At 38.3% G+C, this 72,089-nt stretch overlaps 2 protein-coding genes across 2 annotated transcripts; both read left to right on the top strand.

Annotated features, from left to right (window-relative positions):
- Nucleotides 1-4,136: 4,136 nt before the first annotated feature.
- LOC143433776 (uncharacterized) lies at nt 4,137-7,004 on the top strand. Its single transcript, XM_076706196.1, has 3 exons — nt 4,137-4,170; nt 4,376-4,436; nt 5,867-7,004. Exons 1-3 carry the CDS (start codon nt 4,137-4,139, stop codon nt 7,002-7,004), a joined length of 1,233 nt encoding a protein of 410 aa, XP_076562311.1.
- A 20,615-nt stretch (nt 7,005-27,619) lies between these two features.
- LOC143433985 (uncharacterized) lies at nt 27,620-57,481 on the top strand. Its single transcript, XM_076928145.1, has 6 exons — nt 27,620-27,841; nt 35,071-35,197; nt 35,398-35,458; nt 36,482-37,503; nt 56,733-57,104; nt 57,477-57,481. Exons 1-6 carry the CDS (start codon nt 27,620-27,622, stop codon nt 57,479-57,481), a joined length of 1,809 nt encoding a protein of 602 aa, XP_076784260.1.
- Nucleotides 57,482-72,089: the final 14,608 nt, after the last annotated feature.

Here is a 72,089-nt window from a genome sequence, read left to right as displayed (position 1 = left end):
TTTTGTGTGTGGTACTTTGTTATTCTCTCACTGAGAAAATGAGACAGACTCCACCCTAGTCTATTTAGTTACTAGCTTCACACCTTGGGTTAAATCCCTCTTAACAACAGGACCTAGACCCATTGACTAGTCCATGACAGAGAGCTCTTCAAGACAGCATCCAGGGCCAAATCAGGCTCTGCCTACTTTATTTTAAAGGGTAGAAAGACAAAGACCTCATTTTCCACCTCCTGAACTACCCTCTGCCCAGTTCATATGTGACTCTGTAGTTTTGAAGTTGTAGCTGTCATGAGATGGAAGGTCGTTTTTCATCGATTCTCACAAAGCTAGCATATCTTCCTTGGACCAGAGGTGTTGTCTTTGTTGGTGGCCATTTCCAGTTGTGTGGGTCAATCTGATTTTCTGTTCCCCTTCCAGCTGTTTTAGCCTCGTCTTCTGTAGCACTGGCCTGGGAAACTCAGGGTTAAAAAAACTCACCACAGGTCAGCACAGCCTCTGAGCTCCCTATTCCAGTGTATCCTTCCCTGCTCTGAGCCAGGTGCCCTCTCTATTTTGTCCTTACTCAGCCACAACTCCAACTCCTTCTTGTGGTGGCATGAGCTCCTGTAATTGATGTGGTTAAATCATTGATTTTGTGTTGTAACAACTTCCTCATTTATTATTGAGTCTGTGTCATTGTTGTTTTCAGTTCTCAGCATTTCAGAGCTACAGTCATCTGAAGGAACCTCAGTCAAGGATGTGCCCTCATCAGAATGGCTAGATGCTATGTCTGTGAGAGATAGTGTTGATGATTGATTAGGAAGGCTCTTCCACTGAGTATTGCAACATCCCTAAGCAAGTGGTCCTGGGCTGGATGAGAGAGCAGGCTGAGCATGAGACAGTGACCTAGCAAGAGAGCAAGCCAGGAGACAGTGTATGTCCATGAGTTTTGCCTTCATTTTCTAATCTAAGCTCTCAAAATGATGGACTGATCTGACAGAACCATGTACAACAAACACTTATTACCTGAGATGATTTTGCCCAGAGGATTCAATCACAGCAGCAGACAAGCAGGTTAGAACAACAACAACAACAATAACAACAACATGGTATCTAAGGGATATTTTGCTTCTGACAGAATCTATGTTGTAGATTGTATTCTTAGACAAGAAAAATTTTGGGTAGAAAGGTTTTTGGATTTGTTGGTGTCTTTAACTCTCTACTGAGAATCCTGCCTGATTGCAGATGTGGCCTCTTCAGCATCCATATCTAATTGCTATGCATCTCAGCTAAGATCGACCACATAGACTCCTAGTTGCCCTCCAATTCGTGATCCCTGGCATATTTTAAATGTAACCCCCTCCCCTGAGCCAGCTGCAGATTTTCATTCATTTCCCTCCTCTGGCCCTCTCTTGTCTCTCACCACACCTGTTCATTGTTCTCTTCGATTCCCCTTTCTTATCTGCTCTCCCATCCAGTTCTCTCTCTTCCATCTGCCTCCTATGATTGCTTTATTCCCTCTTCTGAGTGAGATTCAACCATGTTCATTCGGGCCTTCTTTCTTGTTTAGTTTCTTTGTGTCTATGGAGTGTAGTGTGGGTTTCCTGTATGATATGATTATTATTCACTTGTAAGTGAGCACATACATGCATGTGCTTTTAGATCTGGGTTACCTCAATCGAGATGATAGTTTCAAGCTGTATCCATTTGCCTGCAAAATTCATGATGTCCTTGTATTTAATACCTAAGTAGTTTTTCCTTTTGTAAATGAACCACATTTTCTGTATTCATATTTTGGTTGAGGGACATCTGGATTCTCTCCAGTTTCAAGTTGTTATAAATAAAATGGCTATGAACTTAGTGGAGTCTCTACTCTAGGTCACCTGCCTTCACAGAGTTCCTCCTGTATCTTCTGTTTGTCCTTTGAGAGGGTGTGGGCCCCTGGGTATCCATGATGGTGCATCAAGTCTCTATTGGGTTAGGTGCATCCTCTCCACTGAGGCCAGATGTGGCAGCCCAGTTAAAATAACAGATCCCAATGATAGACAGCAGCTTTAGGGACAGCTCCTGCTACAGTAGTTGTAAGACCATCATGAAGACTGAGCTGCACATCTGCTACTTATGGGCCAGGGTTCTTTGTCCAGACTGTGTATGTTATTGTTTGTGCCTCAGTTTCTGAATGTCCCCAAGGATCAAGGTTAGTTGAGTCTGTTGGTCTTCCTGTGGGGTTTCTATCCTCTTCAGGACCCTCAATCCTTTCCCCAACTCTTCCATCAGAGTTACCAAGGTCCATGCAATGTTTGACTGTGGATCTCTGCTTCTGCTTCAGTCAGCTGCTGGGTGGAGCCTCTCAATGGATAATTATGCAAGGCTCCTGTGTGGGAGCATAACAAAATATCCTTAATAACGTCATGGATTCAAGCTTGTCTATGTGTGTCTCCTACTGATTGAGTTTTCATTTGCCTTTCTTTCAGCCTCTGCTCCATCTTTACTTCTGCATTTTTTTATTTTTTGTTTTTGTTTGTTTGTTTGTTTGTTTTTTTGAGACAGAGATTCTCTGTGTAGCCCTGGCTTTCCTGGAACTCACTCTGTAGACCAGGCTGGCCTCGAACTCAGAAATCCGCCTGCCTCTGATTCCCAAGTGTTGGGATTAAAGGCGTGAGCCACCTCTGCCCAGCTTCATTTCTTTTAGACAGGACAAATTTTGTTCTGGGTGTCTCCAGTGTTGTGGTTGAATCTGATCCTTCAGCTTTCTTCTCATGCACCTATACACTCCCCATTTGGACTCTGTCCCTCAATCATATAAGATACTGTGCACACATTTTTTGTTCAATGCTATGCTATTTTGCAAACCTGGTGGTTTTATATTTTTAACTTTATTCTTTCAGTTTTTGGTTTTCTAGAACAAATTTTTTTTGTGAAGCCCTTCCTGTGCTGATAGTAGATAGAGAAATCACATAAGGCCCCTGACATGGTTTTGTTCAATAAGCACATGTTTCTGTGCTGCTCTTGATCCACATGTTTCATTATGAAATTCAGCCTAATATATAGATTATATTCTGTTTCTCTGGATGGCTTCTGCTCATGTCATCAATATTATCTGATGCTTCAGATTCATTGAATTGCAGGCATGTGATGTCCTGCCTAAGTGTTATGTTTGTTTTGAAATTTTTGAATAAATAAATGTATTATGGCTGGGTGTATGAATATGAATATCATGTGTGCCTCATCTTAACTGTTGTCAGAAGAACTCCTGATCTTGAGGAAATGGACAGGTGTTGGTCCACATGTGTATGCTAGAAATTGACCACCATTATGTGGAAGACCAGAAAGACCTTTCAACTCCTAAGCTATATCTCCTGAACTATGTTCCTTATTTCTGATCAACATATGCATTACTAAAATTTTCATCTGTCTACTTTTTAACTGCTTAAACATAAATTCCCTTCTACTAAAATTTAATTAATGTTGCTGTTTGAACTGGTTCACTGCATGTTTTTGCAAGATGAATACAGAACTACAGTGAATATAATTCTTTGTAGGAATTTTAGTAAAGAACTGTGAGTTCATTCTATCATTTTTTCCTGTTTTATTTTTGTAGCAGAGTGAGGTTCTTAACATGTAAGATTTGCTGTCCTGAAACTCATTTTGTATTCTGTGCTGGCATCAGCTCAATGACATAACACCTGCCTGTACCTCTATGATTAAAGACATGAGCAAATATATGCACCTTTGCCCATCACTTTTTTTAGTTAGTAATTGTTCATACAGATTTTCAGATGTGTGCTCAGTACAGTTGATCTGTTTCCCCTGCATATCCCTCTCAATTGCCATTTGTGTCCCAAGGCTATATCCTATTCAAAGGGTTCAGGAGTAACACAGATGAACCTTATATTTCAAGTTTCTTCTAAACTGACATGGTGATTAAATGATAATTTGTGTGTCAGCAAATAAGTGGAAGAATCACCTAAATTATATGATTATATTTTCTAGGAAGCATACATTTACTTTGTATTGATGTCAGTATCAGGCTTTGTGTTGTTTACATGTATGGTATACTTTAGGAAGCAGTGAGTTTTGACGATGTACACGTAAACTTCACTGCAGAAGAGTGGAATTTGCTGGATACTTCCCAGAAGAATCTCTACAAAGATGTGATGCTTGAGACCTACTGGAACCTTACTACTATAGGCAAGTCTGTGACTCTTTTTTTATTTTTGCATTTCAATATAAAAGAAAAATGTTCCTGGGTTACTGATGATCATCTCTCATTTCAATGGAGAAAAAGTAACACTGAGTTGAATAAATCAGGTTAATTGCTGTGAAAATTCAGAGTAATTTGAATTTTGCCTAATTCCAACACCATATCATTCATTTTCTGGTACTTTGGTTTCAGGCTATAATTTGGAAGACCATCATACTGAAGAACAACACCAAACTTCTAGAAGTCATAAAAGGTAATTTTAATGTTTAAGCTGATACAAATATGCCTGTGAGGAAATTTTAATATGATCTGGAAGCTCTAAAGGAAAGCAAGTTTGTAAAATATCAGTTCTTTTATTGTAGCTATGGTTATAATATTCTCCCAAAACTGTGTACCTCAATGTCAGTTATCTGATTGGTGTTTGCAAGGCATTTCTGTAAGAAAGAAGAGAAGGAAACAATGCCTTAAGAGATTCCTTTATTTGATTTGTAACTCCATTAGAGCTATGTTGTGCAACTATTTAGTATTGTCTAGTCTTTTTTTTGTATAGTCTCATAATATTTAGATTTTGCACATTGAACAGTGATAAACATGTACCCATAAGCTTCTAATAAGCAAATACTCCATGATAAAGTTGGTGATGCTCATATTCTTGTAGTGAAATTTTTAAGTTTATGGCAAGGTCAGTTTATGAGAGTCAAGAATGTTGTTGAGGAGAAACATTAATCATGTCTGCAATGAAAAAAAGTCAATGTGTGTTAATTCAATGTGGAAACCTTTCATTTGTTCTTCTTTTTTAATGGGTGTATCAATTGTCAGAATTGATGAAACCATCTGAGCATAGATATACTAAAAGGAACAATGTACCTCTATCTACTTCAGAACAATGAGAAGATATGTAGTTTTCTGCCTTTGGTAGACTTTCTGAATATGATAGATATTTGTAATTAATTAGTTTTCTAACTTTACTTGGAACATCTACAGAAAATCTCTATGTGTTATAGAAGTTTGGAAATTCTTCTGTTCATACTGGTTCACAGTACTGCTGTGCTGTGATGCACACTACAGGAAAAACTAAGAATGCAATCAGAGTTTTAATGCTCTGAGTTGTCCCATATTTCTTATGACATGTTAAAAACATCATATAGAAATCTCATATAGGCTGAGCAGTGGTGGCACATGCCTTTAATCCCAGCACTTGGCATGCAGAGGCAGGCAGATTTCTGAGTCCAAGGCCAGCTGGGACTACAGAGTGAGTTCAAGGATAGCCATGGCTACACAGAGAAACCCTGTCTCAAAAATAAACAAAACCAAAGAAACAAAAAGAAACAAACAAAAAAGAAATCTCAAATAGAAAAATGAGGCTATAAATGTAATAGATGATTTTACAATCACAGGTATTTTCAAAGAGGTAAAGCAACCCAAAGTGAGCAAGTACAACCGTGGACATCAAAGTAATAAAACCTTTTTTTTTTTTTGTTTTTCGAGACACAGTTTCTCTGTGTAGCCCTGGCTGTCCTGGAACTCACTCTGTGGACCAGATGTGCACCACCAACACCTGGCATGATAAAAGGTTAAGATCTGAGTGTGCTTTATTATTACTATAAAGTTTATTTATGTTGGTAAAATGATCAGGCTAATGAATGTGGTAAATTCATTCACATGTATCCATTATTGTTACAGGTATGAAAGAAGTCATATTGTAGAGAAGCCTTATGAATGTAACCAATGTGGTAAGGCCTTTGCAAGACACGGTTATCTCCAATATCATAAAAGAACACACACTGGAGAGAAACCTTATGAATGTAATCAATGTGGTAAAGCCTTTTCACGTCACGGTCATCTCCAAACACATAAAAGAACACATACTGGAGAGAAACCTTATGAATGTAATCAATGTGGTAAAGCCTTTTCACAACAAAGTCATCTCCAAATCCATGAAAGAACACATACTGGAGAGAAACCTTATGAATGTAATCAATGTGGTAAAGCCTTTTCATGTCACAGTAGTCTCCGATCTCATAAAAGAACACATACTGGAGAGAAGCCTTATGAATGTAATCAATGTGGTAAAGCCTTTTCTTGTAATGGTAGTCTCCAATGTCATAAGTTAACACATACTGGAGAGAAACCCTATGAATGTAATCAATGTGGCAAAGCCTTTTCATGTCACAGTAGTCTCCGGTCTCATCAAAGAATACATACTGGAGAGAAACCTTATGAATGTAATCAATGTGGTAAAGCCTTTTCACGTCACAGTCATCTCCAAAGACATAAAAGAACACATACTGGAGAGAAACCTTATGAATGTAATCAATGTGGTAAAGCCTTTTCATGTCACAGTAGTCTCCAAATTCATAAAAGAACACATACTGGAGAGAAGCCTCATGAATGTAATCAATGTGGTAAAGCCTTTTCAGGTCACAGTGGTCTCCAATATCATAAAAGAACACATACTGGAGAGAAGCCTTATGAATGTAATCAATGTGGTAAAGCCTTTTCTTGTAATGGTAAACTCCAATGTCATAAGTTAACACATACTGGAGAGAAACCCTATGAATGTAATCAATGTGGCAAAGCCTTTTCATGTCACAGTAGTCTCCGGTATCATAAAAGAACACACACTGGAGAGAAACCTTATGAATGTAATCAATGTGGTAAAGCATTTTCATGTTACAGTAATCTCCAAAGACATAAAAGAACACATACTGGAGAGAAACCTTATGAATGTAATCAATGTGGTAAAGCCTTTTCAGATCACAGTAGGCTCCAATATCATAAAATATCCCGTACTGGAGAGAAAGCCTATGAATGTAATTAATGTGGTAAAGCCTTTTCATGTCACAGTAGTCTCCAAACCCATAAAAGAACACATACTGGAGAGAAACTTTATCAATGTAATCAATGTGGTAAAGGCTTTATACAGCAAGGTCATCTTCAATATCATAAAAGAACCCATACCAGAGAAACCTTAGTTATGTAATCAATGTGGACAAAGCCATTTATAAGTGAAAAGGTTCCAAAGACATAAATGATCACATACTGGAGAGAAGCTTTATTAATGTAATTAATATAGTTAAAGCCTTTTCACAAAGTTTTTGTCTCCAAAACCATAAAAGAAACCAAATTGGAAAGAAACCTGTGAATGTAATCATTGTGGTAAAAGCCTTTTCATAAGGATTTTCCCCCAAAACATGAAAGAACCCATGTTGGACAAAACTATGAATGTAATCATTGTGCAAAAGCCTTTTCATGTCCCACTCGTTTCAAAAATATATAAGATTCTTTCTTGGAAGAAACCTCATGAATGTGATCAACATGGTAAACACTTTTCACAACTTTAACATCTTTATTATTATAAAAGAACAGGAATAGGAGAGAAACCTCATGAGTGTAATCAGTGTTGTAATGCATTTGCAAGTCACAGTCATCTGCAATGACAGGAGAGATCACATACCAGAGAGAAACCTACTTGAATATTAACAATGTGGTAAAGCCTTTGCATGTCATAGATCTTTACACACACATAAAGAAATCACAGTGGAGAGAAGCCTCATTAATGTATTCACTGTGAAAAAAACTGACAATTCACTTTTTTCTGCGACTACATAGTAGAACACATTCAAGAGAGTGACTCAGTGTCATCAAGGTGCTAAGCCCTTGCATGTCACAGGCATCACCGAATACATAAAAGAACACATACTGTAGAGAAAATGCATGAATGCCATGAATGAGGTACAGTCTTTGCATGATAATGTGCTCTCCAAATTCTTCAAATAACACACTTTTTGGAGATACCTTACAAATGTAACAAACGTGGGGATGCCTGTGCCTATCACTATAGTCTCCAAAGACATAAAAGACCACAAATTGGACAGAAATCTTGTGAATGTACTCAAGTTGGAAAATTCTTTACATGCCACAGTATTCTCTGAATACAAAAATCAACACATACTAGAGAGAAACCTTCTGAAAGTAATCAATGTGGCAAAGCATCTGCATGTCCTAATCATATTTAAATGCATGACAGAATTCATAGTAGAAATAAACTGTGGTGATTTGAATATATTTGGCCCTAAGAAGTGATAATATTAGTATGTTTGGCCTAGGTAGATATTACTGTTTTGAAATAAGTGAATTCCTAGAGTCGGGGTCTTTGGAGCTCCAGTCAGTGCAAAATAGAGTCTCCTACTATTTTGGTGGATGACAGTCTCTTCCTGGATGCCTTTTCATGAAAATGCAGAACTCTCAGCTCCTTCTCCAGCATCTTGGCTGCCTGCATGCTGACATTCTTCCTGCTATGTTGGTCATGAAATAAACATTTGAAAATGTAAGACAGATTGAATTAACTATTTGCCTTTAAAATTGTTGCCTTGGTCACAGTGTGTCTTCTTAGCAATGGAAATTCTATCTGAGACAGAAGGTTCCCCAGGCTTAAGTATTTTTATTGGTAGGCCTGACCATGCTTTTGTTGGAAGCAATGTGGATTTCTAGGCTTTGGGTTTGTACATGCATTAAGTGGAAATTCATGGGCCATGCTAGTGGAACACATATGTGCTAAGGGTGGTTTGAATTCTGTATATAATTTCTATAATGTTTTTCTGAAGAATGTTGCTGCCTTTTGCTCTCATCTGAATGTCAAGAGGTTTATTTTGTTAATTGCATTGACAAACAAAGTCTCAGGAAAGCCAAGCATAGCCTTTGGCCAGTGTTTACTCTCATGGTGACTGTTTGATCATGCTTAGTAATCTTAGAAAAGAAAAAAAAATGAATTGTTAGCTTCAAAGAGAAAATCTCACCAGGAAGTTGAATGAAGCTATATCCTGTGATCAAAGATACACAATGGTATTAAAGAAATGGTGATATTATGGCAAGATACCATCCACCTAAACATATGGATGTGAAGTTGTATGAATGAGAACTGTATAAGGCATCATTATTAACTGGTTACTGTTTTTATGTGGACATGAAGACATACAAGTATGTGTCAAATTGACAATTGATGGATTGTGATTACTATACTGGGGTTTCAATTTAAAATCTAGAGGGATATAGGATATACTTAGGTCAGCCAGAACCTAGAGTGCTATAGATGGAAGAGTTGGTGAAGCGACCCAATCTCTTTTGAAGAGCACGGATGATCATGTGTGGATCCCAGATACTGGAACAAGAAGCTGTAATATTGAAGTTACCTTTGAAACCCTAATATTTTGAGACTCCAGAGCTGTGGGATACCTGCTCTGGAAAACTGTTGCAGGGAATAAAACCAGCCAAAGAGAAAGAATTGTGCTGCAGTGAGTGAAGCAGGAAGGAGTTGGAGATCTGAAGAACACTTTGACATCAGACATGGAGGTGCAGAGTTTGGAGATTGCCTTACAGGCTTTTGGTCTTCTTTTGGCCCAGTATTTCCTCACAATGGCATTTAAAATGGTGAAGTACGTTCTGCAAATTTGGATGGATATGATATTCTATTTGTTTTTAAAGATATAGGGGATTACATTACATGATTGTATAAAACTCAAAAGAGACTTTGAACTTGAGGAATTTGTTGTGTCTTTCTCCAATTCTTTTGATTAATTTTGTTAAATATCTGTTTTGCTACATTTTAAAATGACTACATCAGCTTGCTCCTTTGGTCCATTTGCTTGGAAAATCTTTTTACATTCCTTTACCTGGAATTACTGCCTATTCTCGATGTGGAGCTATATTTTTGTATGCAATTGAAGGATCAATTATATTAGCATCTATTCTGTTACCCTTTGTCTTTTTACTGGTGAACTGTGGTCATTGATACTGAGAGAGTCAATAAACTGTGATTGTTAACTCCTTGTATTTTGTTATTGCTGCTGCTGGTGGTGCTGCTGGTGCTGGTGTTGGGGTATTTGTGTGCTTTCCTTTATTTTGCAGATAATACAAGATTATTTACAACCTGAATTTTCATTTGTATTCGTAACTTCCTTGAAGGTAATCTGCAATTTTAAAAAATCTTCATTTATATGTTTATTGGCTTTTGATCTTTGTACCTTTTAGTATTCTTTCTTTGTACTGGATGTTTTGATTATTATACAGGAAAGAGACTTCATTCTAGGGTCCATTCTGTTAGGTGTTTTCATGATTCTTTTACTTTGATAGGCACCTCCATCCTTATTTTGGAAGTTTTTCTTCTAAGATTTTGTTATCAATATTTTAGGAGAATTTGATCTAATATTGTTTTTTCTCTAGTCCTGGTATCCTTACATTTTATTCTTTCACAGTGTCCTAGATTTTCTGGATATTTTATGTCAGGAAGATTTAGATTTAACATTTTCTTTGTGTGATATTTCCATCCCTTCCATTGTATCTTCAGTGCTTAAGATTTTTCATTCATCTCTGTATTCTGTTTGTGAATCTTGCCTCCATAATTCCTCTTTGCCGTCTTGAAGTTTTGTTTCCATTATTCCCTCAGTTTGTGATTTTGTTATTGTTTCTATTTTCCTTGTAATCTTCATTTGTTTTTCTTGGCTTTATTTTTTTAAACAGGGTTTCTCTGTGTAGCCCTGGCTGTCCTGGAACTCACTCTATAGACCCGGGTGGCCTAAAACTCAGAAATCCACTACCACTGCCTCCCAAGTGCTGGGATTAAAGGTGTGCACCACCACTGCCCAGCTCTTGGCTTTATTTATAAGATTTCTTGGTTTCCTCCATGTTTTTGTTTGTGTTTTCCTGGCCGTCTTTGAGGTGTTTATTGATTTCCTCCAATTGTTTGTGCTTTCCTCAATTTCTTTAAGAGATTTAGTCATTTTCACTTTAAGGACCTCTACTATCTTCATACAGTTGCTTTCAAAGCCTTTTTCTTGTTCTTCAGCTATGTTGGAATATTTAAGACCCTCTTTGGCAATATAAATGAGCTCACACTCATTAACCAGAGGGTGATAAATGTTCCTCCTTAGTACAGAATCAAGTACCAACATCATGGAATGGGATGTGGCTATAACTTCTGGAATTGAAAAAGTCTATTTTATGTCAATGTACTTGATATTCAATAGTTTCTGTCCACACAATGAAATGTATGGTGGGGCCCACCATAGGCTCTATGATAGATTCCGTGAAGTACTCAGCTTACATTTAACCCAAAGTTTGATTAACGCCATGTTTTTTTTCTCCTTAAATTGGACAGGGAGGCAACTGATGCACTTTTTAAATAAGTTACTTTGTTGAGATGATGGTTTTAATGACATCGCTTCCGATCACTAACCATCGCTGTGTCTCCAACACCGCCGCCGCTGCGGAGGGCCTCTGTGACTCACTTCCGCTTCTCGAGAGGGCGGGGCTTCTTCTCCAAAAAAGCAGCGAAGGCCTTTCCTCCCGCAGACACTGCGCCGCTTCCGGTTCCCGGGCGGTCGAGAGGGCACTTCCGGTCACGTTCACTTCTGACCCTGCGGGAGGAAGCAGACGCGGTTCAAACCGGAAGCGGTTCCCGGTGACCGGGGGCGTCGGCGACCCGCGGCCGTCACCCCGCGACCCCGGCGCTGGCGAGTGACGACACCGAGACCGCTCGGCGGCCGCACCGGGATCCCCGCGCCCGCCGCGGCTCCCGCCTACCCTGTCGCGCTGTCCGTGACGTCACAGCCAGCGACGGGGACCCGCGTAGGCGCACGGCGGCGTCTCCTGGGGTTTCTTCGGTGGCGGCGGGTATCGATCCCGTGATTCCCCGCTGCGGCCCCGAACCCGTCGATACTAATCGATACTAATCAATTATCAATAATTGAGCTAATCAGTAAATTGTGGCTCAGGCCTTTGTTCCCAGCACTCAGGAGTCAGCGGCAGGGGCATGATGGTGATGGGATGCTGATGACGATCAATACTCATGGTAACCGGTAATCAATGATAATCAATGACAAATAGTTGATGCTGGTCAGTAACTAAAAATGATCAATAACGATGATAATCAATGATTGATAATCAGCAGTTATTGCTGATCAGTAATCAATACCGATCAATAATCGACCATCAATAACCGATAATTACTCATCCATAATTGATGATAGCAGTCAGTGCAAAGTGCAAATCAATAATCATCTTGGGAGGATCCCAATAAATATAAATAAAAATACAAATATAAAATGTGCAACGAAATATGAAAATAAAATTCTAATGAAATAAAAGACAAAATATAAAACATAAAATAAAACGAATAAAAATTTAAAATAAAATGTAAAATATGAAAAAACCTAAATAAGGTAAAAATATAAAATATAATAAAATATAGTAAAGTAAATAATAGGATAAAATGAGGCACAAATATAAAATTAAGTAAATAAAAATAGAAAATGAGATATAAATGTAACATAAAATGAATAAAATAAAATATAAAAAGGAAATATAAAATATGAAAATATGAAACATGCTATAGACAAATCATTATTATTATAATATAAAATTAAGTAAATAAAAATATAAAATAATATAAAATAAAATCTAAATGTAAAATAAAATAAAATATAAAATATGAAACATGCTATAGACAAATCATGATTATTACTGTTTTCCATATTTCGGCATATGTTGAAGCACAATTGGTCAAACAGCGCCCGAGAGGAAGTGACACGTGCAGTGTGATATTTAACAATTTTATTTCCCTCACACAGCCAGGTGTAGAATTGAAAGTCCGAGCAGATTTTTATTTTAAAATCTTTAAAATTCATTTCTTAAACTATTTAAAAAAATTTTACGTATTTTTACTCATATTTACATCATGCTTTATATTTATAATTTATTTCAGTTTTTAATTCGTATTTGATTTCATATTTTACGTTATTTTACAATTTGATTTACTTATTTTTATGTTTTATAATTTATATTTAATGTGTTTTATGTTTTATTTTAATTTTATAACTCATTCACAGTATGCTTTATACTTATGTTTTATATTTTACATTTTATATTTTATCATATATTTTGAAGTTTAAATTTATTTCACTTTATTTTATATTTTATATTTTATTTTATATTTCTATTTTATGTTTTCATATTTTATATATACAATTTTTCATATTATATTTAATTTTATATTTTATTTTACTTTTATTTCTTTAATTTTATAATTTATATTTTATATTTGATGTATATTATTTGTTTTAGTTTATGTTTTATATGTATGTTTTATATTTTACATTTTATAGTTTATTGTATATTTTAAATTTTACTATATTTTATGTTTTATTTAATTTTATTATTTGTTCTTATTTTCATGTTATATCATATACATTATTATATATTGTTTTTAATATTTAATGTTATATTTATATTATTTTATATTTTACTTTACTGTTAGTTTTTTATTTTCTATTTTCTATTCTTTATGTTTTATATTTTATTTTATTTTTTATTTACGTTTACATATTTATATTTTATATTTTATTATATATTTAAATTTTATTTTATATTTTATATATTGTGTTTTATATTTTATTTTTATGTTAAATTTCATATTATATATTATTTTCTATTTTATTTTACTTTAGTTTTTAATTTTATATTTGATGTATTTTATATTTTATTTACTTTTTAATTTATTTTATTATGTTTATGTTATATTTTATATTTATGTTTTGTATATTACATTTTGGTTTTTTTTTTTTTTTATTTTTTTATTTTTTTATTTATTTATTTATTTTTTTGAGACCGGGTTTCTCTTTGTAGCCCTGGCTATCCCTAAACTCACTCTGTAGACCAGGCTGGTGTTAAACTCAGAAATCCGCCTGCCTCTGCCTCCCAAGTGCTGGGATTAAAGGCGTGCGCCACCACCGCCCGGCACATTTTGTATTTATTACATATTTTAATTTTAAATTTTATATTTTATATTCTTTATTTCATAGTAAAATATTTATTTCATATTGTACATTTTATTTTATATTATTTTCCATTTTAATTTTTAAAAACTTTATATTACCATATTTAATGTGTCATTTTGTTTTATTTTATATTTTATATTTACATTTATCTTATAATTTATATTGATGTTTTATATTTAATGTTTTTTCCATTTTAATTTAATTTTTAATTTTATATTTTAGAAGTTATATCCGATGTATTTTATATGTAATTTTTATATTTCATATTTCATATTTTATAGTTGATGCATCCGATTGATGAATTAGAAGATGCAGCTTCATCATCTCTATCGATTTTCCGATGATTTATTTCCCAGCCGACACAATGAGGAGACAAATCGACAAGGAATGAGGGTGAGGCCCTGAGGCCCCGGTGGACGCTGCCATCCGAGGCCATGTTAGTCCTTATTACAGAATCAAGTACCAACATCGTGGAATGGAATGTGGCTATAACTTCTGGAAGTAAAAAGGTCTATTTTATGTCAATGTACTTGATATACTATAATTTGTGTCCACATAATAATGAAATTCATGGTGGGACCGACCATAGGCTCCATGATAGATTCAGCTTAAAAAATTATTACCCTGTCACCATCAGGTCACGGTCTTTTTTTGAATGGTGACTCCAGGGTTAGTGATTGGAAGCAATGTTATTAGAAGGGGCCGTGTTCCAGCCTCAGCAGGCAGAGGAACTCAGCAGCTTTGTCCATGTGGCTCTGGGAGGAAAGAATAGAAAGGACGACTGAGACAATTGATGCTGGTTGGCTGTAGTTAAAAAATTAGTGGGGATGAAGTAGAAACCAGCACCACTGAGGTGACATATTCTCTGAAGTGTTGTTACACCGTCCATATGCTGGGTTCTTCCCCTGCGACTAGGATTAACTGTGTTTCTGTCATGCATTCCTTTCACCCTGTCATGCCTTAGCTGCTCTGCATGACAGGTTCATTTATGCCTTTGAAACCAATAACACCTGGGTGATTCTCACACATGATTGACTCCAGGTGCACAACAAGGAACAACCTTGGCAACTTCTGGAATACAACTTTGTGTATTTGCATTGCAGTAGGTTCTTGGTGGTCTCTGGGGTGCCAGTGACTTGGGAACAACATCTTGGTGCATGGACTGGAACCCCAAAACACTCAAAAATACCAGCTGAAGGATTGAAAGGCTGCCTGTTAAGATGTGTCATTGTTGCCGGGTGGTGGTGGTGCACACCTTTAATCCCAGCACTTGGGAGGCAGAGGCAGGTGCATTTCTGAGTTTGATACCAGCCTGGTCTACAGAGTGAGTTTTGGGATAGCCAGGGCTACAAAGAGAAACCCGGTCTCAAAAAGAAAAAAAACAAAAACAAAACAAAATAAGTAACAGATGTGTTATTGTTGTTCTTTGTGTCAGTTCCTTGTCTGTCAGATTTGTGTCTTTGTGCTTTGGTTTTTGGATTTTTTTTTGAGTATTTGCAGAGGGAGATGACTAAAGTGAATGTGGAAGCACATTATAGTGAATGCAATGGAGAGTTGAAGCCACAAAGGGCTTGGAACATGTTTCAGATCCTGGTGTAGGGGATGGTGTGTGTGCATGGTCTTAATTTCTGGGGATGTAAGAATCTTGCTACATGGCTGACAGCTCCCTTCCTATCTTTATTTTCTCCTCTGTACAAGGGTTGGCATATGCTGGGTACCCTTTACTGCCCCCTTGAGGCTATCCATTTTGTGTGTTGCAATTTGTTATTCTCTGAGGAAATGAGACAGATTTCATCCTAATCAATTTAGTTACTAGCCCCATACCTTGGGTTAAATCCTGTGGGGAAGAATCTCGCGGGTGGGGGGAGGGAGTCCGGCGGCGGGCTTCCCATCCTGCCCGGATTACACACAGAAACCCTGTCTCGAAAAACCAAAAAAAAAAAAAAAAAAAAAAAAAAACCCCAATAATTTTACTTCCTCCTTTCTAATCTGTATTACCTTTATCTTCTTCAGTTTTATTGCTCTTGCTAAACTTTTAGAGAGTATTTTAAATAGATATGGAGAGAATGGATCACCTCTTCTTGTTTGTGAATTAGTGGAATTAATATGCATGTCTCTCTATTTTAATTGTTGTCTCTCTATTTAATGTTGGCTATAGGTTTGCAGTAAAGTGACATTATGTTTAGGTGTGTCCCTTGTATCCTTAATCACTCCAAGACCTTCATCATAAAGTGGGATTAAATATTGTCAGAGAATTATTAATCATCCAATGAGATGACCACTTATTTTATTTTCTTACACATTAAGCACATTATATTAAAGCATTCCTGTATCTCTTTAATGGAGCCTGCCTCATTGATCATTGAGGATGATCTTTTAAAATGATTTCTATTTTATTTAATTCATTGTATTAAAGATTTTTGCATCTGTGATTTTAAGGGAAAACGGTTTGTAATTCTTTTTGTAGCTATGTCTTTATATTGATTGGATATTTGAGTAGCCATGGGCTCACAAAATAAAATCAGCTAAGGTTTCTTCTCTTTCTATATTGTTGAATACTTTGAGGACTATTGTCATGAACTCCTCTTTGGAGGTCTTGTAGGATTCTACCCTGAAACTCATGATCCTGGCCTCTATTTGTTGGCAGACTTGTAATGACTTCTCTTTTTCTAGGTGTTTAGGTGTGTTTAAGTTATTTCCCTTAGTTTGATTTAACTTTGGTCAGTGGAACAAATTGAGATTAGCCTTTTCTTTTAGAATTTCTAATTTGGTGTTGTAGAGGCATTTTAAAGCTATGTCTGTACCATTCTCTGGCTTTCTTCATTGTCTGTTATTTTGTCACCCTTTTTATTTTAGATTTCATTAATTTGGATATTCTCTATCTTTTAATAAGTGTTTCTATTTTGTCTAATAAAAGGTTCAAAGAACCAACCCCATGTTTCATTAATTCTTTGTATACTTCTCTTTCTATTTTATGGATTTTGATCCCAATTTGACAATATCTTGATGTCAACTTCTTTCCTTCATCGCTCACTCACTTCTTTCCATTCTAGATTTCAGAGAATGCTCTTAAATTGCCAGTGTGAGAGCTCTCCAATTTTTTCATGTAGGGATTTTGTGCTATGAACTTTCATCTTAGAGACAGTTTCATTTTATTTGTATTCCATAAGATTGTGCATTTTGCATATTCATTTGCATTGACTTCTATAAGGTCTCTAATTTCTTCCTTTATTTCTGTCTTAACCTAGTTTTCACTCAGTAGTGAGGTGTTCAGTTTCCATGAGTTTGTAAGCTTTGTGTTCTTTCTGGTTTTGTTGATATCCAGCTGTAATCCATGGTGGCCTGATAAGATACATGGTGGGTAGCTTGTCTTTCTTTATGTATTGAGACCTGCAATTTGTCTAAATATGTTTTCAGTTTAAAAGTGAGTTTCATGAAGTTCTAAGCAGGAAATATATTCTCTTTTATTTTGGTAGAATGTTCTCCAAATTTCAGCTGGATTCATGTTCATGCTATCAGTTAGATGGAGTATTTCTCTGTTTAATTTTGATCTGGGGAATTTATCCATTGGTGAGAATGGAGTATTGAAATTTGCCAGTATAATGTATGAAGGTTATCATGTGATTTTTACTTTAAAACTCTTTTTTTTACAAAGGTATATGACCATGTGTTTGAGGCATAGATGTTAAAAATTGAAATATCATTTATGGTAACTTTTTCTCTTTGATGAGTATGTTGTATCTTTCTCCAATTTTTTTGATGTTTTAAAAACTATTTTAAAATAGTTACATCAGCTTGCTTCTTTGGACCATTTGCTTGGAATATCTTTTTACAACCCTTTACACTAAAGTAATGCTTATCCTTGATGTTGAGCTATCTTTCTTTTTCTTTCTTTCTTTCCTTTTACAGTTATTATTGTTTTTAATGATATATTTATTTATTTTATGTATATGAGTACACCATTGCTCTCTTCAGACACACAAGAAGAGGGCATGAGACAGCATTACAGATGGTTGTGAACCACCATGTGGTTGCTGGGAATAGAACTCAAGACCTATGGAAGAGCAGTCAGTGCTCTTAACCACTGAGCCATCCTCTCCACCCCAAGCTGTATTTCTTATATGCAATAGAAGGATAAGTTTGTGTTAGCATCCATTCTGTTAGCCTGTGTCTTTTTATAGTCATCTGAGGTCATTGATATTGAAAAAGTCAATGAGTGGTGATTGTTATCTTCTGATATTTTGCTGTTCTTGTTGCTGTTATTGTTACAGCCGCAGCTGGTCGTGGTGGTGTTGTTGTGTGTGTGTGTGTGTGCTTTCCCTTCTTTTGCAGATAACAAGATTATTTACTACCTGTGTTTTCATGTCTATCATTAATCTCCTTGGATTGGATTCTTCCTTCTACACTTTGTGTAGGTTTGTTTATGTAGATAGATCAGGTTAAGGGTTAGGATTATGGTTAGGATTAGAAATCCCCAAATAATATTTACCACAACAAGATGGCTGTAATTATGATTTGTGTCCAATGATTGAAATGGAATAGAGAGTAAGATGATAGAGGATACTCAGTAGTCCTGGCTCAGGTTCTTTCTAGAAAAGGTCATACTGTGCTTTCAGACGCCTTTCCTTTAAGGAAGATGAAAGGGAAAGATTGTTCCAGTAACCAATTATTAGACATGGAAATTGAAAGGAAACATGCTGCTCCCTGTGGTGGTGCATGCCTTTAATCTCAGAACCCAACAGACAAGTCAGGAAGATCATAAGGCCAAGACCCATCTCATCTATATAATGAATTTGAGCCAAGCCTAAGTTAAATTAAATCCTGTCTTACTTCCTTCTCAAATATTTTCATTGAAACTGGTTAGAAAAGGTGTCATGTGTGTACAGACATCCGTACATATCCCTTTCTACTTAATGTTTTTAGATGTGAATAAATGCATTGGAAAACAAGAAGAGTTAATAATAAAATATTAAAATTAATTTCTGTGGGGAATTTAAATTTACTTTAGCTTTTCAGTTTTCTCTTTTGCATCTATATTTCATCATTTTCTGTATCAAAACTGGATTCCTTGTGCAGTTTAATCAAAAGCACAAGCTATGACAAACAGTCTACACAACAGGTGTGGTCTGTAATGTGTTATTTCATTCTAATTCCTAGGGATTTAAAAAATTATTAAATACACATTTGTAGCCCAGCTGCAGAGGTCACACATGGATCTGGAAAGTCTCTGGTAGAAGAAGGCCAAGAAAATCTCCAGTGCTAAAGAAAAATCACATAATTCCCAGGATGAGATTTTGTTTTCTTATTAAGCAGCACGAAAGCCTGCTTCTGAGCAAGACACTGACTTTGAGCCTTCACAAGACTGAGGGCCTCTACTCCTATTGATGCCCAACAGTCTATCTTCTGCTACATATACAGATAGAACCATGGTTCTCTCCATGTGTACAGTTCTGTTGGTGGTTTAGTCCCTGGGAGCCCTGGGGGGGTCTGGTTGGTTGATATTGTTGCTCTTCCTCTGGGGTTGCAAACCCCTTCAGCTCCTTCAGTCCTTTCTCTAACTCCTCCATTGGGGACCCCATGCTCAATTCAATGGTTGGCTGCAGGTATCTGCCTCTGTATTTGTCAGGCTCTGGCAGAGCCTCTCAGGAGACAGCTGTACCATGCTCCTGTCAGCATGCACTTCTTGGTATTCACAATATTGTCTGTGTTTGTTGACTGTATATAGGATAGATCCCCAGGTGCAGCAGTCTCTGGGTGGCCTTTCCTTCAGTCTCTGCTCCACACTTTGTCTTGGTATTTGCTCCCATGTTTATTTTGTTCCCTCTTCTAAGAAGAACCACTCAAACCACACTTTGGTCTTCCTTATTCTCTCTCTCTCTCTCTCTCTCTCTCTCTCTCTCTCTCTCTCTCTCTCTCTGTGTGTGTGTTTTTGCTTTTTTTGCTTTTTTGTTTTTTTTTAGACAGCCTTTCTCTGTGTAGCCCAGGCTGTTCTGGAACTCACTCTGTAGACCAGGCTAGTCTTGAACTCAGAAATCCTCCTGCCTTTGCCTCCCAAGTGTTGAGATTAAAGGCATGCACCACCACTGCTCCCTTTGTCTTTATTCTTGAGTTTCATGTTGTCTGTGAACTGTATCAGGTATTCTGAGCTTTTGGGCTAATATTGAACTCAGGACCTTTGGAAGAGAAGTCAGTGTTCTTAACCAATGAGCTATCTCTCCAGCCCCCTAAAATATAAATTTCAATAAAGGACTAGTTAATATTGAATAGAAAATTTCAATATAGGATTAATTCAAATTAAATTGGAAATTTCAATATATGACTAGTTAAAAATAATTGGAAATTTCAAGATAGGACTAGTTCAAATTTAATTGGAAATTTCAATATATGACTAGTTAAAAATAATTGGAAATTTCAATATAGGACTAGTTCAAATTTAATTGGAAATTTCAATATAGGACTAGTTAATGTTAATTAGAAATTTCCACATATGGCTATTTAAAAATACTTGGAACTTTCAGTATAGGCCTAGTTAATATTAAATTGTAAATTTCAATATAGGACTACTTAAAAATAATTAGAAATTTAAACATAGGATGAGTTACAAAAGAATTGGAGATTTTAGTGTAGGATTAGTTAACATTAAATTGTAAATTTAAATATAATCTTACCTAGTATTAAATTGTAAATTTCAATATAGAATCAGTTAATATTAAATTGGAAATATCAAAGCATATTATATTTCAATATAGTACTAGTTCACACTAAATTGGATATTTCAATATAGGACTAGAAAAGATTAAATTGGATATTTCAATGTAGGACTATTTAAAATTACATTGTAAATTTTATTATGGGACTAGTTAATATTAAGTTGGAATTTTCAGTATTGGACTGGTTAATATTCAATTACAAATTTCGATACAGGATTAGTTAACATAAAATTGGAAAATTCAATATAGGACTAGATAAAAATAATTGGAAATTTGGATATAGGACTACTTAATGTTAAATTGAATATTTTGATATAAGACTAGTTAACATTAAATTGAAATTTTCTTTTTTTTTCTTTTTTTTTTTTTTTTTTTTTTTTTTTTGGTTTTTCAAGACAGGGTTTCTCTGTATAGTCCTGGCTGTCCTGGAACTCACTTTGTAGACCAGGCTAGCCTCGAACTCAGAAATCCACCTGTCTCTGCCTCCCAAGTGCTGGGATTAAAGGTGTGCGCCACCACCGCCCGGCTAAATTGAAATTTTCAAAACAGGAGTAGTTCATATTAAAATGTAGATTTCAATATAGGACTACTTAATAATAAATGGAATTTTTAATATAGGACTAGTTCACATAAAATTGAAAATTGCAATCTAGGACTAGTTAACATGGAATTGTAAATTTCAATATGGCACTAATTATCATGGAATTGTAAATTTCAATCTAGGACTAGTTAACATTAAATTGTAAATTTCAATCTAGGACTAGTTAACATTAAATTAAAATTTTCATTATAGGACTAGTTAACATTAAATTGGTAAATAGCAATCTAAAACTAGCTAACATGGAATTGTAAATTTCAATATAAGACTAGTTAACATGGAATTGGAAATTGCAATCTAGGACTCATCAATATCGAGTCGTAAATTGCAGGATAGAATTAGTCAACTTGGAATTGTAAATTGCAATCTAGGACTAGTTAACATTACATTGAAAATTGCAATCTAGAACTAGTTAACAGGAAATTGTACATTTCAATATAGGAATATTTAACTTGGAATGGGAAATTGCAATCTAGGACTACTTAACATTAAGTTGTAAATTTCAATATAGGACTAGATATATAGAACCACTACAACAGTAGAGTCGTCCTCTCACATTGGATCATTTCTCTTGGGCAAAGGACAAAGCTTTCTTCTTCCTGGAATCGACAGGTATTCTGCTTATGATTTTGACTTTCATGCACATATTGCTTCTGCCAAATCCACGATCCATGGACATACTGAGTGCCTCATTCACCACAATCGCATTCCACACAGTATTGCTTCTGACCAAGGAACTCATTTCACAGCAGAGAAGTGAGACAGTGGGACAGTGATCATGGATTCTAATGGTATTAATTACCATTAATACCATAGTCCTTGTTACCCTGAAGGTGCTGAACTGATAGCAAAATAGAATGACCTTTAGAAGACACTTTTACACATCCAATTATGGGACAGCCACCTGGAGAGCTGGGCAGGGTCCTAGGCTGTATGTATTTTGAATCAGCTTCCAGTATTTGGTACAGTTTCTCTCACAGCCAAGATCCACGGTTTTAGGAATCAAGGTTTTGGAAACCTGTGTGAAAGTCGCATGCCACAAGTCTCAGTGGAACTCAGCTCAAAATGCAGGGCTCCCTTTATCAGAAGTTCTTCCATTTCTTTCTTTTATTTATCATTTATTTATTTATTTATTTATTTATTTATTTATTTATTTTAGGGATTCCATATCTCTGTCTCAAATTTTCTAGACCATATCCCTGAACACAGGTGGCTGTCCTTATCAAAAGATTGTCCCTGTGTGAGCTACTTAAATTCAAGCACACAAGGTCCATTCTGGCTTCCCTGCCCACATGATAATTATGTATACTATTATGACCAATAAATCCTTTCCACCTGTACCCATAAATGCCCTCATATACCTTATTTCTGGAACAATAAAGTAGAATTGACTCACTGTGCTGGTCTCCGGAGTTAATTTTATAATACAGCCATCTCAAGCCAGATTGTCATGGCTGTTCCCTTTGTCCTCACTGGTTGGTGGCTAACAACCACCCAAGAATAAAGAAGACCCACACCAAAGCTACCACCCTTACTGGTCCAGTAGGAAAAATGTCAATGTGTCTTACATTCCTGTGTTTAGCCTTTCCCATTCTTCAGGTTTCTCACAAATTCTCCTGTCTTTCCATGAAACCATCACTGGTGATGCTGTGACAAGATGAAGATGAGTGGGCTGGCACTGCAGTCACCTTTGAGAGGATATCTGTACTTTTTGGTGTTTGTACAATGGATCCTTCTACATTGTTAAACTGACCAAAGGGGTGATATAGAAAGAGCAGCAGTTATGGTGACTCAGAGAAGAGTCCTTCTAAGGAGACAAAATAAAACAAAAGAGGTGACAAGGATTCTCCAAATAAGACAGTCATGGAAGGCAGCACACATGGAAGGATTCTGTTAGGTGAGTCAGGTAACATCCACAATACACAAAAGCCAGACTGATAGGACCATCATAATTTCTATTCAGGATGTAGTTAAGAACATAATTAGGGCAGCATTAAGCTTATTATAGGAAGAAAATAGGCAAGAGTCCCAGCAAAAAAAAACAATGTCATGCTTTGTATTGGGTGTTAGAAGACTGATATTTTTGGCCTTCTTGTAAGGCTGTGCCCTTCTCCCAGCCCTGAGCAGGCCTGAGAGACCTTGTTTACCACAACAGACCAAATGATAGGATCTAGGTGGAGTTACCCACCTTAGCTTCACAGAACACAGAAGCAGAACTGCCCCTGGGCTTGCCTTGAGACATCTCTGGCCACGACCAAAAATGGATTATGGATTAACTCATTCATCTCCAGCTGAAACCAGGAGGGGTTTGGGGTTGGGCTTTCCCCCTTTAAATTGAGAGCTGAACATTAAAGCTTAGAGCCTTGATCAGAGAACTTTGTCTTGGCTTCATCTCTTCTCGCCCTCCGTCCCCTTTCATTCCCATCCCCACTTTCAGGTGAACCCAGTTGATTCATGGACACAGGCGGCTACATAAGGCCAGTAGTTTGGTGAAATAATATTGAGGAATTTTGGACAACCCATTACAAGTTTATATTCAACCACGGATTCTCTTCTATTACAATCTTGTGTAATATATGAAGAATTAAATTTTGAGGAAATACTCCTAGCATCATTTTTAACATGGGATATGTTTTATAAGTTGAAATGTGCATCTATTATGAGTTGGACAATATTCCATAGCCCTTCACAAAAGGATATTACTTGAGCCAGCTGTTTGCTTCATCAGAATCCTGCTTGAAGAGCATGTACCTGCTGCTCCTACATCACATTTAAATCAGGGAGCATGTATGGTTACTGTAGTGAAGGACACAGTCTATTAGTGAGAATTCCTCTTTGATAGTGAGATGCTGTTCTATAGTTAGTAAATATAGCTTTTAGGTTTGGCCTCAGTATTTAATGAGGCTGTTCAGTTTTCCTCAGCTGTATGCACACCATGTCATGCTGAAGAAAGCAAAGGGCTTTTCTTTCATCTGGGATTTTGTGATACATCTATATATAACAAAGAGAATCAAGAGTGGGAATTTATTTTCTAAATAACATTTCACAAGATCAAACATAATTTTTGAGGACTCTTGTCCCTTCACTTGCTAAAGAGACACACTGCATTCTGAAAGTGATCACACTTTACATATGCCTGCTTAAGATTACACATTTAGCAAAATCAACTTCTGTTGACCTTCTGTTAAGGTCCATTGAAATTTCTTGTCTAGGTTATAACTTGATCTTCTGATGAATCTCTGTATATTCAAGCTTTTCTTTGTACTATTTTTCCTCTTAGTGAATGTTACTTGATATCCTTGCTTGGACTGAGTGTGACTTCCCATAGAAGCTCTGAGGGAATCATCCCTGTATTTTGACTCTCCTCAATGTACACTGGGCACAGGATAGGATAAAACTTAGATTATAGCCAGTTTGTCATAAATGTTGATCTGAAGACAGATACTTTAATCCCATTAGGTATTTTCCAAAATTTTATGACCTAAGTGCCTTAAATACTTCATTTATTCCTTCAGAAATTCCAATGGCTTTGTATGCTTTCTTTTCTTCTCACTTGGGAAATTTCCATCATAATCTATATATAACTCCCTTATCAAAACCATTTACATCTTTAGATCATTCTAACATTTTATAAATGTTAATACCATAGCCCACAAGAGGCTTAACAAAAAATTCACAATCTATTGTGAGAATATATATTCAGGGGTGAGAAATAAGCAATTTATATTCCTTCTTTCTAAGTTCTCAGTGGCACCACATTTCAAAATTATCATAGTTCACTCTAGGATAACACTGAAATAATTCATTTTACATACAAAAAATGACAGTGTTTCTTCTGAGACTGTAGACATCCTGCAATCAGTCACATTAAAAATACTTTACGCAGTACATCTGGAGACAACTTTATATTACCTAAGTAGTTATTACCTTTCCAAGTTGTACAGATACTGGCCAGCCATGTCATTTTTCTTGATAGAGGTTTTTTGATAGAGGTTTGGTAACATTTAAAAAGCCCTGGTGTGATTATTTTAATTTAACAGAGCTAAAGATATGAAAATGGCTGTGGTTTAATTTAGAAGATAAGATAAGCCCTGTGCTGGATCTGCCTATCTTTGGATATTTATCTGTTTTTAAAGAAGATTTACTAGATATAAATATCTTTTAAGTTATTAACATGTTTATGCCTGCATAAAATTTAAAATATGTATATATCATAATTAAAGTCATAGATGTGTTAGTCTTGTATGAGTGAGGACAATGTCCAGTATTAAAAACATCTTCTGATCTAGGAGTAGTAAACTCTTTAAAACATGTTACCTATTCCAAGGAAAGATTCAGACCCATATTATCATTTTATATTTATTGTACCTGTGTGGATATATTGATTAAATATATTTTTGTCCTTTCATATCAATTGTTATTTTCATCAGGAACAAAATGAACTAGGGTCAAGTTAACAAGTTTAATTTACTTGCAATTCATTGGCTATTAAGTATATGATGTGAATAACAAACCATGTCTCATGTGTATATTCTATATATAATTAATAAAAAGTCAATTTTAATAAGCCATGAATTTGTGTCTATTGCTTCTCTGGGATTCCTGTTTCCAAATTTTCATTGTCAAGTGAAAACTTCACATAGAAATCTTTAGTAAGCACAGTTTTATGTTGGGCAGAAAGTAAACCAGTCTAGAGCAGAAGAATACTGAAGGGCATTTTATCTCAGAGGAAAATTAACTGCAGGAATAGCTGACAGTGAGACCCAGCATAGGGTAGCATAAATGTTCTCTGCTGGCAGCAGGCTGTGTGGCTCTTGGCAACTTATCTTTTGATTATCTGTGGGGTTCTGTGAATATCAAAGTCTTTGCTTCCTTTGCTAGTTTTGGAGGCAAATGGCTGGAAAAACTTTTAGAGTCTTTTGAGAAGTCTTTCTATGAATATGAGAGAAGCTATAAAAAATGAGAATAAAATAACTATTAAGATATAAAATGAATACTTTTTGGCCTGATATTTCTTCTTTGTGTAATAGGGATAATATTGACACAGTGGGACCATCAAAAATAATGGTGGCCACCTTAACCTTAACCCTGAGCCTAATCCTATTCTAACCCTCACCTCTTAATTTCCTAACCTCCTAAACCTAATTCTAAAAACACTTATCCTAATCCTAACAATGACTGTTTAATCCCCTAACCCTAACTCAAACCCTGCTTGCTGTGGGGCATATTACTTAATTACAACTTTTGAAGTAAGAAACCCTTTATTAATCTTGCTCTTTTGAGATGTGCACATCCACCTTTAATCTGAGTTATAGATTCTTTTGACAACCTACATATATAAAGGAGTTTGAACAGGGTGGTGTGTTTTTTTCTGAGATAGGGTCTCTCTGTATAGTCCTGGCTGTCTTGGAACTCACTCTGTAGACCAGGCTGGTCTTGAACTAAGAAAACCCCCTTCCTCTGCCTCCCAAGTGCTGGGATTAAAGGCGTGGGCCACCATTGTCTGGCTAGGGCAGTGTTTTGTTTTTTGTACTTGCCCTACTTTTTTTTTTTATAAAACAAAGGTGAATTGTTTGTTTCTTTGTGTTTTAAAACTGGTATTAGTAAGTACTTATTTCGGCCTGGCAGTGCCTTTAATCCCAGCACTTGGGAAGCAGAGGCAGGCGGATTTCTGAGTTCCAGGCCAGCCTGGTCTACAAAGTGAGCTCCAGGACAGCCAAGGCTATACAGAGAAACCCTGTCTCGAAAAACAAAAAAGCAAAACAACAACAACAAAAAACCCTGTCTCAAGAAACAAAAACAAAAACAAATTCCTTTTTGGGGCCATGTGTGGTGGTGCATGAATTCCAATGCTTGGGTGGAGAACACGGGAGAGCTCGAGGTCAGTGAGCTTGAGGTCAGCCTGGGCTCATAATTAGTTTTAGGGTAACCTACACTTCTTCAGTCAATGCTAACCAATAATCAATAATCAATTCTAATCAATAGCCAATAATGATTAATAATTGATGGCGCATGCCTTTAATGTCACTACTTGGGAGGCAGAGGCAGGCGGATTTCTGAGTTCAAGGCCTGCCTGATCTACACAATGTGTTCCAGGACAGCTAGGGCTACACAGAGATGGCTGCTGACCTGAGACTACATTTCCCATAAGAACTAGTGCCAAAATGGCTGTTGGAGAACTAACTGCATATGTGTAGCAAACTCAATCCAAGATGGCGGCCAGCCTTCAAACTACATATACCATAATGGCGCGAGGAAAAAGCAACATGGCGTCTGGCCAGAGACTACATTTCCCATGAAGGCTTGGGGCCGGCGCACTCACCACGTGTTTAGAGATCCCCTTGGAGCTGATTGTCTTCCACACCAGCCCGGAGACCTCCGCTGCCACTGCTGTGGTGATCCCGGAGGAGCACAGGGTCTCGGTGGCATCAGCAGGCTCCTTCTGACATCACAAACCGTGCGACGACGTGATCCAATCACCACTGTCAAAGAACAGGGAGATGACTGGAGCTTCCAGGTACAGTGTCAGGTGGGTGGAAGCAGAGGTTCCAGGCTACCAGTGAGCGTGTGGAGGCAACTGTGAATCTTAGGCAGGGGCATGACTGGAGCTGCCTCCAGTTACTGGCTGGCAGACCTATGGACACACCCCAGACTTGTATAAAGGAGAACTGTATCATGTTGGGCGTTATTATTGAAAGACCCCCAGAAGGGGAGACCCTCACTCTAGTCTTGGGAGATTGAGGCCAGCAAACAGAAAGAGGCTTTATTTCAGGAATCAGCCAGGCTGAGGTCAAGACTCATAATGAGGGGTGTTGATATGGAGGCCAGGGGGAGAAGGGAATTTAAATGAATAAAACACAAACCAGGGGTGTGAATGGGAAACCAAGGAAGAACATCATAAAAATAGTGAAAAGTCCCAACTCATTATTCAGTCAGTCATGTGGGAAACATCTTGTACATATTTTTCTCAAGAATGTAACCTTGCTCAACCATCTAATTTGTGGTCAGCCAGTTCCCAGAACAACCCAGCTGACCTGTATTTTTAGTTCTGCTTTCTTTGTGGTCAGCTGGTTCCTGGAACCTGGAGCTAGTGAACCGGCTGGCCTGCATTCTTGGCTCAGCTCTAGGGGTCATAAAAACTTCCCCTACCACTCATAAATTTTCATATCTTTCAATTTTCACCTGGTCATCGTTTTCATGCGGACACAAGGGTCACCAGTGTGTGTGAAACTGACCATCGATGGGCTGTGATTACTATTCTGGGCTTTCACTTTAAGATCTAAAATAAAACACTTAAGTACAGACACAGTGGTACCTTCCTTAAATCCCAGGAGATGAGCATCAAGCAGATCTCTGATTCAATCGTCCTGGTACAAAACAAGTTTTAGGTAAAGAAAAGCTTAGATACACTCAAAGTGTTACACATGTATTACCCAGCATTCATGAGACAGAGCCATGTAGATCTGAGTTCAAGGTTCATCTACAGAGCAAGTTCAAGCACAGCAATCTTAGGCAGTGAAGTTGTTGAAAAATTTAAGGTTGGCAATGATGTAATAGAAGGGGCCATGTTCCAGCCCCAGCAAGCAGAGGAACTCAGCAGCTTTGTCCATGTGGCTCTGCTGTTAGAGAAAAGAATAGAAGGGACGACTGAGACAATTGATGCTGGTTGGCTGTAGTTAAAAAATTAGTGGTGATGAAGAAGAAACCAGCATCACTGAGGTGAAATCTTCTGTGAGTGTTTTCTGAGAGGACAAAGAAGCTGTGTTCCAGAGATAGCCAAGGTTGTCCCTTGTTGTGCACCTGGAGTTGATCATGTGTGAGAATCACCCAGGTGGTATTGGTTTTAATTGCATAAATGAATCTGTCATGCAGAGCAGCTAAGGCTTGGCACAGTGAAGGGAATGTACAAGAGGAAAACAGTGAATCTCAGTTGCAGGGGAAGAACCCGGCATATTGAAGATGTCAGTCCCATGGGATGAGCAGAAAGAACAGCAGCAGCAGTAAAGTGGAGTCAAGCAAACCTAGAGTGCTACAGAGGGAAGAGCTGGTGAAGTGACCCAATCTCTTGTGTGGATCCCAGATACTAGAATAAGAAACTGTAATATTGCAGGGTGGTGGTGGTGCACATCTTTAATCCCAGCACTTGGGAGGCAGAGGCAGGCGGATTTCTGAGTTTAAGGCCAGCCTGTTCTACAGAGTGAGTTCCAGGACAGCCAAGGCTATACAGAGGAACCCTGTCTCGAAAAAAAAAAAAAAAAAAAAAAAAAAAAAAAAACAAAGAGACTGTAATATTGAAGTTACCTTTGAAACCCTAATACTTTGAGATTCCAGAGCTGTGGGGTACCTGCTCAGAAAAACAGTTTCAAACAGTGCAGTAACAGATAGTGAGGTTGGTCTTTGGACAAACTACCTTTTCTACTGCCATGCATGGCTTGTGCATGAACAGGAGCATGTTTCAATAATAAGGACCTCAGGCACAAAGATTAGTTTGTAAAGCACAATCAGTTCTGTTTTAGAGAGTGCACAAAGTCCACTTGAGCAAATATCTTATGAGAAGCCCTCCTTGTCAACAGCCAGTCAAGGTACAACTGCAGGGTTAAGTTTCATATAGATAACTAATGCACCATACAGAAAAAAAGTTAGCCTACCCATCATGGTTGTCAGATGATTTTACCCCCTTGGTTTGTTCCTGCAGATTATGCCAGTCATGCAGCTTTTAAAATATTAAGTTGCTGACCTGTGTGTTAATGTCCCAATCTTGCTGTAACTGCAATAAATACCCAGCACCCCTAGACTTGGTCTCTCAGATTCGATCTCACATGAAGCTGACTGGTAAGAATCCTTATTACAGAGCTCATAATAAAGACCTCCATGTGTTTGCATTACAATAGGCTCCTTGTTGGTCGTTGGGGCCTCTGTGATGTGGACATAACATTTTAGTGCATTGACTGGAACCCCAAAACGCTCAGGACTCCCAACTAAAGGATTGAAAGGCTGGTTGTTAAGATGAACCATTGTTTCTATGTCAGTGGCTTGTCTGCCAGATTTGTGTCTTTGTGCCTTGGTTTTCAGGTTTTTGAGTATTGTGGAGGGAGGTGACTAAATTGAACCGAGAACCCTGCTACAGTGGATACGGTGGAGAGTCGCAGCCCCAAAGTGCTTCAAATATGTTCCAGAGCCTGGTATAGTGGATGGTGTTTCTCTGGTCTTAATTTCTGGGAAGGTTAGAGCAGACTTGGAGCCCTGCTACAGGGCTCACAGCTGTCATCCTGTCTTCATTTTCTCCTCTGAGTGGAGGAATCTGCTGGGTAGCCTTTACCGCCCCCTTGTGGCTGTCTGCATTGTGTGTGGCACTTTGTCATTCTCTCACTGAGGAAATGAGACAGACTCCATCCTAATGGATTTAGTTACCAGCCCCACACCTTGGGTTAAATCCTTCTTAACAACAGGACCTAGACCAACTGACTAGTCCATGACAGAGAGCTCTTCGAGACAGCATCAATGGTAAAATCAGGCTCTGCCTACCTTATTTTACAGGGTAGAAAGACAAAGACCTCATTTTCTACCTCCTGAACTACCCTCTGCCCAGTTCATGTGTGACTCTGTAGTTTTGAACTTGGAGCTGTCATGAGATAGAAGGTCGTTCTTCATCGATTCTCACAAATTTAGCATATCTTCCTTGGACCAGAGATCCTGTCCTTTGTTGGTGCCCATTTCCAGTTGTGTGGTATAATCTGCTTTTCTGTCCACCTTCCAGCTGTTTTAGCCTCCTCTTTGGTAGCACTGGCCTGGCAACCCAGAGTTAAAGATGCTCACCCCAGGTCAGCACAGCCTCTGAGCTCTCCATTCCAGTGGATTCTTCCCTGCTCTGAGCCAAATGCCCTCCCTATTTTGTCCTTGCTCAGCCACAACTCCAACTCCCTCTTGTGGTGGGAGAAGCTCCTGTAATTTATATGGTTAGTTCCTTGGGTTGGGGTTATAACAACTTCCTCATTTATTATTTTTCTGTGTCATAATTGTCTTAAGTTCTCAGCATTTCAGAGCTACAGTCATCTGAAGGAGCCTCAATCGAGGGCCTGCCCTCATCAGAATGGCTGGTTGCTATGTCTGTGAGAGACAGTGTTGATGATTGATTAGGAAGGCTCCTCCACTGAGGATGGCAATATCCCTAAGCAAGTGGTCCTGGGCTGGATGAGAGAGCAGGCTGAGCTTAAGACAGTGACCAAGCAAGAGAGCAAGCCAGGAGACAGTGTTTGTCCATGCTTTTTTATTGTATATTTTATTTACATTTCAGATGCCATCTCCTTTCCCCATGCCTTTCCCCAAGAAAACCCCTATCCCATGCCTTTTTTTTTTTTTTGCTTTTATATACTTTTTTAAAAAATATTAATTAAAGACATTATAAGTTTGGTAATGCTGAGTCAGAAGTGTAACCCAATACTCAACCTAGATATATCAACTATCTTTGACTGGTGGAGACATGTGAACATTTGCCTTCATGTCCCCCCCCCTTCTCTCTCTCATCACCTAGCTTCTCCTCTCCTACTTCTCCTCCTCTCCTTACTCCTTCTCTTCCTCTTGGTACTCCTTCCCACCTTAGTTTCTCTTACATATCACCCTTCCTGTTAAAATACAACTTTTCTCTCAAAATACAATTAGAGCATAATTATGCCAGTTTGTACCAGTGAGGTACAAGATAGTCCTAATACCCAGTCCATCATTTTGTTGACTAACCAGAACCTCTGTCATCTATCCTAACTAAAACTCTTAATTCTGAACCTGGATTTTTCCTTGGCTTTAGAATGAATGTCAGCTGAAAACCATCCACTCAAAACATTTCTCTCAAGATAAATAGCCAGGATTGGCTATGAGACCATAGGTCTTCAACCCCGTCATAGATCCAGAATGGCTGAGTTAATTGTCCATACTTTTGCTTTCAGTTTCTAATCTAAGCTCCCAAAATGATGGACTGTGATCTGACAGAACCATGTACAACAGACATTTATTACCTGAGATGCTTTTGTTTAGAGGAGTCAATCACAGCAGCAGAGTAGCCAGCTGCAGATTTTGATTCATTTTCCCCCTCTTGCCCTCGCTTGTCTCTCACCACACCTGTTGCTGGTTCTCCCTGATTTCCCCTTCTTATCTGCTCTCCCATGCAGTTCTCTCTCTTTCATCTGCCTCCTATGATTGCTTTACTCCCCCTTCTGAGTGAGATTCGACCATGTTCATTTAGGCCTTTCTTCTTGTTTAGTTTCTTTGTGTCTATGGAGTCTAGTGTGGGTTTCCTGTATTTTATGATTATTATTCACTTGTAAGTGAGTACATACATGTATGTGCTTTTGGGTCTGGGATACCTCAATCGAGATGATAGTTTCTAGCTGTATCCATTTGCCTGCAAAATTCATGATTTCCTTGTATTTAATACCTAAATAGTTTTTTCTTTTGTAAATGTACCACATTTTCTATATCCATATTTTGGTTGAGCAGCACCTGTATCATTTCCACTTTCAAGTTATTATAAATAAAATGGCTCTGAATTAGTGGAGTCCCTACTTTAGGTCACCTGCCTTCACAGAGTTCCTATTGTATCTCCTGTTGGTCCTTTGAGAATCTGTGTGCTCCTGGATATCCATGATGGTGTATCAAGTCTGTATTGGGTTAGGTGCATCCTCTCAACTGAGGCCAGATGTGGAAGCCCAGTTATGGGAACATATTCCAATGATAGACAGCAGCTTTAGGGACAGCTCCTGCTACAGGTGTTGGAGGACCATCATGAAGACTGAGCTGCACATCTGCTACTTACAGGCCATCGGTCCTTTGTCCAGCCTGTGTGTGTTATTGTTTTTGTCTCAGTTTCTTAATGTCCCCAAGTATCAAGGTTAATTGAGGCTGCTGGTATTCCTCTGGAGTTCCTATCCTGTTCAGTGCCCATAATCTTTCCCCCAACTTTTCCATCAGAGTTACCAAGGTGCATGCAATGTTTGATTGTTGATCTCTGCTTCTGCTTCAGTCAGCTGCTGGTGGAGCCTCTCAATGGACAATTATGCAAGGCTCCTGTGTGGGAGCATCACAGAGTATCCTTAATAATGTCATAGATTCAAGCTTGTCCATGTTGGCCTCAAATTGAATAAGTTTTCATAGTCCACTCCTTTATTCTCTGCTCCAGCTTTACTTCCACATTTCTGTTAGACAGGATAAACTTTGTTCTGGGTGTCTCCAGTGTTGTGGTTGAATCTGATCCTTCAGCTTTCTTCTCATGCTCCCATACATTCCCCATTTGGACTCTGTCCCTCAATCACATAAGACACTGTGCACACATTTGCTGTTCAATGCTATGCTATTTTGCAAACCTGGTGGTTTTATATTTTTAACTTTATTCATTCTGTTTTTGGTTTTCTAGAACAAAATTCTCTGTTAAGCAATTCCTGTTCTGATTGTAGATATAGAAAGCACATAAGCCACCTGACATGTTTTTGTTCAATAAGCACATGATTTTTTGCTGCTCTTCATCCACATATTTAATTTTGAAATTCAGCCTAATATATAAATTATATTCTATTTCTCTGGATTGCTTATGCTCATGTCATCAATATTATCTGATGCTTCAGATTCATTGAATTGCAGGTGTATGATGTTCTGCCTCTTATGTTTGTTGTAAAATTTTTTATAAATAAGTGTATTATGGCTGGGTACATGAATATGAATGTGTGCCTCATCTTTACTGTTGTCAGAAGATGGCCTCGGAACTCATGATCTTGAAGATATGGACAGGTGGTGGTCCACATGTGTATGCTAGAAATTGACCATTATTATGTGTAAGACCAGCAAGAGCTTCCATCTCCTGAGCTATAGCTGCTGAACTGCATTCTTTATTTCTGATCAACATATACATTACTGCTGGGTGGTGGTACTAAATGCCTTTAATGCCAGCACTTGAGAGACAGAGACAGGATTTCTGAGTTCCAGGCCAGCCTGGTCTACAGAGTGAGTTCCAAGATAGCCAGGGCTATACACAGAAACCCTGTCTCGAAAACACACACACACACAAAAACAAACAAAACAAAACATATATATTACTAATATTTTCATCTGTAAATTTTTAACTGTTTACACATGCATTACCTTTTAATAAAATTTAATTAATGTTGCTGTTTAAGCTGGTTCACTTTATGTTTATGCAAGGTGAATACAGAACTGCAGTGAATGCATAATTCTTTGCAGTAACTTCAGTAAAGAACTGTGAGTTCATTCTATCATTTTTGTTTCCTGGTTTATTTTGTAGCAGAGTGAGGTTCTTAACATGTAAGTTTTGCTGTCCTGAAAGTCATTGCATAGACTGTGCTGGCATCCAGCTGAATGACATACACCTGCCTGTACCTATGTGATTAAAGACATGAGCAAATATATGCAGCTTGCCCATCATTTTTGTAGTTAGTAATTGTTAATACAGCTTTTCAGATGTGTGCTCAGTACTGTTGATCTGTTTCCCCCTGCATATCCCTCCCAGTTGCCATTTGTGTTGCAAGGCTTTATCCTATTCAAAGGGATCAGAAACAACACAGGTGAAACTTATAATTCAATTTCCTTCTAAAATGACAGAACGATTAGATTATAACTTCTGTTTCAGGAAATAAGTGGAGGAAGCACAAGAATTACATTAATACATTGTCTAGAAAGTATCCATTTATTTACAGTGATGTCATAATCATGCTTTCTGTTGTACATATGTGTGTAATATTTTAGGATGCAGTGACTTATGATGATGTGCATGTGAACTTCACTGCAGAAGAGTGGAATTTGCTGGATCCTTCCCAGAAGAATCTCTACAAAGATGTGATGCTTGAAACCTACCAAAACCTCACTGCTATAGGTAAGACTGTGAATTTTGTTTTGCTTTTCAAAATAATGGAACAAGTGATTCTTGGTTATTGATGAGCCTCTGTTATTTCAATTGAGAACAAGGAAGATTGAGCTGAATAAATCAGGTTCAGTGCTGTCAAAATTCACAATAACTTGAATTTTACCTAATTTCCAATACTATATCATTCATTTTCTGGAACTATGTTTTAGGTTACAGTTGGGAAAATCATCATATTGAAGAACAACGTCAAAGTTCTAGAAGATGTGAAAGGTAGTTTTCATGTGCAAGCTAATACAAATATGCCTGTGAGGAAATTTTATTGTGTTCTGGAAGCTCTAATGAAAAGCAAGCATGTAAAAAAAATCAATCCTTTAAGTATAGCTATGATTATAATATTCTCCCAAAGCCATGTTCCTCAATGTCAATTATCTGATTTATGTTTGTAAGGCATTCCTCTAAGGAAGAAGACATGGAAACAATGCCTTAAGAGATACCTTTAATTGATTTGTAGCTCCATTAGAGCTTTGCTTTGGAACTACCAATTTGAATAGTCTCATAATATTTAGATGTTGCACTGTGAGTAGTGATAAATATATATCCAAACCCATCCAATAAGCAAATAGTCCATGGTAAATTTGGTGATACTCATATTCCTGTAGTGACATTTCTAAGTTTATTGAGTGGTCAGTTAGTGAGAGTGAAGAAAGTCATGGAGAAACCTTAATCCATATACCACATGTCTACAAAGAACAAAATGTCAAATGGTGTGAATTCAATATGTAAACCTTTCAGTCGTTCTTCTATTAATGGGTATATCAAGTGTCAGAATAGATAAAACTTTGTGAGCATAGGGATGTTGAAAGAAGCAACATACCTCTTTCTACTCCAAAAAATGAGAAGATATGTAGTATCTTTCTGAATATGATAGGTGTTTGCAAATAATTGGTTTTCTGAATTTACTGGGGACATCTCCAAGTCACACTGCAGAAAATCTCTATGGGTACTAGACGTTTAGAAATTCTTCTGTTTGTCCTGGCTCACAGTGCTGCTGTGGTGTGATTCACACTACAGGAAAAACTAACAAAACAATCAGTGTTTTAATACCCTGATATCTTCTGACATGTAAAATACATCATATAGAAATATAGCAACCTTGAACCTCAAAGTTATAAAACCTTAAGATATGAATGTTCTTTATTATTAGACTGACTGCAAAATTTATTCATATTGGTAAAATGATTGATCAGGTAATGAATGTGGTAAAGCTTTCACATGTGCCCATTATTGTTGCAGGCATGAAAGAAGTCATACTGGAGTGAAACCTTATGAATGTAATCAATGTGGTAAAGCCTTTTCAAGTCAAAGTCATCTCCAATATCATAAAAGAACACATAGTGGAGAGAAAACACATGAATGTAATCAATGTGGTAAAGCCTTTTCATGTCACAGTCATCTCCGATCTCATAAAAGAACACACACTGGAGAGAAACCTTATGAATGTAATCACTGTGATAAAGCCTTTTCATGTCACAGTAGTCTCCAAAGTCATAAAAGAACTCATACTGGAGAGAAACCTTATGAATGTAACCAATGTGGTAAAGCCTTTTCATGTCACAGTAGTCTCCGATATCATAAAAGAACACACACTGGAGAGAAACCTTATGAATGTCATCAATGTGGTAAAGCATTTTCATGTCACAGTCATCTCCAAAGACATGAAAGAATACACACTGGAGAGAAACCTTATGAATGTAATCAATGTGGTAAAGCTTATTCAAGTCACAGTAGTCTTCAATATCATAAAAGAACACATACTGGAGAGAAACCTTATGAATGTAACCAATGTGATAAAGCCTTTTCATGTCACAGTACTCTCCAATATCATAAAACAACACATACCAGAGAGAGACCTTTTGAATGTAATCAATGTGGTAAAGCCTTTTCATGTCACAGTCATCTTCAAAGACATAAAAGAACACACACTGGAGAGAAACCTTATGAATGTAATCAATGTGGTAAAGCCTTTTCATGTCACAGTACTCTCCAATATCATAAAAGAACACATACTGGAGAGAAACCCCATGAATGTAATGAATGTGGTAAAGCCTTTTCATGTCACAGTGGTCTCCAAAGACATAAAAGAAAACACACTGGAGAGAAACCTTATGAATGTAATCAATGTGGTAAAGGCTTTTCATGTCACAGTAGTCTCCGATATCATAAAAGAACACATACTGGAGAGAAACCTTATGAATGTAGTCAATGTGGTAAAGCCTTTTCTTGTCACAGTCATCTCCAATGTCATAAGAGAACACATACTCGAGAGAAACCTTATGAATGTAATCAATGTGCTAAAGGCTTTACACAACAAGGTCATCTCCGATATCATAACAGAACCCATACCAGAGAGAAACCTTAGTTATGTAATCAATGTGGAAAAAAACCATTTATACGTGAAAAGTTTCCAGAGACATAAATGATCACATACTGGAGAGAAACTGTATGAATGTGATTAATATGGTAAAAGCCTTTTTCACAAATTTTTGTTTCCACAACCATAAAAGGACGCATATTGGGAAAAAAAATCTATGAATGTAATCATTGTGATAAAAGCCTTTGTATGTTCCATTAGTCTTGAAAACATAAAAGATCCCATATTGAAAGAAACCTCATGAATGTAACCAATGTGGTAAAGACTTTTCACAACTTTACTGTAGGGAACCACTCTGCCAAATGTTGGAACCCACACTGCCCCAAGCTTGGAGGCTAAATTGTTCTGGCTCGTACTGCTGCTCTAGTCTGTTGGTCAGGGTTTAGGAAGGGCTAGAGAGTGAGGATGGACCCAAAGAATAGAGACCAGAATGTGATTCAGTCCTATTTATTCTTATGTCTCTCTCTCCTCTCGTCTCTGTTCTTCTCTCTTTCCAAGTCTCAAGTCCCAAGTCCCTAATTGCAAGTCTCAAAATCCCAAGTACTTTCTTCTGTCTGCCTCTTGCTTTTTATACTACTCTTAAGTCTCACTTCTTAAGTCACACCTTTAAGTCTCACTTAAAGGCTATTAAAAACAAATCTCTTATCAGGGTATATGGCTTGAAATGGCTGCAAGGATGATAGCCACATTCTGTTGGCTCCCCACAGGTCGCCCCTTTTAAATTGTTTTTCAAAAGTGAAGGCTGGGAAAACTTATGAAAACCATGCATACCTTAGTGTGCCATTCCCCCAGGCCCGAGCTGGCCACAATAGACCAAATTTACCAAAATAGATCAAACAATAGGACATGGGTTGCATTGCATTGCTGGCCTTGGAGCCCTGCAGTCTACTACAGGAGCTAAGAAGAATGGACTGCCTGCTGAGTTTGCCTTGACACCTTCTGGCTATTATCTCCTTTCCCAGCCCCTGGGCTGAACCAAGAAGAGACTCTGGGGGATGGGGCTTACCATTAATATGTGAAAGCAAAAATATTAAACTTCAGGCCTTGATCAGAATACGTTGTCTTGGCCCCGTGCTTTTCTCGCCCTCCATTCCCCTTTGATTCACAGCCTTCTTCTCAGGTAAATGCGGTATCTTGGTATCTTGTAGCTGATCGGAACAAAGGACCCCAGCCTCCCTTTCCTGTCTTTGGATACTCAACAGCCATTGGTTGAGCTCCTGTCTTAGGATGGTGAGGCCTCCCATTTTAGGGGCAAGGGTCTTGAAGTGTTCTCTTACCTGTCATTGACTATCTGGCTTAGTGCATAAGTTAGGGTTTAATCCTCATTAGTCTTGATGACAGAAGTTTTAGAATCCCCTACTTCCAGCCTGTAATAATGCATGTGTATGGGTTTCATTCGAATAGCGTCTATCTGTTGTCATAAAACAGCATGGTCTTGAGAGCCAATCAACTTTACAATGCCTGAATAGTCAGCATAAAAGCAATACTCTTTTTAAGGGCAACATATAACTCTCTCTGTCAGAGGAGTAAAAAGTATAAGCCTCTTCTATTCTGTTTACAAATGTGTTATAGCAGAATCTAAATCTATAGAAATGCAGAACTGTTCATAGTTTTTGATCTTAACAAAACAAGTAAGAAAATCCCTGTTCCTGCTCCTGTCAATCTCAACCCCCAAAAAACAACTATAGTAACTGTGGTAGTGGGTTTTCTCCTCGGGTAGCATGGCCTCCTGTATAGATATAGTTAGCTCATTGGTTTTGGGTTGTTACAACTTCTTCATTAATTATTGTGTCTGGGTCATAGTTGTCTTAAGTTCTCAAAATTTTAGAGCTTCAGTCATCTGAAGGAGCCTCAGTCAATGGCATGCCCTCATCAGAATGGCTGGTTGCTACATCTTTGAGAGATAGTGTTGATGATTAATTAGTGTGGTGCGGTGGGGCAGTTGAAGCAGTGAGAAGCAGCTGGGTGCTTGATCGAGCATGAGCTTGGAACCCTAGACCATTATTGGACGGCAGGAGTTCTGCTCTGATCCTGGGCCCTGGTTCTTTTCATTTAGCTTCAGCCTTCTCCACAGCCCCTCATACAGAGAGGTTTACTACCATCAGTCATAAGGAACAGGCCTCAGGCCCTGGAGAGATTTACATACTCATGAGGCACCTGAAGGCCATAGGGTGGAGCCAATTAATCATTCCTCCCCAGCCCCTCCCCCTGTCTCCCTCCCTATTTAACTAAGGTCTGCCCTGAGTTGGGGGGTGCATCCAGATCCAACCACCATCCACTATGACATTAAAGCCTGTAAAAACCCATGGACTTTCTTGTGTCATTGAGACTGCACCCATGAGAAACCCTGGAAGAGGCCTTTAATGAGCCACAGCTGTGGCACTTAACTTCACCCTGGAGGAACCCTCTCAGCATTTCCCAGCCACAATTACCTTCAGATTAGGAAGGCTCTTTCACTGAGGCTGGCAATATCCCTAAGCAAGTGGTCCTGGGCTGGATGAGAGAGCAGGCTGAGCATGAAACAGTGACCAAGCAAGAGAGCAAGCCAGGAGACAGTGTTTGTCCATGCTTTTTGCCTTCAGTTTCTAATCTAACCTCCCAAAATGATCGACTGTGATCTGATAGAACCATGTACCACAACCACTTACTACCTGAGACGGTTTTGCTTAGAGGATTCTATCACAGCAGCAGAGTAGCAAGTTAGAACAACAACAACAAAATAGTATCAAAGGGTTATTTTGCTGCTAGACAGAGTCTATGTTGTAGATTGTATTCTTTGTATACAGGACAAATTTTGGGTAGAAAGGTTTTAGGATTGGTTGTTGTCTTTGACTCTCCACTGGGGGTCCTGCCTGACTGCAGGATATTGCTTCTTCAGCGTCCGTATCTAACTGCTATGCATCTTAGCTAAGATCAACCCCATAGACTCATTGGTGCCCTCCAATTCATGGTCTCTGGCACATCCTAAATATAACCCCTTCTCCCAGCCAGCTGAAGATTTTGATTCATTTTCCCCCTCTGGCCCTCTCTTGTCTCTTGCCACACGTGTTCCTATTAGTTATAGAGAGGTGAGCTCGCCTTCCAGGAACTACAATAAACCTTCAGTCTTCCAAGTGGTCAACTTGGGCATCTAAGGCCCTTAACCCAACAAGATAACAAAGCAATAACAGAAGGCTGGACAGATGGCTCAGCTGTTAAGAGCACTGGCTGTTCTTCCAGAGGTCCTGAGTTCAATTCCCAGCCACCACATGGTGGCTCACAACCATCTTTAATTCAAACTGATGCCCTCTTCTGGTGTGTCTGAAGACAGATACATTGTACTCATATACATTAAATTAATTAATTAATTAATTAAGAAAAAAGCAGTTTGCATAACATTTAAAAAAAATAAAGCAATAACCGTGTTAGAAAGGCTGACTAATCACCATGGGGAAGTTAAATTGCTTCTCCAAATGGAGTTACAAAGGCTTATGTCTAGACTGCAGAATCTCTAGTGGTGGTTCTCAACCTTCCTAGTGCTGGGACCCTTGAATACAGTTCCTCATATTATGGAGACACATAATATGAGACAAAACATAAAATTAATTATATTGCTGCTTCCTAATTGTAATATTGCAACTGTGGTGTACTGTAATATGAATATTTGATTTGCAGTTGGTCACAGGCAACACTTGAGAAAAGGTTCTTAGATTCCCACAGGGGTTATGACCCACTGTTTGAGAACTAGCATTTTATGGTATCTCTTGATGATTAAAAGCAATTAAATGTCTTGTAATTTAAATCAATGGAAGCCTACAACAGCCTTCTCCAGACAGGATTACAAAGGGCACAGACCCATCAGAAATGAATTTATGAATCACTCTTCCAGGAAAAGTTCCAGATCTGCTGTGGTTATTACCAAGGTTGTGGAAAATACAGCATGGGTAGTGGGGGAAGGTCATTATAAATATAAACAAAGGCCACATGACTAATTGCAGAAAAGAGGATTATAAGTGATGTGAGTATTCCTGACATATTGTGTTAATGTTGTATTTCTACAGACAGTTGTGATTTCTTTCCTAAATTTCAGGAAATTAATTAAGAGAATATCAATGGTTATCACACCTGAAGTTGCTACACTGAAAAATGTTCCCACAATGCATTATAACATTTTTTTGTGTCTGTGCTTGTACAAGGGTAGTTCAATCATTTTAGGCATAATTGTAACCTGGTGTAACATAATGCTGAAATTGTATTTCTTTTTGCTGAAATTGTAACATTTAGGCATTATTATGACTTTTTTTTAATTTATAAATTAACCATGACATAAGAAGATATGATTCTGTGTAAAGTTGACATGGGATAGAGTTGACATTACTGTCTTGATTGGTAACTCTATTACATCTGGAATTAACTAAAACCCCCAAAGTGACCTTAATCTGAGTCTTGATAGTGGAAGACACAGCTTTAATCCAGGTGTTTGAGCTACAAAATCCCCAGCTCTAATCTGATCCATGACTTGTACTGCAAGCCTATATAATGACATGGAAGGAGAAGGTTGTAGGAGTAGCCTTCTTGTAAGGTTGTGTCCTTCACCCAGCCTTGAGCAGACCTGAGAGACCTTGCTTACCACAACAGACCAAGTGATAGGACCTATTTGTTGTCATTTTTGTTCATTTGTTTTTTGTTTGTCTTTTGGTTTGGTTTGGTTTTTGCAAGTAGTGGAAGACTGTCTCAAACAGAGAAGAAAAACCTGAGCACAATCAGTCAGAGGAATTGAGGTGGGCAAAAGCACTGCCCCAAACCCAAACACCGGAAGGCTGCTACCCTCAGTGCTGCCCCTTGGCCTGAGGGCAAACCTACCTTCTCCAGCTTATCTTTTCCTGATGCATGCCAGTCTGAGTTAAAGCCAGCACCTACAAAAGCACTTTCTCTCAGATTTCTGAGGATTGGGCAATGGAAACTTTCTCTCCAATACATGGCACTTCTCACACTAAAAACAAAGAGAATCCCACTGACTTCAGCAGATGCCATCTCCTTCCTGGACTACCTCGTTTCTCACCAAAGCATGCCAGCAATCAACTGTAGTATACATTTTGAAGAAAGGAAATTGCACCATGGCATTGACTGATGTCTTCTGTGACTCTTCAAACCAATATGCAGCTTGGCCAATTTGAAAAACTGGACCCTCAGAAAAAAAGCAGAATGGAGGTCAGGGTAATGCTCAGTTGGAAGAGTGTTTGTTGAGCGCACACAAACCAGAAAACCATGCTCGTGTACAGGTGCAATTCTGTCACTCAGGAGTCAGTGGCCGCAGGATGACAAGTCCTAAAACAGCCTGAGCTAAAACATAAAAGTGATAAGAATAAAAGTAGTCAGACCAAAAAACCAAAATATGAATAAAAACAAATATGAAAAAAAATCAGAATATGTTCTCTTCACCATACATCATATTATTGATAGTAACAATAATAATGCTTTCTCTCACTATAGGATATTTTATATTATTTATTATTTATTTCATGTTATATTTTTATTTTATATTTATTCATTTTCTTTTATATTTTTATCTTCTTTAATTTTTTTATATTTTGTATTTTACATTTTATACTTTATATTTTATTTTATTGTATTTTTATTTATTTTATTTTCATTTTATTTTACATTCTGTATTCACCTTCCAGTGCTTCTGGGCTTCTAACCCTGGCAAGAAAGAAATATGCAAGTATATCACTAAGGGTGGACCAAAAACCTGAAGCTATATATACTGTCCAAGGACCTAATTTTTATCCTCTCAGGACTCAGAGAAACTATCTACCTCTGTCTTCAGCTAAATAAAATGAAGAGCCAAGTTTTCATGAAATTCCACAAAAGAGAAGAAGCAGAGGGCAGTGTCCTCATAATGTCCCACCTTGACAAAGATCCTCAACGGGCTCTGTGATTGTGGATTTCCTGGCCAGTTTAGATGCAGGGCCTACAATGGTGAGGAATCATGCCACCAGGCATTTACCCAAAGACACTTAAGCTGAATAAAATTTGTGGTGAGAATTGTGTGCAACCCTCAATCTGGCAAAAGTTCAAAGGACTTTCAGACTCATAAAAATGCTAGGCAACCCAAGGCACAGAACGCCATTAAACAATTCAGGTTGGTGTCTTCTGTCTAGTCCAATGGAAGAAAGTCTCAAAATACACAGCTAAAAGAATCTTAATGTATAAATCATGTCAGATGTCATGAATCATCTAAGCTAATAGCATATTTTCTGAAATGCCACAGTAGGCACTTAATTGTTTGTGGTTGTAGGGCACAAAGAAGAAAGTGCCTGTCATGTTGGTGGTCCACTGTTAGTTCAAGAGCCCAAGCAGAAGGGCAGAAGCAGGTAAATGTCAGGGACTAGAACATCCTAGTTTACATACAGAGTTCCAGGCTAAATACACACAGAAACAAACCTTCCATTACCAAATGCAACTTTCAGTAATTGACACCAAAATGACCATGTCATTGCAGATGTGTGTCCATTCTGAGTGCAAAAATGTAAGATCAAACTTTATCATGCCAACATTTATGAAAAAATAAACTGGAGATGCCAGGCAGACTAGAACAGCAGTAATGGTGCTGGAGAGATAGCTCAGCAGTTAAGAGTACGGGCAGCTGTACCAGAGGTCGTGAGTTCAATTCCCAGGAACCACATGGCAGCTCACAACCATCTACACTGAGACCTGGCGCCCTCTTCTGGCCTGAATGCTGTATACGTAACAAATCCTAAATAAAATAAAATAAGGCTGGAGAGATGGCTTGGTGACTGCTCTTGCAGAGGTCCCGAGTCCCAGCAGTCACATGGTGGCTCACAACCATTTGTAATGGGATCTGCTGCCCTCTTTTGGTGTGTCTGAGACAGCTACAGTGTACTCACATACATAAAATAAGTAAACAATTGAAAAATAAATAAAGTAAAAATAGATTTGGAAAGCTATGTGTTTCTAACTTAGAAAGTACAACTACTGCTATCCTACATAGATATCCAGGGTGGGTCCTACAGTGTCCTTGTCTCTCTGATAGTCTACCTCTTCAACAGCTGAGATCAGTCTCACTTATAAAATAACCTCAAGTAAGTTATATATGCAACATTGTCATTTAAGCCTAGAATGAATAACATGTTTAAGGACTTCATAGAGATTTTTTAGTCAGTATGTAGCTTTTGGTAAGAAGTGCTATTTTTCTTCCTACTTTGCATTTTTTTAAGATAGGATGTCTTGTGTGTTGGAGAGATGAATCAGCAGTTGAGACTACTGACTGACTCCTTGTTCAGAGGTACTGGGTTTGATTTCCAGCAACCTTTTGGTGGCTTATCACCATCTGTAATAGGATCTAATACCCTCTCCTGGTGTGTATGAAGACAGTTATAGCATCCTCATATAAGTGAAAAAATAAGTCTCTAAAAAAAGAGAAAATGTTGCTTCTCTATCCGACCAGCAGACAGGAACTATGCAACTTGGAGTTCTTCTCAACACAGTTTATTCAGGATCCCTTACCATCCTTTATGTCTGGAAGCCCCTCTCCTCCAGCCCCTTAACGGCTGTCCTTTTATGCACCTGCCATGTGGACATGCCTCATTGGTGCACGTCATACAGCCCGATTCTGCTTGGCAGCAAGTCTGCGCAGTAGTTCTGCGGTCATGGCTCTGTTAGAAAAAGGCAGGCAGCACAAAAACTACCAAGAAGTGGTGCTTGAGACTTTGCAGGCACAATTACAGCTGGCTGCACTATCACACCAGTTCCTCACAGGAAAGGAGGATCTCAGTGTAAAGGTGCACACATGAAAGTCACAGACTTACTATGTGAACAAAACTAACATTGAGCACACAGGAAGCAATCTACATTTTTACCCAAAGTTTTGAAGGCGATCTTTCTCATCACTGTGCCCAGCTGTGAAGAGTCATTTCATGGTTGTCGTCTGCAACTTTGCTTATCACTTCCCATGAGTCAGTTCTTTCTATGTACATGAGAACATTTTTGTAGTATCTGGTTACAGTTAATTCTGATTGGCTGTGTGATTCTGACATCTTTGTTGCTCTAGTTTTCTACTCTCTGAGTGTTTTGCCTGTTGATTGGGTAAGTGGATCATGAGGTGGTCAGGTGTGGACAGAGTCCAGAAGACAGCTTTGTCTATCCCAGTGAGTGTACTGGGAGTCAAATCCAGATCGTCTGGAAGAACATGATGTGATTTGAACTGCTACGGTATCTCTCCAGCTTCTTCCTCTATACTTTAATCTTTCTGTAGTCTCTCTGACTCCACCTGCCATAATAAAAATTCTTCCAAGGTTACAACATCTATTTTTAAGAGATGAAACAAACAAACCAACCAAACTAACTACCCCCAAAGAACATCCCTGTAACCCTGTCTGACTCCAGAAATAACTATGTCTGTACATCCATACCATTTCTGTAGATTTCTCTAAAAGACCAGAGGGAGGCAAGTGTAAGAAGTGGAGCTGTGTCACTGGTAACCACACAGCTGTGATTCATTATGTTTCTTTTTTTAAATTATTACTGATATTTGAAAAATGCCCATCCTGCTCAGAACCACATTTACTCATTTAAAATGCATAAAGACAAAATTGCAGAAGCAGTGGCACAACAACTGCTTTAGATTTCTTTCCTTGAGTTAGGACCTTTTGTTTGTTTTCCCTTGTTTGTTTGTTTTGCTGATTTTTAAGTAGTTGCCCTTGAACTGACATTGTAGACCAGGCTCACCTTGAATTCAGAGACAAGCCTGCCTCTGCCTTCTGAGTGCTGGCTGCAAAACTCTGGTCTTGGGAAGAGCTAAACAATCACAATGAGAGCTGCTGTCCTTTTTTGGTCAATGTTATCATCAAATACCTCAAGCATGTCAGGAATTACTCATTTTGAAGGTGTTCAGCAGCATCTGGTTCTATCTGTGCCTATGCCAGGCAGGGAGCACATAGTGGCCATGGAATACTTTCACCAAAGATATATTCCCGGACAATCTATGAGGTAAGACAGGTTTTGGGGGTTGTTGTTGTTGGCATATCTACCTATATCAATCCCTGCCAGTGAATGATACATTCAGAAATCAGAGAAAGGTGATATATCTGCAAAAATTAGAGCTATAGGTGTTATTCAGCTGCTTGTTGGGTTAAAACTAAGAGATCATTTCTGATTAATAAGTTCTAGAGTTTTCTTTTGGTTTTTGTTTTGGTTCTTCTCGTCAAAGAAATTTGATTTGGTATGGATTGGGATTGTGAGTTTCTTGTGCTCTTGATCCATGTCCACTGTCATTACATTTAGCAAGCAAAGACAGGGTCAGACTCCCTAGTATATGTATTTGTATCTTCAGTAAAATACCAACAGTGTAGTAAACAATCCTGGTCCCTGACTCTCCTTGTTTCTGTAGGATCCACTGCTATAGTTTTCTCCAGTCTTTTCACAGTCTACTACACAGACTACTGAGAACTGCACAGAAGGCAGTTGAAATCATTTTGAACTTCTTTTGGTCCTCTGAGGGGAGACATTGTTTCCAATGTCCATGTGTCCTCGTATAAGAATTGAGTGTTTTGAAAAACAATTAACAATTTTACCCTTGAATGATGCTTGGAAAAAAGCAAAAGTTCAGTGCACAGCAGTCCTCCTGTCTCCTGATGAATTGCTTCAAGTTTTTCTCAATTTAGGAAAATGTTGCCTTTAAGACTCTCTCTGTCTTTCTCTGTCTCTGGCTTTGGAGGTGGCAGAGGCAGGCAGGGCAGACTTCCTGGCTGTCTTGGACACACTTTGTAGACTAGGTTAGCCTTGAACCTGTAAGAGCCCGCCTCTGCCTTTCAAATGCCGGGATTAAAGCTGTACACCACTATGACTGGCTGAGATTCTCATCATTTTTATTAATGATTCTAGCTTTGGCCAGGCAGTGGTGGTGGCACAGAGAGGTGGATCACTGTACATTTGAGGTTAACCTAGTCTACAGACCAAGTTACAGGAAAGCTGAGGCTAAACAAAGAGGAGCTCTTTCCAGAAATGAAACAACAATAAAATATTTTAGCTTTTAATATACAGAGACATGATTTGTTTAGTCCTATTGTCTGTAGAACTTTGGTAAGGAAGGCCAGTTGGGTTTTATTAAGGACTTTTTGACTGATTGTGTTTCAGCTCTGATTGTGTGTCATCCTTAGACATGAAACTAGCACCATAAATTTGCTCTAGAATTTTATTTTACTATCACGTGTTTGTGGACTGTTGTTAAAGGTTGGTTACATAGACTGAGATGGTGGTGAAATTTCTCTCCATGTATTTCTGGTTGTCTGTGAAGTCACTGCATAAACTGGCTTAGTCTGGAACCACGGATATCTGAAACCAGGTCTACCTAGAAAGATTCATGGAGTTCCAGGACAATGAATGATATTCATGTTGATATCCTTTTTTATGTATTTTCACTGTCTAACTAAGTAAGTCTGCCTGGCACACAGAGTTCCAGGATGACTGATTATATTGATCTTTTATTATGCATTTTATTTAAAAAATGGATAATAAAATGATCTAATTGACCTGGTTTTATTATTCTGTGTCTCTCTGTCTCTCTGTCTCTCTGTCTCTCTGTCTCTCTGTCTCTCTCTCTGTCTCTCTCTCTGTCTCTCTCTCTCTCTCTGTGTGTTGGGAAGGAGGTACGGGTGGGTTGAGGGTGGGACTATTACCTGCCTGCCTCTCTACCTGCCTTTCTGTCTGTGAAACCTGTGCATGTCTGATGCATTCAAAAGCCAGATGAAGGGGTCAGATCTGCTGAAATTAGAGTTATGGATGACTGTCAGGCTTGCCCTGAGGTTGATGGGACTTGAGCCTATGTAAGACAGAAACAGGACAGGCAGGAACAGATCTAGGGTGCTCATTAAGCTTCTGTTATTCATTTTCCTGTTACAGAGTTATGTCTGAGGATCCTCCTAGTTATATGGAACAAAAACAGCAATGGGGAAAACCATACCTGTGTGAGCTAGATTTCCCATTTTACTTAGACATACTTAATCATCTCTAAGGTGTGCAGATCAAAGAAAGCATATTTCTGGAATATACTTACAAATAAACAAGCAACCACCACCACCACCAACAACAACAACAAAGTATGTTAGGATTGTATTGATGATTTGGTTTTTTGGTGTGAAGTTGTGATGATCTTTGTAACATGTGATCATGTATATGTGCTGAAGACAAAGACAACATCATTGTTCCTTCTTTCTTGCCCCACACCCCAGCCCCTGCCTTGAAATTTTTCCCCTTAGAGGAATTATTCCCTTATTAGAATTTTTTATTTTTTCTACTTAGCATAATAGTGAAATAATTGGTTTTACATATAGAAAATTGACAAAGTGTTTCTTATGAGACTGTAGACATCCTGCAATGAGTCACATTAAGAATACTTTACTCAGTACATCTGGAGACAAATTTACATAACCTAAATAGTTATTCTCCTTCTAACTTGTACAAATACTGGCCAGCCAGGCCATTTTTTCGATAGAGGTTTAGTAACACTTAAAAAGCTCTGCTGTGATTATTTTAATTCAACAGAGCTGAAGGTATGAAAATGGTTGTGGTTTAATTTAGAAGATAAGATAAGCCCTGTGCTGGATCTGCCTATCTTTGTATATTTATCTGTTTTTAAAGAGGTTTTACTAGATATAAATATCTTTTAAATTATTAACATGTTTATGCACATATAAAATTTAAAATATGTTTGTATCATAATTAAAAACATAGATATGTTAGTCTTGTATGAGTGAGGACAATGTCAAATATTGATAACATCTTCTGGTCTAGGAGTAGTAAACTTTTTAAAACATGTTACCTATTCCAAGGAAAGATTCACACCCATATTATCATTTTATATTTACTGTACCTGTGAGGATATATTGATTAAATATATTTTTATCCTTTCATATTAATTTTTATTTTCATCAGGGACAAAATGAACTAGGGTCAAGTTAACAAGTTTAATTTACTTGCAATTCATTGGCTATTAAATATATGATGTGAATAACAAACCATGTCTCAGGTGTATATTCTACATGTAATTAATAAAAATTCAAAATTTATAAGCCATGACTTTGTGTCTATTGCTTGTCTGGGATTACTGTTTCAGAATTTTCATTGTCAAGTGAAAACGTCACATAGAAATGTTTAGTAAGCACATTTTTAGGTTGGGCAGAAAGTAAACCAGACATGTCTATTGCAGAAGAGTACTGAAGGGCATTTTATCTCAGAGGAAAATTAACTGCAGCAATAGCTGACAGTGAGACCCAGCATAGGGTAGCATAAATGTTCTTTGCTGGCAGCAGGCTGTGTGGCTCTTGGCAACTTATCCTTTGATTATCTGTAGGGTTCTGTGAATATCAAAGTCTTTGCTTCCTTTGCTAGTTTTGGAGGCAAATGGCTGGAAAAACTTTCAGGTTCTTTTGAGAAGCCTTTCTCTAAGTAAGAGAGAAGCTATCTGAATAAGAGTAAAACAAACCATTAAGATATAAATTGAATACCTTGTAAGCCTGATGTTTCTTCTTTGTGTAATAGGGATAATATTGACTCAGTTTGACCATCGAGAATAATGGTGGCCACCTTAACCTTAACCGTGAGCCTAACCCTATCCTAACCCTCACCTCTGAATTTCTTGACCTCCTAAATCAAATTCTACAAACCCTTATCCTAATCCTATCCATGATTGCCTAATCCTCTGACCCTAACTCAAATCCTGCTTGTTGTGGGGCATATTTTTATTACAATTTTTGAAGTGAGAAACTCTTTATTAATCTTGATGTTTTGAGATGTTCAGATCCACCTTTAATCTGGGCTATAGATTCTTTTGACAACCTACATATATAAAGGACATTGAACAGGGCCGTGTTTTTGTTTTTTGTATTTGCCCTACTTTTTTGTACAAAACAAAGATGATTTGTTTATTTGCATTTTAAAATTGGTATTAGTAAGTACTTATTTCTTCAGAATTCTGGCATACACTGAAGATCAGCTGTAATATCCTGCAGCATGCAATCAACCAGTCCTTGATTTTCTAGTTTCCCTTGTCTAACAGCATTTATTGGGACATTCTATTAAATAGCCTTTCTGTATAGAAAGATTTATTCTATGATTTGAGCTATGTTTATCTACAGAACCTGTACTAATACAAATGTTGTTTTTCTCCACTTTTACACTAATGAAGATGTGCTGGGTACCAGTAGTGCTCACCTGTGTTTCCCTTTATGATTCTGGATTTTCTTCAGGGTTGATTGATACCTGTCATCTGGTGAAAGGAAGCTGCTGTTTCCCTAAGCCCAGCATGAAGCCACAAAACTAGACTCTTGTTTCCCAAAATCCCTCTTTAGTGTTAGCATTCTGTCTAAAACTCTACCTCACAGTTACCCGGTGACAACCAGGTATGCTGCTCCCTATAGTTACCTCTTTAAAGAGAGACTGAATGTCTTCTATGTATGTGGGGGGAGGTGTGGGGTAAAGGGATGTCTCAGTAGACTCTTGACTCAGGCTGAGATATCTTTTCTCCCTGAGGAACCAGCCAGATGACACTATAGTATAGAATATAGTATATTTAGGACATGGGGGGGGGGAGTTAAGAGGGTAGTAGAGGCAAGGAAAGACAGAGACAGGCAGAAAGTAGAAAAGTAGAGGGCTGGCTTGAGCATGTGGAGAAAGAGTGGGGAGGGGAATGGGAGAGAGTGGGCAATTGATGAACCTAAGATGGCAAGATAAAGAGAGAGCAATAGATCAAAAGGGGGAGGAACTGGCAAGCAGCCACCTTTACAGGGGCTCAGTCCTACCTGGCTGTTGCCAGGTAACCATGGGGAGGAGCATACCTGGCTGTTGCCAGGTAACTGGGGTGGAGTTTAAACAGAATTCTAAAGAAATAACCAGTGCATCCTTCGACTTGTGGGTCAGATTGATACCTCCACTGCACACTGAGTACTGGGCTATGGAAGCTGTTCACCCTGATTACAGGAAGAAGAAGGCAAGTGCTGTGAGGAAAGCTCAGGTAAGGTCTGGAGTCAGGTCCTGGTAGGTGCAGGATCATTGCTCTCAGAGGGGAGGAGAAGGCAGTTGAACAGCCAGAGCTGGAATGCTGGGTTCTCCCCCAGGGCTGGGTGGGGTGAGACTCCTCTTTGAAGGCAGAAACAAAAGCTAATGGAGTGCAAACCCCTCCTGAGCTCTGGAAAAGGTCTGACCCTGGTCTGGATGCACACTTTAACCTTGAGGAGTGGTAAGACTCACTGGCCAATCAAGACTCTCAGGCAGACCTGCCAATCAGAAAAGGAGGCATTTTCTTCCGGGTGCCAGTTTGCAAGTTTGCTGTGCCTGTGCAGGCTTGAATAGTCATATGTGCCCTGATCTGAGCTCTGCTGTGGGTGCTGTGTGGAGACCTCAGGGAAGCTCTGAAATCGAGTCATGGTGAGCACAGGGTCACTGCCCACAATGGGTAGCGGCAGGCCCCTGTGCAGTGGGAGTTGGGGGTGCTGGGTCCTCTCTGGGGCTGCATGGGAAGCATCAGCCAGATGTGACGACATGTGAGTTCCCTGGTGCTGCTCTTCCTGTGTTAGATCAGGAGGTGACCTCTGAGTAACTTCACTATCTTGGCTGATTCTGAATCTGCACAAAACATTTGGACGAGTTGCTTTCTTGTAGAAACACGGGTGGTTTGTCTGACTCTGCAGCACATGTGTCCAAAACCTTTTGTCTTTTATAGTATAAAATAAGAAGACAGGTATGAACCTAATAGATCTGCTTTTATATGTTACTTGGGTTTTTGTTTGTTTAGTTTTTGTTAATTTTTTTCTGTTGCAGTTTTTTATATTTCTTGACATTATATGTTTAGTGTTCGATTACAATGTGGTAAATGGATGTTTTTTTCCCAATTTATTTGGCATTTTAGATGCTTCCTGTACCTTAATAGTCATCTTCTTCTTTGTTTAGAAAATTTTTTATTTATGATTTCATTAATAAATTTTCTAGACTTATTTTGGTGTTAGTTTTGTTCCTGAGTTGTTGTTTAATGTATGGATTTGCAGAGAGCCTTGGCTGAGTGTTGCCTCTTTTACTGACCTGTTTGATATGTTCAATGCTAATGTTGAAAGCTGGGAGAAGAGGTGGGCAGGAAGAGATGATCTTAGTAATCTACAAGGAGACTTTTTCATTAGCGGGGTTGAGCTGCTTCTGGTGTTTAGTACAGTACTAGAGGGAACTGTGAAAATCACATTTGGGATATCAAATAGTGTGGTAGATCTATGGAAATGTTTCCTTGTGTTCTTTCAGGCATGGAATGTTGGTGAACAGGTACTATGTGCCCAAGTGGGGGCTATGATACAGGGATGAGGCAAGAAAGGAAGGGCAAGTGGGGATTGTCTGCAGTATCTTCAGGAGGCATGCACAAGGGGAGAGGTAATTTCCACTAGTATTCTTTTCCAATGGTGAGGACTACTTCTATTGTGTGCCAGTTGTAAGCTCAACTGATATTAGGGATTGCACTAACAGTGAGGTAGGCTTTTGGATAAAGAACCCGTTCTAGCCAGGCGGTGGTGGCGTGCACGCCTTTAATCCCAGCACTCGGGAGGCAGAGGCAGGCAGATTTCTGAGTTCGAGGCTAGCCTGGTCTACAGAGTGAGGTCCAGGACAGCCAGAGCTACACAGAGAAACCCTGTCTCGAAAAACCAAAAAAAAAAAAAAAAAAAAAAAAAAAAGAACCCGTTCTACTGTCAGGCATGGCTTGCAGGTAAACAGTAGTATCTTTTGATAATAAGGGGCTTAGTCAACAAGATGAGTTTATGAAGTGCAACCAACTCTGTTTTTGAGATTACACAAAGTCCACGTGAACAAACATCCTATGACAAAACCCAGTTATCAACAGCCAGTCAAGGTACAACAGCAGGGTTTAGCTACATATAGATAACTAATAAACCTTAAAGAGGAAAAATAAAGTTATCCTAACCATCATAGTTGTCAGAAGGTTTTGTCCCCTGGTTTGTTCTTGCCAATTATGACAGACATGCTGTTTCTAAAAGAATTAAGTTGCTGACCTGTATGTTAATGCCCAATCTTGCTGTAACTACAATAAATACTCAGCACCCCTAGACTTGGTCTCTCAGTTTGGACCTGATGTGAGATTGACTGGTGCGAATTCTTGTTACCGAGCTCATAGTACAGACCTTTATGTATTTGCATTGCAATAGGTTCTTGGTGGTCTCTGGGGTGCCAGTGAGTTGAACACAATATCTTGGTGCATGGACTGGAACCCCAAAACACTCAAGAATCCCAGCTGAAGTGTTGAAAGGTTGCCTGTTAATATGTGTCATTGTTGACAGGCAGTGGTGGTGGATTCCTTTAATCTCAGCACGTAAGAGGCAAAGGCAGGTGGTTTTCTGAGTTTGAGGCCAGCCTGGTCTAAAAAGTGGGTTTCAGGACAGCCAGAGCTACATAGAGAAACCCTGTCTCGAAAAAACAAAAAAAATAAAGAAACAAAAACAAAAAATAACCAAAAATATATACATTACTAATATTTTCATCAGTCTATTTTTAACTGTTTAAACATGCATTTCCTTTTAGTAAAATTTAATTAATGTTGCTGTTTGAACTGGCTCACTTTATGTTTATGCAAGGTGAATACAGAACTGCAGTGATTGCATAATTCCTTGCAATAACTTCAGTAAAGAACTGTGAGTTCATTCTATCATTTTTGTTTCCTGGTTTATTTTTGTAGCAGAGTGAGGTTCTTAACATGTAACTTTTGCTGTCCTGAAACTCATTTTATAGACTGTGCTGGCATCCAGCTCAATGACATACACCTGCCTGTACCTCTGTGACTAAAGACATGAGCAAATACACACCCTTTGCCTATCACTTTTCTAGTTAGTAATTGTTCACACATTTTTTCAGATGTTTGCTCAGTACAGTTGATCTGTTTCCCCTGCATATCCCTCTCAATTGCCATTTGTCTTGCAAGGCTATAATCTATTCAAAGGGTTCAGGAGAGACACTGGTGAAACCCCGTGTGAAGGGTTCAAGAGTCAATATTTCAAGTTTCTTCTAAACTGACATGGTGATTATATTATAATTTGTGTGTCAGAAAATAAGTGGAGGAATCACGTGAATTATAAGAATATATTGTCTAGGAAGCATAACTTTACATTGTAGTGATGTCAGTATTAGGCTTTCTGTTGTACACATTTATCGGATATTTTAGGACGCAGTGACTTATGATGATGTGCATGTGAACTTCACTGAGCAAGAGTGGAATTTGCTGGATCCTTCCCAGAAGAATCTCTATAAAGATGTGATGCTTGAGACCTACTGGAACCTCACTGCTTTAGGTAAGACTATGAAGGTTTTTTGTTTTGTTTTGTTTTGTTTTGCATCTCCAAATAAGGGAAAGATGTTTCTTGGTTACTGATGATCATCTCTTATTTCAGTAGAGAACAAGTAATATTGAGTTGAATAAATCAGGTTCATTGCTGTGAAAATTCAGAGTAACTTGAATTTTGCCTAATTCCAATACCATATCATTCATTTTTTGGTACCTTGGTTTCAGACTATAATTTGGAAGCCAGTCATACTGAAGAACAACATCAAACTTCTAGAAGTCATGAAAGGTAATTTTAATGTTAAACTAATGCAAATATGCCTGTGAGAAAATTTTAATATTATTAGGAAGCACTAAAGGAAAGCAAGTGTGTAAAATATCAGTCTCTTTAATGTGGCTATGATTATAATATTCTTCCAAAACTGTGTACCTCAATGTCAGTTATCTGATTGGTGTTTGCAAGGCAATTGCATAAGAAAGAAGAACAGGAAACAATGCCTTAAGTGATTCCTTTATTTGATTTTTATCTCCATTAGAACTATATTGTGGAACTACCAATTTGTATAGTCTCATAATATTTAGATGTTGCAAATTGAATAATGATAAACATGTATCCATAACTTTCTAATAAGCAAATAGTCTATGATAAAGTTCGGGATACTCATATACTTGTAGTGAAATTTCTAAGTTTATGGTGAGGTCATTTTATCAGAGTCAAGAATGTTGTCCTGGAGAAACATTAATCATGTCTACAATGAACAAAAAGTCAATGTGTGTGAATTCAATGTGAAAACCTTTCATTTGTTCTTCTTTTTTGCTTTTTTTTTTTTTGGTTTTTTTTTTTGAGACAGGGTTTCTCTGTGTAGTCCTGGCTGTCCTGGAACTCACTCTGTAGACCAGGCTAGCCTCGAACTCAGAAATCCGCCTGCCTCTGCCTCCCAAGTGCTGGGATTAAAGGCGTGTGCCACCCGGCTTGTTCTTCTTTTTTAATGGGTGTATCAATAGTCAGAATGGATGAAACCATGTGAGCATAGAGATACTAAAAGAAACAACATACATCTATCTACTTCAAAACAATAAAAAGATATGTAGTATTCTGCCTTTGGTAGAATTTTTGAATTGATAAATGTTAGTAATTAATTGGTTTTCTGACTTTACTGGGGATATCCCCAAAGTCACACTGCAGAAAATCTCTGTTGGTACTGGAAATATGTAAATTCTTTTGTTAAACCTTGGTTCACAGTGATGTTGTGGTGTGATGCACACTACAGCAAAAACTAAGAATGCAATCAGTGTTTTAATGCTCTGAGTAATCCCATATTTCTTATGACATGTAAAAACCATCATATAGAAATCTCATATAGAAAAAGGATTCTGTAAATGTGAGCCAGGTAATAAATATTCTTACCATCACAGGTATTTTCAAAGAAATAATGCAACCCACAGTGAGCAAGTACAACCATGAACATCAAAGTGATAAAACCTCAAGATTTGAGTGTTCTTTATTATTAGACCAACTGTAAAATTTATTCATATTGATAAAATGATTGATCAGGCTAAAGAATGTGGTAAAGCTTTCACATGTGCCTATTACTGTTGCAGGCATGAAAAAAGTTATGCTGGAGAGAAACCTTATTATGAATGTAACCAAAGTAGTAAAGCCTTTTCAAGGCACAGTCATCTCCAAAGACATAAAAGAACACATATTGGAGAGAAATCTTATGAATGTAATCAGTGTGGTAAAGCCTTTTCATATTATAGTCATCTCCAAAGACATAAAATAACACATACTGGAGAGAAACCTCATGAATGTAATCAATGTGGTAAAGGCTTTAAACAACAAAGTCATCTCCAAATGCATAAAAGGACACATACCGGAGAGAAACCTTATGAATTTAATCAATGTGGCAAAGCCTTTTCATATCACAGTCATCTCCAATATCATAAGAGAACACATACTGGAGAGAAACCTTATGAATGTAATCAATGTGGTAAAGCCTTTTCAAGTCACAGTAATCTCCAAAGTCATAAAAGAACACATACTGGAGAGAAACCTTATCAATGTAATCAGTGTGGTAAAGGCTTTAAACAACAAATTCATCTCCAAGTGCATAAAAGGACACATACTGGAGAGAAACCTTATGAATGTAATCAATGTGGTAAATCCTTTTCATGTCACAGTCATCTCCAAAGTCATAAAAGAACACATACCAGAGAGAAACATTATGAATGTAATCAATGTGCTAAAGCCCTTTCAAGTCATAGTCTTCTCCACATACATTTAAGAACACATACTGGAGAGTAACATTATCAATGTAATCAATGTGGTAAAGGCTTTACACAAAAAGTTCATCTCCAAAGACATAAAAGAAAACATACCAGAGAGAAACCTTAGTCATGTAGTCAATGTGGAAAAAACAATTTATAAGTGAGAAGGTTCCAAAGACATAAATGATCACATACTGGAGAGAAACTGTTTGAATGTAATTCAGATAGTAAAAGCCTTTTCACAAAGTTTTTGTTTCCAAAAGCATAAGAGAACCTATATTGGAAAGAAACCAATGAATGTGATCATTGTGGTGAAAGCCTTTCCACAAGGATTTTTCCTAAAAACATAAAAGAACCCATATTTGACAGAACTATGAATATAATCCTTGTGCTAAAGCCTTTGCATGTCCCACTAATCTCGAAAACATAAAAGATCCCACATTGGAAGAAACTTCATGAATGTGATCAATGTGGTAAAGAGTTTTCACAACTTTAGCATCTCCATTGTTATAAAAGAACAGGTACAAGAGAGAAACCTTATGAATATAATCAGTGTTGTAAAGCATTTGCAAGTCACAATCATCTGCAGTGACAGGAGAGACCACATACCAGAGAGAAACCTGCTTGAATATTAACAATGTGGTAAAGCCTTTGCATGTCATAGTTCTTTACACACACACAAAGAAATCACATTGGAGAGAAGCCTCATTAATGTAATCACTGTGGAAAAACTGACAATTCAGTTTTATCTGAGACTACATCATAGAACACATTCAAGAGAATGACTCAGTGTCATCAAGGTGCTAAGCCCTTGCATGTCACAGGAATCGCCAGATCCATAAAAGAACGCATACTGTAGAGAAAGTGCATGAATGTCATGAATGAGGTAAAGTCTTTGCATGACAATGTACTCTCCAAATACTTCAAGTGGCACACATTTTAGAGAAACCTTACAAATGTAACAAATGTGGAGACGCCTGTGCCTATCACTGTCATCTCCAAAGACATAAAAGACCACAAATTGGACAGAAATCTTGTGAATGTCCTCAAGTTGGAAAATCCTTTATATGCCACAGTATTCTCTGAATACAAACATCAACACGTACTCGAGAGAAACCTTCTGAGAGTAATCAATGTGGTAAAGCATCTGTATGTCCTAATCCTATTTAAATGCATGAAAGAATTTATAGTAGGAATAAACTGTGGTGATTTGAATATGCTTGTCCCTAAGAAGTGACAATGTTAGTATGTTTGGCCTTGTGGGAGTAAATATTACTGTTTGAAGGAAGTGAACTCCTATGGTGGTGGTCTTTGGAGCTCTGGCCAGTAAAAAACAGACTCTGCTAACACTCAGCTGGAAGACAGTCTCTTCCTGACTGCCCTCTCATGAAAATGCAAAACTGTCAGCTCCTTCTCCAGCATCATGGCTGCCTGCAAGCTGACATTCTTCCTGCTATGTTGGTCATGAACTAAACACTTGAAAGTGTAAGACAAACCCAATTAACTATTTGACTTTAAAACAGTTGCTTTGGTGACAGTGTCTCTTCTTAGCAATGGAAATTCTGAGACAGAAGTTGGTACCCCAGCCTTAAGTATTCTTATTGGTAGGCCTGACCATGCTTTTGTTGGAAGCAATGTGGGTTTTTAGACTTTGGATTTGTACATGTATTAAGTGGAACTTCATGTGCCATCCTAGTAGAACACATATGTACTAAGGGTGGGTTGAACTTTTTATATAGTTTTTATAATGTTTTGCTGAAGAATGTTGCTCTGTTTTGCTCTCATCTGAAGGTAAAGAGGTTTATTTTGTTAATTGCATTGACAAAGGAAGTCTCAGGAAAGCCAAGCATAGCCTTTGGCCTGTGTTTACTCTCACAGTGATTGTTTTGATCATGCTTAGTAATCTTAGAAAGGAAAAATATGAAATGTTAGCTTCAAAGAGAAAATCTCACCAGGAAGTTGAATGAAGCTAAATCCTGTGATCAATGGAACCAATGGTACCAATGGTATTAAAGAAATGATGGTATTATGACAAAATTCCACCTACTTAAACATATGGATATGAAGTTGTATGGATGAGAACTGTATAATGTTAGGCATTATTATTAACTGGTTATTGTTTTTATGTGGACATAAGAAGATACAAGTATGTGTCAAAGTGTAAATTGATGGATTGTCAATACTATACTGGGTTTTCAATTTAAAATCTAAAAGGATATAGGACATACTTAGGTCCAGACATGGTGATACACACCTTAAATCCCAGGAGATGAACATCAAGCAGATCTCTGATTCAAGTCATCCTGGTACAGAACAAGTTTTAGGAAATGAAAAGCTTAGGTATGGGCAAAGTGTTACACACGTATTACTCAACATTCAGAAGACAGAGCCATGCAGATCTCTGAGTTCAAGGTTCATCTACAGAGCAAGTTCAAGCACAGCTGAACTTAGGCAGTGAAGTTGTTCAAAAATAGAAAGCTGGTGATGATGTAATATAAGAAGTGATGTTTGGGCCCCAGCAGGCAGAGGAACTCTGGAAATTTGTTTATGTGGCTCTGCTTTATAGGGGAAAGAATGGAAGGGACGACTGAGACAATTGATGCTGGTTGGCTGTAGTTAGAAAGTTAGTGGGAATGAAGAAGAAACTAGCATTAGTGAGGTAAAATCTTGTGGTAAGTGTTTTCTGAGAGGACAAAGAAGCTGTGCTCCAGAGATAGCCAAGGTTGTACCTTCCTGTGCACTTGGAGTTGATCATGTGTGAGAATCACCGAGGTGGTATTGCTTTTTAGGCATAAATGAATCTGTCATGCAGAGCAGCTAAGGCTTGGCTCTGTGAAGGGAATGTATGAGAGGAACACAGTGAATCTTACTAACAGCAGAAGAACCCAGCATATTGAAGATGTCAGTCCCATGGGATGAGCAGAGAGAACAGCAGCTGCAGTTGAGTGGAGTCAAGCAGAACCTAGAGTGCTACAGAGGGAAGAGCTGGAGAAGTGACCCAATCTCTTTTGGGGAGTGCAGCTGATCATGTGTGGATCCCAGATACTGGAACAAGAAGCTGTAATATTGAAGTTACCTTTGAAACCCTAATATTTTGAGACTCCAGAGCTGTGGGATACCTGCTCTGGAAAACTGTTGCAGGGAATAAAACCAGCCAAAGAGAAAGAATTGTGCTGCAGTGAGCAAAGCAGGAAGGAGTTGGAGATCTGAAGAACCTTTGACATCAGACATGGAGATGCAGAGTTTGGAGATTGCATTGCTGGCTTTTGTTCTTCTTTTGGCCCAGTATTTCCTCACAATGGCATTTAGAAATGGCGAAGTACGTTCTGCAAATTTGAATGGATATGATATGCTGTTTGTTTTTGAAGATATAGGGGATTACAGTTACATGATTGTATAAAACTCAAAAGAGACTTTGAACTTGAGGAATTTGTTGTGTCTTTCTTCAATTCTTTTGATTAATTTTGTTAAATATCTGTTTTGCTACATTTTAAAATGACCACATCAGCTTGCTCCTTTGGTCCATCTGCTTGGAAAATCTTTTTACATTCCTTTACCTGGAATTACTGCCTATTCTCAATGTGGAGCTATATTTTTGTATGCAATTGAAGGATCAATTTTATTAGCATCTATTCTGTTACCCTTTGTCTTTTTACTGGTGAACTGTGGTCATTGATACTGGGAAAGTCGATAAATAGTGATTGTTAACTCCTTGTATTTTGTTGTTGCTGCTGCTGCTGGTGGTGCTGCTGGTGCTGGTGTTGGGGTATTTGTGTACTTTCCTTTCTTTTGCAGATAATACAAGGTTATTTACGACCTGAATTTTCATTTGTATTGGTAACTTCCTTGAAGGTCATCTGCAATTTTAAAAAATCTTCATTTATATGTTTATTGGCTTTTGACCTTTGTAGCTTTTAGTATTCTTTCTTTGTACTGGATGTTTTGATTATTATACAGGAAAGAGACTTCATTTTAGGGTCCATTCTGTTAGGTGTTTTCATGATTCTTTTACTTTGATAGGTACCTCCCTCCTTATTTTGGAAGTTTTTCTTCTAAGATTTTGTTATCAATATTTTAGGAGAATATGATCTAATATTGTTTTTTCTCTAGTCCTAGTATCCTTATATTTTATCCTTTCACAGTGTCCTAGATATTCTGGATATTTTATGTCAGGTAGTTTTAGATTTAACATTTTCTTTGCTTAATATATCCATTCCTTCCATTGTATCTTCAGTGCTTGAGATTTTTCATTCATCTCTGAATTCTGTTTGTGAATCTTGCCTCCGTAGTTCCTCTTTGCAGTCTTGAAGTTTTGTTTCCATTATTCCCTCAGTTTGTGATTTTGTTATTGTTTCTATTTTCCTTATAATCTTCATTTGTTTTTCTTGGCTTTATTTTTTTTTAGACAGGGTTTCTCTGTGTAGCCCTGGTAGTCCTGGAACTCACTCTTTAGACCAGACTGGCCTGAAACTCAGAAATCCACTGCCACTGCCTCCCAAGTGCTGGGATTAAAGGTGTGCACCACCACTGCCCAGCTCTTGGCTTTATTTATAAGATTTGTTGGTTTCCTCCACTTTTTTGTTTGTGTTTTCCTGGCTGTCTTTGAGGTGTTTATTGATTTCCTCCAATTGTTTGTGCTTTCCTCGATTTCTTTAAGAGATTTAGTCATTTCCACTTTAAGGACTTCTATTATCTTCATACAGTTGCTTTCAAAGCCTTTTTCTTGTACTTCAGCTATGTTGGAATATTTAAGACCCTCTTTGGCAATATAAATGAGCTCACACTCATTAACCAGAGGGTGATAAATGTTCCTCCTTAGTACAGAATCAAGTACCAACATCATGGAATGGGATGTGGCTATAACTTCTGGAATTGAAAAAGTCTATTTTATGTCAATGTACTTGATATATAATAGTTTGTGTCCACACAATTAAATTGGACAGGGAGGCAACTGATGCACTTTTTAAATAAGTTACTTTGTTGAGATGATGGTTTTAATGGCATCGCTTCCAATCACTAACCCTGGAGTCACCAATACAAAAAAAAAAAAAAGACATGATGGTGACAGGGTAATAATTTTCTAATTGCAAGCATGTCAGGTGAATGAAGACAAACTAGATTGATAGGTATATAATTTGGGAACATTAGCATAATCCAAGAAATATTGAATTTCCAACTTTGGAGATACGGCCAATGCACTTTCAGTGTTAAGTCAGGTGGGATGATTGAGACACAGGCCATTGCCTGTAGCTGTGTGTGTCATATTACAGATCACAGAAGCTAACATTGCACATAGCAGCCAGGTATGTGCAATTAATAGTAGTAAATTAATGCCATTTTCTCTGCAAGGAAACCATCTATCTGCTCTTTTTCAAACTCAGTGTAGATATATATTTTTTCAATTCTGTTTCTTTTTTCCCTTTTTAATTAAAATTATAAAATTTTTTACATTCCAAAGTTGCCCTCTTTCCTGGTACCTCTTCCCTGAGGTCTTTTCCCCATCTTCCTCCCTGCTGCCTCTGAGAGGTTTCTCTCCCACCTGCCCATCCACTGGGACCTCACCTCCACCAGGTTCCCTTTTCCCTGTGGCATCAAGTTTCTATAGGGTTAAGTGCATCCTCTCCCATTGTGGCCAGACAAGGCAATCCTCTGTTGCACACATGCCCAGGGCCATGAACCATCCCCTGTATGCCCCTTGGTTTTTGGCTTAGACTCTGGAAGCCCTAAAGTGTCCAAGTTAGTTGACACTTGTTTTTCCTATGGGGTCGCCATCGTCTTCACCTTCTAAAGTCTTTCTTCTGACTCTTCCATATGGAACATTTCACCATATATTAGATAGATGGATAGATAGATAGATAGATAGATAAACTTTTAGCCATACTAATGAAAGGACACGGAGACAATATCCTAATTACCAAAATCAGATATGAAAAGGTAGACATTCAATTACATATATCTTCTCCTCAGTACCTCATTGTATCTTCTCCAAAATTAAACATGTTGTCTGTCACAAATCGCCGGGCAGTGGTGGTACACTCCTTTAATCCCAGCACTTGAGAGGCAGTGGCAGGTGCGTTCCTGAGTTCCAGGCCAGCCTTGTCTACAGAGTGAGTTCCAGGACAGCCAGGGCTACACAGAGAAACCCTGTCTCGAAAAAAAAAAAAATCTGTCACAAAAGAAGCCTCATCAGATACAAGAAGACTGAAATATTCTCATGCATCCTATTAAATCAGTACAGAATAATCTGGATTTCAATAATAACAAAAATATCAGAAAGCCACATACTGAACAACTTTCTATACAATGATAACTTGCTAAGGAAAGAAATAAAGAAAGAAATAAAAGACTGGACTCTAGAATTCAATGAGAATGAAGACACACCATAACAAAACTTATGGGACACAAAATATCATGGCACTAATTGCCCTCATAAACATACCAGAGAGACCCTACACAAGCAACTTAACAGCATTATCAGAAAGCTTTAGAACAAAAAGAAGCAAACACACTTAAGAGATGTAGACACCAGGAAATAATCAAACTCAGGGCAGATGTGGGTCCCTTGTTCTGGAGGGTGTCTCACAATGATCTCCGGCCCAGTACAGGACAGGGTTCGAGCAGGGAGGGGAGATTGCCTGCCTCCATTGCTGCCTCTTCTGAGTTTCCACTGTTGCAGCGCAGTAACTCCCAGGTGCTGCACCGGTCTCCATGCTGAGCTGACTCGGGCTGGGCCAATAAGGAGCCAGCTAGCTGGCATGGAGGCAGCTTGGTGTCCCAGGCAGGTTCTGGGAGAGCAGATCTCTTCCCAAGTGTTACAGCTCTTGCTACAGAAACTGTCAGACACCCACATGATTCTCGTACACTTTACTTCCCCTGAATAGAGCCCTTATATACAGTTTCTGGGTGGGTTAGGGTCAGTCAGCAGATAATGCCTATTAACTTGTTCTGAGAGCTTGGAGATACCTCATCTACTTGTGGGATAGCCTGGGGCACTGTTCCTCCTGACTGATGGCCACAGACCTTTCTGTGGGCTCTGGAGGGCTGAAGCTAAATGAAAAGAACCAGGGCCTGGAACCAGAGCTGAACACCTGCCGTCCAATAAAGGTCTGGGGTTCAAGGCCTATGGTCTACCAGGCACCCAGATGCTTCTCACTGTCCACCTCCCCACAGGCAAAAATGAACCACTTAGAAACAAAGAGTACAGTACAGAGACTCAACAAACCAAGAACTAGTTCTTTGACAAAATCAATATGATAGAAAAGCCCTTAGCCAGACCAACCAGAGGGCACAGAGACAGTATCCAAATTAGCAAAATCAGAAGTTAAAAGGGAGACATAACAAGAGAAACTGAGAAAACTTCTGAAAATCATTAGTTCTTTCTACAAACTAGAAAATCTAGATGAAATGTGTAGCCAGAGAAATGGATAGTTATCTAGACAGATACCATAAACCAAAATTAAATCAAGATCGGTAAATTATCTAAAGTGTAGTATAACCTTTAAGGAAATCAAAGCAGGCATTATAAACCTCCTGTCCAAGAGAAGGCAAGGACTAGGTAGTATTAATGGAGAATTCTACCAGACCTTCAAAGAAGAGCTAAGACCAATACACCTTGGACAATTCCACAAAATAGAAACAGAAGACTACCTAATTCATTCTATGTGTATTTGTTTTAAAAGCCAATTATTGATTTCAAATGCAACATTGCTATATCCTCTTTTTGTTTTCATTCACCTTCAATTCCAAGTCATTAAGAATTTCTTTCCATTTTTTTCAACTCCTCCTGATTATTTTTGTTCATAGGAATGTTGCCTGCAGCTGAGGCTTGCCTCTGTATGTAATTGAGAATTGTTTTGAGCACCCAGTCCTTTTGTGCTGCTCAGTGCTGGAAAGAGTGTCTTGCAACTCTTTCAGACTGGTCCTAGACTGGTCAGTGCAAAACAAAAATAAAACATTGAGTGCGTTTCCTACAACCTCTCTGGCTTTCCTTGGGTCTTAAAATGAAGAGGGAGGGACCTGTGCAAGAATCAAGTTCTATGACCAACTTTGAAGCAGGGTTAGTCACAGTACAAAAAAAGATGAAAACAGAGGGTAAAAGCTTCCTTCAATTAGTAGTGATTGATATTAGCAAGGAGTTGTGAGGTAATTAATTTTAGGTGATTAACAAATGTCTTGATTAATAATTTCTTGTTTCTACACACTAGGTAATCAATAGTCTGGATAAAGGCCAGGCAGTGGTGGCACACACCTTTAATCCTAGGCATTGGGAGGCAGATGCAGGCAGATTTCTAAATTTGAGGCCAGCCTGGTATACAGAGTGAGTTCCACGACAGCCATGGATACACAGAGAAACCCAGTCTCGAAAAACCAAAAAACAAACAAAACAAAACAAAAACAAAAACAAAAACTGGGAATCATGAAGTGGCCCTGTTTTAAAAGACTATTATTTTCTTGGTTTGAAATGTTCAGCCTGAGAGAAAAAGTAAAAATAATATTTGATGTGCTCTAATACAGGATCCTAGACTCTGGACACATGGCCATAAAGCCTGGTTCAACTTTGTACAATAATTTTTGGGGACTATAATTACATTATTTCTATATTTATTTCCTGCCTTCCATGATTGCTTAATAAAGATGCCAAAACCTGAAGCTGGGGAGAAGAAAGGTAGATGGTGCTTTAGGTCCCAGACTGAGTGTCTGGGGAAGACACCATGAAGGAGAGAGAAGCGGGAGAAGGAAGAAGGCACCATGGGGTTGGTGGAGTGTGAATGCATGGCCAGTAGGTCTGGCCTGGGAGTATGAGCAGCCTATCGAGAACATGGCATGTGATATCTCACAGATATTAACAGGGAAATAGACAAAATAGGAATAGAGGGGTTATATCTGCACCTAGGACTTCCTGGGACAGGCCCTATCATCAAGTGACTAAGGAAGAAATAACTAGGTCCTGCTTTACTAAGGTTTCTGCCTGTTATGCAGGCCCCATTCAAAAGTGAACAACTGCAGCATGAAAACATGTTTCTTGGACAATCCTGAAAGACACCAGTAAAGGGAAATCACCACAGTTTAGAGCTTCATGCAGTGGTCATGCTCATGCATTTGTTGGGAAATGTGTGATTATTCATTGAATCATCAGCTATAAACAGTGGGACGGCTTAACTCTCTGAGACTTGGAGACGGAATGATTAGAATATTGTTGAGAAAGATATAAAAGGAAGAAGTATGTGAATAGATCTCTCACAATGGTCAAAGAAGCCGGGCAGTGGTGGAACACGCCTTTAATCCCAGTACTTGGGAGGCAGAGGCAGGGGAATGATGGTGATAGAATAACTATCAATAATCAATGCTGATCTATAATCAATAATCAATAAAAGATAATCAATAATTATCAATACGGAGGCAGATGCAGAAGGAGGTTGGTGATGAGATAACTATCAATAATCAATGCTGATCAATAATCAATAAATGGTAATCCATAATTATTAATTCTAATTGATAACCAATAACGTTCAATAACTGATGGTGCACACTTTTAATCCCAGCATTCAGGAGGCAGAGGCAGGTGAATGACAGTGATGGAGTAACAATTGATCATCCTGTTAATAAATAATCAATACTAATCAATGGCCAATAATCAATACTTGTCAATAACCAAAAGTGATCAATAGTCATGATAATCAGTAATCGATAGTGTCCCATGTAAATGCTGATCAAAAGTTAAGTTCAGCTGAGTATACACTCAGTAACCAAGTAGGGTGATCTATTCTGTGGGAAGTCAGCTGTGTCCTCAGCTATATCTGTCACTTTCCAATGGGACCATGAACATAGTGGCCATGGTGGACGCAGTGGGGTTTATTCATGGATACAACAGTAGAGTCGTCCTCTCACCAAGCCTGACATGGCCACATCTGCTGGTGAGTTCCAGATCTACCAGCAGTAGAACCAACACTGAGCCCTAGATATGGAACTATATCCTCGGTTGCCCAGCCAGTGACTTGGTGGCAGGTTGACTACATCAGATCATTTCTCTTGGGCAAAGAACAAAGCTTTCTACTTCCTGGAATAGATACATATTCTGCTTATGATTTTGACTTTCATACACACATGGCTTCTGCCAAATCCACGATCCATGGACATACTGAGTGCCTCATTCACCACAATAGCATTCCACACAGTATTGCTTCTGACCAAGGAACTCATTTCACAACAGAGAAGTGGACAATGGGACAATGATCATGGATTCTAATGGCATTAATTACCATTAATACCATAATCCTTGTTACCATAAAGGTGCTGAACTGATAGTAAAATACAATGACCTTTAGAAGACACTTTTACAAGCCAATTATGGGACAGCCAACTGGAGAGCTGGGCAGGGTCCTAGGCTGTATATATTTTGAATCAGCTTTCAGTATTTGATACAGTTTCTCTCACAGCCAAGATCCATGATTTCAGGAATCAAGGTTGTTGAAAACCTGTGTGAAGGTCACAGTCCCTCTAAGCTGAGTGGAACTCAGCTCAAAATGGAGGACTCCCTTTATCAGAAGGGCTTCCATTTCTTTCTTTCTATTATTATTTACTTATTATTTATTTATTTATTTATGGTGACCATTGCTTGCTTGCTTCCTTTCTTTCTTTCTTTCTTTCTTTTTTACAGATTCCATTTCTTTCTTTTATTTATTTAATTTTTATTTATTTTTGGTGATTCCATTTCTTTTATTTATTTTATTCATTTTTTGCAGATTCCATTTATTTATTTATTTATTATTAGATATTTTATTTATACTTCAGATGCCATCCCCTTTCCCCATTTCCACCCCTAATAAAACCCCTATCCCATGCCCCCTCTTTCATTTTGCACATATACATTTTAAAAAAAATGTTAATCAAAAGCTTTATGAGTTTGGTATTGCTCAATCAGAGGTATAACCCACTACCCAACCTTGATATATCAACTATCTTTGAATGGTGGAGATACATGAACATCTGCCTCCCTGTCTCCCCCCTCTTTCTCTCATCACCTAACTTCTCCTCTCCTTCTTCTCCTCCTCTTCTTACTCCTTCTCTTCCTCTCAGTACTCCTCCCACCTTAGCTCCTCCTGCATATCACCCTTCCTGTTAAAATGAAAGTTTTCTCTCAAAATACAATTAGAGCATAATTATGCCAATTTGTACCTGTGGGGTACAAGACAGTCCTCATACCCAGTCCATCATTTTGTTGATTAACCAGAACCTCTGTTGTCTCTCCTAACTAAAACACATAGTTCTGAACCTGGCTTTTTCCTTGGCTTTAGAATAAATGTCAGCTGATGACCATCCACTCAAATCTTCTCTCTCAAGGTAAATAGCCAGAATTGGCTATGAGGCTATAAGTTTTCAAACCCGTCAGAAATCCAGAATGATTGAGTTAACTATAATTGTGGGAAGCCCAATGCATAGCTTCTAAAACTTAGCCAATTAATAGAGACCTCTGAACACCTGGACACTCCCTCTACTACATAACATTGGAGCATCTGTTCTTCCGCCTTCGGGCCCAGAATCATCTGACAGACCTTAGTGCTGCAGAATTATTAAGGGCTGATTACTCTGTATCGGCAGATATAATCAGTCGACTATTCTACGAGTGCGTACTTTTCTGGACAGTAATTTGTCTGTAGAAGGACAGAGGCACTTCTTCTCTAGTGACTGTCTCACCACAACTGGAGTAACTCCAAAGATGCTCAATTTCTTCTTAGAATTCAATATATGAAGCTGTCAGGAGCAGACAGGTCTCTAATCAAAATGAACATTAATACAGAAATGTTTGTCATGTCAATTTTGTGGATTTCTGATGTTTTGAAAACCAACTATCCATGTAAGGTAATCTGGACTGTTGCCTGTTAACTCCACTCAGCTATTTCTAAATAAAACATAGAAAACCACCCTAACAATGAACTCCAACCCATGAATTTGCTGTAGTCCCTTAACTCACAGTCTAACCATCTCAAATCAGTTTAAAAAAGTTAAAGAAGGACTCAGTCTAAGCCTTGTATTTCTAAGTGTGTTATACTGGTACAATGCCTATGAGGGTAACAATATTCATCTCACTCTTATATCAATAAGAAGCTCGTACCAATGAAAACCTTAAAATTTGTAATCAAAGTAAATTGGTGCTATTTAAGAATTTATATCTTCATCTTGATACTAATTATACAGATTTCTAGTAATAGGTTATGGCTATGCAATAAACCCTAGCTAATCCTCTCTATTCCGACAAAACCACTACTTTTCCCTAGAAAGACAGCCCAACATTTACCACCTTAGTCCCCAAGCCCAGAAAATAGGGGTGCTGACTCTTCATTAGCTTCTTCAAGCTGACTATGGGCGTTGAGATATTAGAAAAGGATTGGGGGTAAGAGCAAATTTGATAAGCCTCTGATGCTGTGTCTTCACTGCCTCCAGATGGAATTCCCGGACCTCAGAGGTTTGAGCAGGTCTGCCTAGCTTGCTTGTTGAGTAGATACACCAAGGCTGATCATTCTGCAATATACAATTCTCAAAACAAATTTTAGTATCAAGATAGTTTCTTTTTTTTTTTAAACAGGGCTGACATTTTATTAAGGATGTTGGTTCTAACCGCTTTTCTATTTCCCCCCTCTTTTATTGAATATTATATTTACATTTCAAATTTTATCCCCATACCGAATTCCCCCCACCTCCCAGGAACCGCTTATCCCATCCCCCCTCCTCCTGCTTCTATGAGGGTGTTTACCCACCTACCCCCCAATCCCCCTCCCCACCCTCAGATTACCCCCCCCACTCAGTGCTCAGCCTTCAAGGTACCATTGACCTCATCTCCCACTTATGCCCAAAAAGGTCATCCTCCCCTACATATACAGCTGGAGTCATGTGTCTCTCCATATCTGCTCCTAGACTGGTGGTTTAGACCCTGGGGAGCTCTGGCTGGTTGGTATTGTTGCTCTACTCATGAGGCCACCAACCCTTTAGGCTCCTTCAGTTTACTCTCTAACTTCTCCATTGGGAACCTTTGATCAGATTAATGGTTAGTTGTGAGTATCTGCCTCTGGGTATGTAAGACTCTGGAGGACCTCTAAGGAGACAGCCTTATCAGGCTGCTGTCAGCTTTCCCTTCCTGACATCCATATCAGCGTCTATTTTTGGTGACTGCACATGGAATGAATACCCAGGTGGAGTGGTCTCCATACATCCTCTCCTTCAGATTCTGTCCCACATTTTGTCTCCATATTTGCTCCCTTGGGTATTTAGTTACTCCTTATAAGAAAGACCTAGTCATCCTCACTTGTTCTTTCTTCTTCATGAGCTTCATGTCATCTGGTAGTTGAATCTTTGTTGCTTCAAACTTTTGGGCTAATCTCTCCGCTTATAAGTGAGTAAATAGCATGTGTGTACTTTTGTGATTGGGTTACCTCAGTCAGGATGATATTTTCTAGTTCCATCCATTTACCTCTGCCTGGTCTTTAAAACATATTTTATCAACACACATGACTCTTAGTTTTTGAAATCAACTTTGATTTGGTTTCTCTTTCTGACATTTGTATTAATGACATATTATATACATGAAAGATGGCTAAAGACACACAGGTTGTCAGCTAAGTCACTGGAGTGAGAAAGACAATTTATATGTTTTAGGGGCATATGTAAAAGACCCTGAGAATAAATTCCTAATCCTACGGACAGAAGAGTTTTGCTTTTAAATTTGCTCTAGGCATGTGCAAGGGTGTTCAGTGATGTCCTCGTTATGAAGCCCAGAATTTCCATGCTTCTCTTAAATTCTCCTTACCTAGCTTATATGCCACTCCTAAAGACTTCTTCCCTGGCTGGGCGGTGGTGGTGCACGCCTTTAATAACAGCACTTGGGAGGCAGAGGCAGGGAGATGACGGTAATGGAATAACAATCAATAATCGATGCCAATCAATAATCAATAAATGGTAATCAATAATTATAAATACTAATTGATAACTAATAATGATCAATAATTGATGGCACACATTTTTCATGCCAGCACTCGGAAGCTATACACCTCCTTTTACAAGGAAATGACTTGAGAATTCTGCTAATGTGTATGACACAGCCATTAAATATAACTATATGCAGTCATGTGAATGAGAATGCCCCCCAGACTCAGCTATTTGGACACTTGTCAGCTGGTAGTGCTGTTTGGAAGGGATTAACAGGTATGGCCTTGCTGGGGAAAGTAAGTCTCAGGAGGTGAGTTTGAGAGTTTGAAGACTGTTGTCATATCCAGTCTGCTCCCTCTGCTTCCTGCTTTGTGGCTGAAGATGTGAGCTCCCAGCATTCTGCTCCAGCTGCCAGGCCTGCTGCTTGCTGCACTGCTTCCCATCATGATGTCTATTAAATTGTAAACAAAGTTACTCTCTCGTGGGAAAAGGAACGGGAAGGGGATTCCTCAGGTTTGCAGCTTACTTGGCAGAACACCAGGATTCTCTGCTTGAGAACATAAGCTTCCTCTGTCTCAGTCAGCTGAGAATGACAAAGACTCTAGGTTGCCTGGAAGCCAGCAAGCTGGAAACAGTCTCCTCATGCCATTTCTCTACAAATAGTCAAATATATCTTCAAATTTAAAGCCAGGTAGTACACCTATAATTTCAGTGTCTGGGAAGTTGAATGAGAATCAGGAGTTCAGGGCAAGACCCATTTACATAATAAGCTCACGACCAGACTACAGGAACACAGTCTCAGTTATAAATAATATATAAATAAGAAATAAAAATATAGTAATTCAGCCGGGCAGAGGTGGCACACACCTTTAATTCCAGCACTCGGGAGGGAGGCAGAGGCAGGGGATCACTGTGATGGAATAACGATCAACAATCAATGCCAATCAATAATCAAT

The sequence above is a fragment of the Arvicanthis niloticus genome (genome assembly GCF_011762505.2).
Source record: "Arvicanthis niloticus isolate mArvNil1 chromosome Y unlocalized genomic scaffold, mArvNil1.pat.X SUPER_Y_unloc_2, whole genome shotgun sequence".
NCBI lineage: Eukaryota > Metazoa > Chordata > Mammalia > Rodentia > Muridae > Arvicanthis > Arvicanthis niloticus.
Note: the sequence above shows the minus strand (reverse complement) of the source record. Positions and strands in the feature narration are given on the sequence as shown.

Excerpts from the sequence above, each read along its gene's own strand:
- LOC143433776 (XM_076706196.1), top strand. The coding sequence starts at position 4,137 with ATGCTTGAGACCTACTGGAACCTTACTACTATAG. Across the intron at positions 4,171-4,375 it reads CTGGAACCTTACTACTATAG|GCTATAATTTGGAAGACCAT; the intron begins GCAAGTCTGTGA and ends CTTTGGTTTCAG. Across the intron at positions 4,437-5,866 it reads ACTTCTAGAAGTCATAAAAG|GTATGAAAGAAGTCATATTG; the intron begins GTAATTTTAATG and ends TTATTGTTACAG.
- LOC143433985 (XM_076928145.1), top strand. The coding sequence starts at position 27,620 with ATGAAGGCTTGGGGCCGGCGCACTCACCACGTGTTTAGAGATCCCCTT. Across the intron at positions 27,842-35,070 it reads GAGATGACTGGAGCTTCCAG|GATGCAGTGACTTATGATGA; the intron begins GTACAGTGTCAG and ends GTAATATTTTAG. Across the intron at positions 35,459-36,481 it reads AGTTCTAGAAGATGTGAAAG|GCATGAAAGAAGTCATACTG; the intron begins GTAGTTTTCATG and ends TTATTGTTGCAG.